General features: G+C 43.7%; 1 protein-coding gene and 1 pseudogene across 1 annotated transcript; both read right to left on the bottom strand.

Moving 5' to 3' along the window:
- Nucleotides 1–9,962: 9,962 nt before the first annotated feature.
- On the bottom strand, nt 9,963–11,852 carry LOC131760333 (TBC1 domain family member 12 pseudogene; annotated as a pseudogene).
- A 17,659-nt stretch (nt 11,853–29,511) lies between these two features.
- Nucleotides 29,512–56,638, bottom strand: CAVIN3 (caveolae associated protein 3). Its single transcript, XM_059069559.2, has 4 exons — nt 56,539–56,638; nt 47,830–47,959; nt 33,440–35,496; nt 29,512–32,881 (listed from the first exon to the last, which is right to left on the bottom strand). Exons 3-4 carry the CDS (start codon nt 33,821–33,823, stop codon nt 32,477–32,479), a joined length of 789 nt encoding a protein of 262 aa, XP_058925542.1. The 5' UTR covers nt 33,824–35,496; nt 47,830–47,959; nt 56,539–56,638; the 3' UTR covers nt 29,512–32,476.
- Between the last annotated feature and the right edge of the window lie 12,685 nt (nt 56,639–69,323).

The following is a 69,323-nucleotide window of genomic DNA, read 5'->3' as shown; positions in this document are numbered from 1 at the left end:
GTGGGAAACACAAGAGAAGAAAAGGACCTACAAAAACAAAGCCATAACAATTAAGAAAATGGTAATAGGAACATATATATCAATAATTACCTTAAACATGAATGGATTAAATGCTCTAACCAAAAGACACAGGCTTGCTGAATGGATACAAAAAGAAGACCCATATATATGCTGTCTACAAGAGACCCACTTCAGACCTAGGGACACATACAGACTGAAAGTGGGGGATGGAAAAAGATATTCCATGCAAATGCAAATCAAAAGAAAGCTGGAGTAGCAATACTCATATCAGATAAAACAGACTTTAAAATAAAGAATGTTACAAGACACAAGGAAAGACACTACATAATGATCAAGGGATCAATCCAAGAAGAAGATATAACAATTATAAATATATATGCACCCAACATAGGAGCACGTCAATACATAAGGCAACCACTAACAGCTGTAAAAGAGGAAATCGACAGTAACAGAATAATAGAGGGGCATTTTTAACACCTCACTTACACCAGCAGACAGATCATCCAGACAGAAAATTAATAAGGAAACACAAGCTTTAAATGACACAATAGACCAGATAGATTTAATTGATATTTATAGGACATTCCATCCAAAAACAGCAGATTACACTTTCTTCTCAAGTGTGCATGGAACATTCTCCAGGATAGATAACATCTTGGGTCACAAATCAAACCTCAGGAAATTTAAGAAAACTGAAATCATATCAAGCATCGTTTCAGACCACAATGCTATGAGATTAGAAATCAATTACAGGGAATTGATAAAGCAGTAAAAACCACAAACACATGGAAGCTCAACAATAACAAAGAGATCACTGAAGAAATCAAAGAGGCAATCAAAAAATACCTAGCGGCAAATTGCAACGAAAACACGACAATCCAAAACCTATGGGATGCAGCAAAAGCAGTTCTGGGGGCTTCCCTGGTGGCGCAGTGGTTGAGAATCCGCCTGCCGATGCAGGGGACACGGGTTCGTGCCCCGGTCCAGGAAGATCCCACATGCTGCGGAGCGGCTAGGCCCATGGACCATGGCCGCTGAGCCTGTGTGTCCGGAGCCTGCGCTCCGCAACGGGAGAGGCCACAGCAGTGAGAGGCCCGCATACCGCAAAAAAAAAAAAAAAAAAAAAGCAGTTCTAAGAGTGAAGTTTATAGCAATACAAGCCTACCTCAAGAAACAAGAAAAATCTCAAATAAACAATCTAACCTTACACCTAAAGGAACTACAGAAAGAAGAAAAAAAAAACCCCAAAGTTAGTAGAAGGAAAGAAATCATAAATATCAGAGCAGAAATAAATAAAATAGGAACAAAGAAAACAATAGCAAAGAAAAATAAAACTAAAAGCTGGTTCTTTCAGAAGATAAACAAAATTGATAAACCTTTAGCCAGACTCATCAAAAAAAAGAGGGAGAGGACTAAAATCAATAAAATTAGAAATGAAAAAGGAGAAGTCACAGCAGACACTGCAGAAATACAAAGCATCCTAAGAGACTACTACAAGCAGCTCTATGGCAATAAAATGGACAACCTGGAAGAAATGGACAATTTCTTAGAAAGGTATAACCTTCCAAGACTGAACCAGTAAGAAATAGAAAATGTGAACAGAGCAACCACAAGCAATGAAATTGAAACTGTGATTAAAAATCTTCCAACAGGGCTTCCCTGGTGGCGCAGTGGTTGAGAGTCCACCTGCTGATGCAGGGGACATGGGTTCGTGCCCCGGTCCGGGAAGATCCCACATGCTGCGGAGCGGCTAGGCCCGTGAGCCATGGCCGCTGAGCCTGTGCATCCAGAGCCTATGCTCTGCAATGGGAGAGGCCACAACAGTGAGAGGCCCGTGTACCGCCAAAAAAAAAAAGAAAAAAAATCTTCCAACAAACAAAAGTCCAGGACCAGATGGCTTCATAGGTGAATTCTATCAAACATTTAGAGAAGAGCTAACACCCATCCTTCTCAAACTCTTCCAAAAAACTGCAGAGGAAAGAACACTCCCAAACTCATTCAATGAGTTTATAAAATAATAAAACAGAAATATAGATCAATGGAACAGGATAGAAAGCCCAGAGATAAACCCAGGCACCTATGGTCAACTAATCTATGACAAAGGAGGCAAGGATATACAATGGAGAAAAGACAGTCTCTTCAGTAAGTGGTGTTGGGAAAACTGGACAGCTACAAGTAAAAGAAGGAAATTAGAACATTTCTTAACACCATACACAAAAATAAACTCAAAATGGATTAGAGACCTAAATGTAAGACCGGACACTATAAAACTCTTAGAGGAAAACACAGGAAGAACACTCTTTGACATAAATCACAGCAAGAAATATTTTGATCCACTTCCTAGAGAAATGGAAATAAAAACAAAAATAAACAAATGGGGCCTAATTAAACTTAAAACCTTTTGCAAAGCAAAGGAAACTACAAACAAGACTAAAAGACAACCCTCAGCATGGGAGAAAATATTTGCAAATGAAGCAACGGACAAAGGATTAATCGCCAAAATATATAAACAACACATACAGCTCAATATTAGAAAAACAAACAACCCAGTCAAAAAATGGGCAGAAGACCTAAATAGACATTTCTCCAAAGAAGACATACAGATGGCCAAGAAGCACTTGAAAAGCTGCTCAACCGCACTAATTATTAGAGAAATGCAAATCAAAACTACAATGAGGTATCTCCTCAGTTGTTGAAATGTCCAGTCCCATGTAATAGTTAAAACTCTGAACTTTTCGTTTAAGGCAAAAAGTTTGTTTACTTCTCCTTTCTCTGCTTCCCTAGCCCAGGCTGATTCAGGCTGGAAGCCTGAAGTGAGGAGAGGGAAGTAGGGGCCCAAGGGGGCAGGGCAGGCATAACTGTCTTCTATGTTTTCCCACTTAATGCTTTGACTCCTCCAAATCCACTCCCTCTAGGGCTTTTGGGTCCAACAAGGGGTGGAGGTAGGAGGAGGCAGGAGTGAGAGGAGGAAAGACCTTACTTTAGAGGAACTGTAACACTTAGTGGTGGTGGTCCAGGATTTTAATGGACTTTCACTATGGACTCCCCTTACGGGGTGCTTTCATGGGGCCCTTGGAAATGGCTCCACTGAAAACACTGGACTACAACACCTCCTGTGCTGGCCACGTGTTCCGCTGGCTCCTGCATTTGATTCCAACCCACTGTTGCCTAGCAGCCGCTAGCAGCAAACCCACTTAGGCGGGGGCTCCTTGGAAACGACCCTTCTCTCCCTTCCCGCATTTGGCCCACAAGAAACATACCGTTCTGTTCTGAGTTTAATGGTTTATGCCTTCCTCCTCATCCTAGTGCCTGACTCCAACCACAGCCATTGGCGTTTAATCCTCTTCGGCATGGGTCAGACACCAGTCGCTTTGGTCCTCTCAGTTCTAAGGGAACTGATCTTTCAAAGTCCCTTCTCACGATATTTGAGATGAGGAGGTGCTCGGCCTCGGGTAACCCGGAAGAGGTAGGAGGGAAAATGCTACAGGGCTTCAGCTGTTTCTTCCAAAGTCTCTTTTCAATTTCTTTGACCTCAAACCTTGAGGGGTTGAGGGGTGGGTGTTCATCTAAGGGTCACAAAACTATCTCCAACTAGCTCCTTCTTTGCCTGTCCTACGAAGGTGGCCTCAAAGCCCACTTTGAAGCAAGGGGACTTGACACCTACTGCTTTTTTCTTTGCTTTGGGGCCTCAGCTGCATCGGAAACAGAGGAGAGCCCATTTTAACATCATGTCCTGCTTTCTAGCTCCATATGCACCTGTGAAGTTTCATTTGGAGCCCTCGGAGAAGGAGGCATCTCTACCTTTTTTTGAGCACTGTTTTAGACGTATGAGTGACAGACTGCCTTCTTTTTTTCCTTTCTGTCCTTATTAACAGTTTATTACAGTATATTTTTGTGTATTTTTTTTCTCTTTTTTTTTTAACCATTTAGAAATGAGATTGGGCAATTCCCGTGACTGAGTCAAAAGGAATTTTTACAGAGAAGTAGGGGAACCCTGCTGTTTTTCTTGTTGAAAGCAGTTTAAGGCAATTGCTTTTAGATTTCTGGATGTTTTCTTTTTACATTGGAAACTGAAGTTAGGGAGGTTTTAAACAAATTAAACAAAAAAAATTTTTTTAACCCTTAGCTTTTCACATCAGGGTTTCAGAACCATGAGAGGAAGGTAGATTTTTTTTTTTTTTCCCACTGTGTGTGTGGCCTGGGTGGTGATAGTATGAGTGCTATGTGGGAGTGTCTGGCCTGATTGGATGAAAGCCTTGAGATGTCTGGGCTTGGGGAAGGGTTGTAAATATAATCCCAGAGCAATAAAGTGGACCCTGGGAGTGACTAGATTACAGGCAGGTCCAGTAGGACCCTATCTTTCTGGCTTTGTAGGGAGTGACATCTGCATGTGAATCTTAATGATAACCTATGTAGGAAAAAAATTGAGCTTCAATAGAACAATGTATTGTCTATGTACACCGTTCCCATTATCTGATTCTGATCTTCTTGGAGCTATATTACTACTCAAGTTGCAGAAAATAGCAATGCAAAACACCTCCCTCACCCCAAACCCCACCCCCCAAAACATTCAGTTTGTGTTCCATTTGCACATGCATTTTAATATTTCTAGTCTGTAAATGTGTCTGTTCTTTGGATTCTCATTAATGAGTTAAATAAAATCTTTTAATACATGTTTATACGTGTATTAGAATCATACTTCTTAAATTTTGAAAATGGCCTTTTAATAGTTTCAGAGGGGGTCTCCCTGGTGGCGCAGTGGTTAAGAATCCACCTGCCAATGCAGGCAGCACAGGTTCGAGCCCTGGTCGGGGACGATCCCACATGCTGTGGAGCAGCTAAGCCTGTTCGCCACAGCTACTGAGCCTGCGCTCTAGAGCCCGCAAGCCACAACTACTGAGCCTGCGTGCCACAACTACTGAAGCCAGCGCACCTAGAGCCCGTGCTCCACAACAAGAGAAGCCACCGCAATGAGAAGCCCTCTCACCGCAACAAAGAGTAGCCCCTGCTGGCAGCAACTAGAGAAAGCCCGGGCAGAGCAATGAAGACCCAAAGCAGCCAAAAATAAATAAATAAATTAGATTATTTTTAAAACACAGTTTTGGAGGTCTGCCACCAAGATGCATTCATCTGATGAGCCAGGTAAACTTCATCACCAGAGATGTGCTTAAGCCCAGGCCCATCTATTCTTGGCTCCCAGAGGTGAATCCAAAGTGACAAGGCATCTTTGCTGTTTTTCTAATTTAATTTTCCTCTCTACTAATTTTTTATTTTTGGTTTTGGTTTTGGTTTTTGATTCATGTATAGCCAATACTGATTAGTGGAAGCAATGACTGAGAATTTTGTTTTATGATCTGACCATTTAGTGATCTCTGTAAATGGACTAATGGATTATAGAGATCTATTCTCTGTTAGGTGAGAGATGATGGAGAATTTGGATTGTTAGTCATTTTTGTTAGTTTGTCAATTTTGAGCCCAAATCAATTGAGTCCTTTGCCTATTGGGAGGGAAAACAACTCTTTCATACCAGGACTGGTGAGATTTGGGGTTTCTGCATTTACTCTTGACCTGTGACTGAAATTTTAGAATCCAAGCTATAAGCCCTTTTTATCTGTCTCTGTATGTCTGTGTGTCTGTAGTTCAGAAAGGCCTTTATCCCTCATTGTGTAAATGTGTAATATTTTCTTACTTCCAGAGGGTTTTAATAAATTTGATTATAAAATCTCATGTTAATTGAGTTCTTTTCTGATTGACTGATAGAGATAAATAAGTGCTTAAATAAAGCAAATATTCCTAAAATTCCCAGAAAGTAATGAAAATGAACTCCTAAATCTTTAAATGTGTTACACTAATAAAATGTTCTTACAGAAACCATTCAATAACATGTTAAAATTCCAGCTTATAAATTTAAGTATATCTTTGGAAGATGAGTAGTTTAGTATTTGGGGTTTAAGAAAAACAGCTATATTTTCTCTAATTTATTAATGTTAAGTGTAATTTCTAACAGTATTCTACTTAATATGTTTTTTCTAAATTTATACAAGTTTATTAAAATAAGTTAACATTATTCATAATGTTAAAGATTATGAAAAATGAAAATTTGTTTTTCACTAATCGAATCATTATTCAGAAAAACTTTTATTTCAACAGTAATTTTGTTTTGCAATATGTCAGCTTGAAGATAATTTTCAAGAGTTTTTGGTAACTTAAAACCTTGGACTGATATTAAAGTTAAGTTAATTAATGGATAATCATTGGATACTAAGATCATTCCTAAGTAAGACAGACTACTGGACATTGATTACTAAGCATAATTTTAAGTTTATATACTTTTGTGTCTTATATGCTATAAGAGACTGTATCTTTGGGTCTGTTAATGAATATGTTCATTTTTGCCACTTTGATAAATTGTACTGTAAGGGATATAAGTGTCTATGGAAAGTTTTGTTATGTGTAGCTATGAACCCTGCTGGTCTGTTAAAAAGCTAAAAAGCTGGTATCTGGGACTTCTCTGGTGGTCCAGTGGTTAAGACTCTGCGTGTCCACTGCAGGGGACACGGGTTCAATCCCTGATCAGGGAACTAAGATCCTACATCCTGCGCTGCCAAAAAATAAAAAGTAAAATGAAAGGCTGGTATATGACATAGTTTCCGCATGAGGCACGGCCAAACTAAAATAAAATAAAACAAGCGGGTATGTGACATAGTTCACAACTATCCACCTCCTCCCTCCCCCACCCTAATTTTCTCTGAAACGGAAGTTACTTTGGTTGAAACTTAGAATTTATGTTGGTAGTTGAGACTGTATTGAGGAGCAACAAAGAAATACAACTGTGTGTGCTCCTGTTTTTCGAGAGAAAAAGAGTAGTTTTGTCCTAAAGCAATGCTTCTCAAGGTTTTGTCTGTATGTTTTGTTTTGTCTCCAAAGCCCCCTTTGCACTCTTCAAACATATTGAGGACCTTAAAGGGAGAAGGGGGCTAGGGATGGTACATATAATTATCAATACAACATATTCGAAACTGAATTGAGGAATGTTTCGCTGTTGTGGTCCCTCCCGCCGCGGAGCACAGGCTCCGGACGCGCAGGCGCAGCGGCCATGGCTCATGGGCCCAGCCGCTCCGTGGCATGTGGGATCTTCCCGGACTGGGGCACGAACCGTGGCCCCTGCATCGGCAGGCGGACTCTCAACCACCGCGCCACCAGGGAAGCCCTATAATTCTTACTTATTGAGTTATTTGAAGATAGCAACAATGACAGCATTGCATATTAATAACATCTTCATGTTATGAAATTCATTCTGACATTGTAGATGCCATGAGATGGGTCCTAAAATGAAGTGTCAGTTTGTTCCAGAATATAAAAGAACATGATGAAGGGGAAAATTTGGAAATAATCTACCATTTTAACTGTTTTTAAGTGTACTTTAGTATGTCTACATTGTTGTGCCACCGTCACCACCATCCATCCCCAGAAATTTTTCAACTTCCCAAACTGAAACTTCGCACCTGTTAAACAATTAACTCCTCATCCTACCCTCCCTCCAACCCCTGGCAACCACCATTCTACTTTCTTTCTGGAAATAAATTTTATTTGCCTTGGTTTATAATACCTGAGTCTGAAAAGCTATGAAATGTGTTAAAATTTCACCAAAGTTTGCTTGATTTTGATGGCCATGTTCCCCTGGTTTACTGCTTTTTGTCTTCACCTCCAATACGGAAAGTTCTTTTTGTGTGTGTACTTTGCCTATATAGCAAAAGATTCTGTGTCTTATAATAGGTTGATTGTATTATGTTCTTGATTATTTTTAAAAAGCAAACAAAGGTTCCCCACTTAGAAAAGAACTAAGATTCTTTACAATCATGTTACATTCTGTACTTATTTTTAGATGTTTTATTGTCACTTTCAAATGACAACATTTGAAAAACAACAACAACTGTTGTTTCTGAGGCACCCATGATCCAATCTTGAGTCCAAATCTCCTGACAACTCTTGATTTTTGCCTCCCTAAACCTATCTTTGAGATTTCCCAGTGGGTCTCTCAAACCCCAAAAGATCTGTTCTTTTACCTTATGAAAGAGGGGTGCTATATCTAAATAATTAGGTTATATTTATGTTGTTATTGATGAGTTTCATGGAAAGATTTGTCAAATCAGAAAAGATGCTTAGCCTTCCCTAGGTTAAATTTGTATAGGTAAAATATTATTGCTGTAACTATTTTAGAACTTGAATGATTCATGGGAAGGCCCTGGAGATTCATCGGTGTTTCTGTTTATCTGTATCCCAATGATGCTTTGCCTGATGTTAGGCAACAACAAAATAGTGTTGTTAGTCATACTTTTAGTTATTATTTAAAACGTTTATTTGGTTGGAATCTTTCTTCTTTAATTTGAATTTCATGTCTCCTAGGCCAGTGGTTTTCATTTGGGGATAAATATCAGACTTATCTGCAGAGTTTTAATTAAAATACAGATGTTTAGGAGCTACTCCAAATCTCATTACTTGATATTCTTGATACATTCTTGGTGTATTTTTAGTGTATTACATATATATATTGACTCAGGAATTTTGCATATCTCAAGAATTTTTCCTCTGTAACAAGTATGTTCATCCATTTTTATAAACCAGATGTAAAATTCAGAATCTTCTTTGAAAATAGCTTTAATCATTATGTGCATAGACATTTTGTCATAGCTTTATGTGTTTATTTATTTATTTGGATTAGCATTGTTTTGCATGACAGAAACAACTAAATTTCCTTGTCAGTTGCTTCATGCTTGTTATGAACTCTCTCTGGTAATTACCATAGTTATTTTAAGTCTCTGGCATCTACAGATAGTTTTTTGTATTTCTTGGAAGCTTCCCTGAAGTTTCTGCAATCAGCTGCAGAGGCCAGATCACATCCTTGACAAAAGATACATGGTCCCCAGAGCCCAAGGAAAAGGACTGTACCAGGTACTTCAAACTACTGACACTTCAATGAATAGATCTTGGGTACAGGCTTCTTATGTCATCACGTAAACAACTTTAAGACCGTACCGAAGGGGAAAAAAAAACAAAAAAGACCGTACTGTTGGGCTGGATCAGGATTTCCAGAACTCTTTTTAGTAAGAAGCAGATGGGTTCATGATGCTGCTACCCAAGATCCAGCAGAACAAGAATTGATTACATAGAGTGGATGAACTAATGAGAGAGGATTGTAGCTACTTGTTTGGAATATTGCTGATATTGTTTTAATGTTCTATTTTCTGGATACATAAGGAAGCCCTTTTTCTTTCTTGTTAACTTATTTATAAGCCATAACAATTTAGTAGATTCTGATTTTGTAAACTGAAATGAAACATCTTTAGATGATGTTTTATTCTCCCTACTTTATTCCCCTTCCAAATTCAGAAATTTTTATTAAATATTCTTACTTTTAAATGGTAACGTAGTTATTTGCATAGGTTCAATGAGAATCTACCCTCCTTTTTACTAAATATAATTGGAAAAATGGTTATGTAACCAAGGCTTTGTCTGGAATGTCATACTTGAAAATGATTCTTATTTAATTGGGTACAACCGTCACTGTCTTTTTTTCCCTAAAACTATTTTTAAATGTTTTTGCATTCAAACATTCACCCCCAGATTATGGAATATGAACTAGCCATTTACACTTTTTCTTTTGTAAAATGGAAATGCTTTTTTAAAATAATATTGTCAATAGGTTGCTCATTTCTGTTACTTTGGGAACAAAATTCAAAATCAGATGTTTTCCACATCTTGATTCTTTTGGATTGCTCCAACTTTCTTCCATGTGATTACATAGGAAACAAAATACTGTTATAAAAAAATTAGTCTGTTTCTATTAGTCTGTTAATTATGAAGATTAGCTGTTCAAAGCAGTACTGTTATTCTTGTCTCCTTCTTGTATCCTTCATTACTGACACAAAGACCTAAGTCCCTTAACTCGTGCTTTTCTGTATCTGAATGGCTGCAACACAGCCGAACAGCTTTTCTGGTGTGAGATCCTCTGCCAATTTATTTAGAAACTGTGCTATGTGAATAAAGTATACCTGAAGGAAAATATCTTCATATAACTGGAGGATTCCAGTCCCAGTTCTAAATAAAAATTCCTCCCCATCTCTGCAAAATACATCCCAGCCTGGACTAGCTGGATCAAGTAGAACAGTGACTTGTGTTGCTATGTGAATATTCAGTCTATCAAGTATATGCTAGTGTGAAAACGTAAGACTACTTGATATGAAGAAAATGTGTAAAGAAACTGCCCTCAGAGAATACTTCAGATGTTCCAAAATATTTCAACATCTTGCTGCAATCCACACAGAAAAAGGCCAACTGGGATGGCTTATTCATGAGATTTCCAAATGCAATGAAGGCAACTGCCTCTTCCAAACTGAGAATGAACAATGCCACAGTGAAAGACATTCCTTGGACATAACCAACATCAGGTCTGTAACATGAATATGCTCCTGAGATACTGTATAAAACATCCTGATATGGACCATCCTTCTGAAAGATGTAGAGAGATGGAACGGCATAGGATATGTACAGCTTACTTCCAGACCAGCATCTGGAGAATCACCATTCTGGACCAGCATTATAGAGAATGATATGTTTAGATAGAAGTTGTTTTACTGAAGCTTTCCCATCATTTCTTTCCTCTGGGGAGGAATACTGCATAAAGTCCAGGAGTGATATTTATTTAGTTCACTTACTACAGCAAGACTCCAAGCTTTATGAACACTAGGGGGCAATCCCTGCACCTCAATTCTCCAACCTTTTTCCTACTATGAATTTCTTCTCAGCTGGGCAATATTTCACTGGTCCAAATTACCATTGCATTTGCAATATTTTCTTCTTAATTTTTTTTTTTTTTTTTTGTGGTACGCGGGCCTCTCACTGTTGTGGCCTCTCCCATTGCGGAGCACAGGTTCCGGATGCGCAGGCTCAGTGGCCATGGCTCACGGGCCCAGCTGCTCTGCGGCATGTGGGACCTTCCCGGACCGGGGCACGAACCCGTGTCCCCTGCATCGGCAGGCGGATTCTCAACCACTGCGCCACCAGGGAAGCCCCTTCTTAATTTTTTTTAATGTACTGCTTTAATTTCTCAATTTTAAGACTCAGCTCAAAGGTCTCGTGTTCTTGTCACTGAGGTTAAAAGCTTCTTCCACAGATTTGGCAGGAAGATTTTCTTGGAATAGGCAAAGATTTCAACAGGAGACACAAAAGCAATCGTCAATCATATGATGGCCCATACTCAGGAATCAGAAAGGTGGTAGAAGGGGACTCAAATTCAAAATTCTTATGTCTTAAAGACTGAAACGGTGATTTATAGGTCCTCCCTGTTCATGCTTTTTTCCTGCTGAATGGTTTTTGGATTTTCTGAAGATTCTCTCTGGGAGGGACTTCATCAAATAATTTCCAACAAGGAACACTGTGGACAACTGATCTGAGCTCCTTTTGTCCTTTTTGGAAAAGGTTTCAGACAACCAGGGGCAGGTAGAGGGGCTCTCTGGAAGAGGAGGGAGAGAATAACACCCTCTGATTCCCAGCTGCTTCAAGTTCATGGTCTTTAGTATCTGCAGCCGCCAGGCAGCTGCTTTGCAGAGGACAGGCTGCCCATACCAGCAGTGACCTCATCACCAGGCCCCTCCAGGTGGACATGACCACAGGAACAAGGGAAGAGGCTCCCTGCCCACCTGGGGAAGCTGTGGCTGGTGCCTGACCAGTCACTTTTAGGGAACTAAGGTTGACTTTATTGAAACAGTGCTGACAAAGCCCTCCTGGTACCTGGCTTACCGGGTCCAGCTGGTAAGGAAGCTCACTTCCATGACCGGCCAGGAGGCTAGAGATGTTTTAAGGACTTTGAGAAGAGAGGAAGTCACCCAAAGCGTATAAGTACCGCAGATGAAATCTGGTGGATCAAGTTTCTTGGGCGTGGCTACCTAGCCTCAGGACAGCAAGTAATAGAGGATTTTAGAAGTCCAACCTGAGAGTCCTTATGGAAACCTCCAGCAGAGTAAACTTAAAGGAGGCCTTTATGGTAAACTAACATTCTTGCTGCACCTATGTAAATAATCAGGCCAAATCTAATGAGGCCACATTCATTTCGTGATCAGGAATCTTTGAGATTCTTTTTGATCAAAAGTAGGGAAACTGTAGAGGAAAATATGTGCTTAAATGGAAAAATAAGTGTTTATTTTAAAGCAAACCTGGGTTGTCTGATTCTGATTCTGTAAACTGTAGATAATTGACAGGAATGCCAAATAATTCTTGTCTATAGACATGCAGACAAATTCTATATGGGGAGAAATAGTCAAAAAACCAATTTTGGCTCTATTTGTACATTCTTTTCCATATTCCTGACCTATAACTGTGTCTGTTATTGATAATATCCTTTGACCTGGTTGTATCACTTCACTTGTTTTCTATGAATGAGTTAAATAAAATCTTCAACTTGTGTTTATTCTTATATCTGTATGAGAGTCATGATTTTACCTGCTTTCGAAAATTATCTTTTTTTTTTTTTTTTTTTTTTTTTTTTTTGCAGTATGCGGGCCTCTCACTGTTGTGGCCTCTCCCGTTGCGGAGCACAGGCTCCGGACGCACAGGCCCAGCGGCCATGGCTCACGGGCTTAGCTGCTCCGCGGCATGTGGGATCTTCCCGGACCAGGGCACGAACCCGTGTCTCCTGCATCGGCAGGCGGATTCTCAACCACTGCGCCACCAGGGAAGCCCTCGAAAATTATCTTTTAATGCCTGCTTGGAACTAAACCACCCTTTAATGGCTGATCACGTGTGCCCTGAGTCTTCGCCTCAGCCCCAGAGGGCCTTAGAGACTTCCAGACAACAGCATCAAAGAAACTTTTGAGGCAGCCCAGTTTGATGACCTTCCAAACAACCTAGCACAGGAACTTCCTAGAAGCTTTATGGTGGCAGCCCTACAGTTTGAGTTGGCCTGAGACTTCTTGGCTGACATTGTCCTGGCTCCTCTTAAAGGCTGTGTACACCCCAGAAGTACACTTCAGGAGAAAAATACACATTTAAAACCCTCATAATCTAACTCTCACAGACAAGAGTGAGATAGTGTTGAAGCACTGCCACATGGGGTTTCATAAGCTTGTTTAAAGCCATGTGAAGCTTCATGCTTGTGTCTAGATGGCAGGTAGACTGGGGGCGGAGGGCTCATATTTTCCTCAAGGAGGACACCACATGCTCAAGCAAGTCATGACCCAGGAGGGCACAGCCTGTGGTAAAATCGGTGTGTGAAGATGCAGGTGATCTGAGCTGCTGCACAGATATCCTTTGCATTCTTCTAGCAAGCGATTATCATGTTATCATCTATGAACTGACCTGGGATGTATTAGCCATCTCTAAAGTTGGATGCACACATCTCAGGAACGGTTACTCAGGACAGCCTTTCTTAATTTTCATGTTTGTGTATGTGTTTAATATATTAGTAGTACATGCATATAATTTGTAAATACACATATATTGAGGTTGCATGTCCAACTTTTGTCTCATAGGATGTGCAATCAAGATTAGAAAATTGGAGCTTCCCTGGTGGCGCAGTGGTTGAGAGTCCGCCTGCCGATGCAGGGGATGCAGGTTCGTGACCCGGTCCGGGAAGATCCCACATGCCGTGGAGCGGCTGGGCCCATGAGCCATGGCCGCTGAGCCTGCGTGTCCGGAGCCTGTGCTCTGCAACGGGAGAGGCCACAACAGTGAGAGGCCCGCGTACCGCAAAAAAAAAAAAAAAAAAAAAAAGATTAGAAAATTGGATATATCATGAAAACATCTTGCTACTGCGTTTCCCAAGTAGACCCACCAAATTGGTATTGGGAAAATTTGACCATTGTGCACATTTATCCCACAATTCATTCAGAAAAAGCATGCCAGCCTTGCTGATTATATTCCTGAGAATTTGTCCTCTGAAATTAAGGACTTTATTTTGCTCGTTTCTCTATTTCTAATACTTAGAAAGGTGATTGGAACATAGTAAATACTCAATATTTGTTTAGTGAATTTTACAGTGGTTTAACTCAATATCCTATGTTTAACAATCATTCCTCCACTATATTGGCTTTCATGGCTTAGAAATTGGAAACCTTATTTTTATAACACGGATGTGGATGAACATATTCACCAAGAGTCATGTGGAAGTTTCCTTAAAATGCCAGACCTCATAAATCTTGTTAGTCCCATACACTTTGACCAGAGCCATATTCAGTTCTACTTAGGGTGACCAACCATCCCAGTTTGCCTGAGACTGAAGGTTTTCTTGGGACAGAAGATTTTTGGTATTAAAACAGGGACAGTACTGAGCAGACCAAGATGAGTTGGTCACCTCAGTTCCACTGGGCACCTGTAAAGAACTGTTCCTTTTTCTCTATGATATTGTAAACAAGCAGTAGCACGTGGACATCAGCTTTCTATGAACCCTAGAAAGCAGGACAAGAGGAGACAGCCCCAGAGTGGGGGTAGACATACCCTTTTCTCAGTCCTGAATAGCATTGCTTAAAATCACCACCACTGCTGATCAATTTTCAGTACCCAGCACAGTAGTGCTGGGTCTTGTTCACAAAAGGATACAGACTTGTGAAGATATGATGGTATTGTACCCTCTCCCCAGACTGTGAAACAAAGTGTAGGTTAGCTGCATATTTATAACCACCCTCCAACATAAGAGCATACCCAAAAAAAGACCCAAAGCTGGAGATGTCCCTTCTTGGTGATTTCTTGTCCTTCTCTTTTGTAACTGGACCACCCAAATGAACCATATACTGGAAACCTGAGGCTGTCCACATGGTGAGATCTGACAAAAGTTCCATTGTGATGGTGCCCAAAGGTGACATTTCATAGGGTTGTGGTCCCTCACAGCCATAGCAGGGTGGGGGAGAACAACCATTGAACACAAAGAGCACCTCAGTTTCTTGATCAGGGTGAAACCATCCCGGAAGTGGTACCTGACAAGACTCTTGCCCCCCAGGAAGACATGGCATGTTAGATAACCCCTCATCTGTGAGCCAAATAGCACAATCTTTGGATGAAAAGGAGCAGCAATGAAGAGGGTGATAGAGACAGCTCTTTTTCTGGTGAGAAGTAAAGTTTATACAGAGCCAAAACTTATGGACATCAGCATAACCACTGAAAGGAGTCGGTGTCTTATTTTATTCTCCTCATCTGCTCGGGGCTGTCTTGTTGAGAGCTGGCCCAGGACTCACATATACTGACTCAGAACCATGTTAAAAACTGTGAGCAGGACCCCACTATTCACCAGAAAGGCCCTGGCTTCTGGCAGCTTCTGGAAAGGTTAAAGAATCCAGAAAGTGGCTGATTAAGGTTTTGTCCTATATGTTCAACAGCTTTCCACCCTAGGTCACATGTTAGCCACCTCTCACCCCCAACCTTGGACAACTGAAGTCCACAGGATGTGTTTGGGTTCATTACCTGACCAGAAGAAAGTTTTATTTATCCTCTGTTCACCTCATTTTTTCTAACAGTCCCTATTAACGTTGACAACACATCTGCCACAAGCTTTGAATTACTCTAACATGTTTGATGTTCTGGGTAAGTTCAGTTGCCATCTCCACCACAGAACGATGATTTGTTTGACCCCTCTCCAAGCTGCCAGAGCTGAATGTAATATCCAGGATACATTTACTTCAGGTTTTATTTAGAATCTCTGGGTACCCCTTTGGCCATTTTCTGGGATGGTAAACAAAAACGAAATCCATGGAAATATTCAGTAGCCCCTATATGATCCACAAGCCTTTTCCAGTGCATATCGCTTTCCAGAAATTTATCTACCCCCAGACATCATTCTTTGGGGTTCCAGTTACCTCTGAGCTTCCCCTAAACATTTCCCTATTTTCCTATTTCAGAAGCCCTCTGAGCTCCCTCTGCTGGGTCCTGGCTGAGCTGGACAACCCAGCACAATGGACAGTGACTTGGCTGCCATGACAGGCTGTACAGGTGGCCTTGGCACAGAAATTATGGTTGTGGGAGGCATAGCTCTCAAGTGGGCTCACAGCTCTGTCTTAAAATCTTCCTTGTTGGGCTTCCCTGGTGCCGCAGTGGTTAAGAATCTGCCTGCCAATGTAAGGGACATGGGTTTGAGCCCTGGTCTGGGAAGATTCCACATGCCACAGAGCAACTAAGCCTGTGTGCCACAACTACTGAGCCTGCGCTCTAGAGCCCACAAGCCACAACAACTGAAGCCCGTGCTCCTAGAGCCCGTGCTCCACAGCAAGAGAAGCCACCACAATGAGAAGCCCGCGCACCGCAACGAAGAGTAGCCCTCGCCCATAGAAACTAGAGAATGCCTGCACACAGCAACGAAGACCCAATGCAGCCTAATAGATAAATTAAATAAATTTATTTTTTTAAAAATCCTCCTTGTTATTTTCAGGCAGACTGCTGACAGGCCTGGTCAGCACCCACTGACTTGAATGCCCTTTTCTACATCATCAAGTCCCATTTTAACTTCCTGCTGTGATGATGACATTTATCTTCACTGGATTCACACAGTATCTCTTTTCTCTTTCTGTGTAATCACACCTAAATCACAATCAGAAAATAATATTTAAAAATAACTGTTAAATGCCTTTGAAAAATGCACACACGTAGACATACACTTGCCCTTTTGTATCTTTTTTTTTTTTAACATCTTTATTGGAGTATAATTGCTTTACAATGGTGTGTTAGTTTCTGCTGTATAACAAAGTGAATCAGCTATACATATACATATATCCCCATATCTCTTCCCTCTTGCATCTCCCTCCCACCCTCCTTATCCCACCCCTCTAAGTGGTCACAAAGCTCCTAGCTGATCTCCCTGTGCGTCAGAAAGAGAAAAACAAATACCGTATGCTAACACATATATATGGAATCTAAAAAAAAAAAAAAAAAGTTCTGAAGAACCTAGGGGCAGGACAGGAATAAAGACGCACTTTTGTATCTTGCCCTAAAAATCACTTCTGGTAAATAATCTTACATAGTTTTGCTTGCTTTTATTTCACTCTGCTGGTGGCACTGGCATTGTCTGATTGTGGTGCCTTTCTGTTGACACATCCAAGAACCCTGTTGCATTACAACAAAGGCACAAATAGGTGTCCTGGTAATGGGTGCTAGTATTTCTGAAAAGAAAAAGAACAAAATTTCCCCCCAAGTCCCTATGAGAATACTTCCGCATACACCTGCATTTTTTTGTTTTTTGTTTTTTTTGTTCTTGGTTTTGTTTTGTTTTGTTTTAATGTAATGTCTTTGGTGAGGCAAAGGGGTTACCCTAAATTAACGTTGCATCTTTTTCCTTCATCGTGTGCCAGGAGAATATTTTTCATCCACTTCTTAATTGTAGATATCCGAGTAAGGAACAGCCTGCGTAAGGTTCACAGCAGGGGTCAATCAACTGTGAGGTTCAGCAACCTCAGCACTATCAACATTTTGGACAAGTTCATTCTTGTTGGGGTCAGCATCACTGAGCTCTACATACTAGATGCCACTCGTGATACTCAAAAATGTCTCTGGGGCTTCCCTGGTGGCGCAGTGGTTGAGAATCCGCCTGCCGAGGCAGGGGTTACGGGTTCGTGCCCTGGTCCGGGAAGATCCCACATGCCGCGGAGCAACTAAGCTCGTGAGCCATGGCCGCTAGGCCTGCGCGTCCGGAGCCTGTGCTCCGCAACGGGAGAGGCCACAGCAGTGAGAGGCCCACATACCGCAAAAAAAAAAAAAAAAATGTCTCTGGACATTGCCAAATGTCCCCTGGGGGCAAAAGTATCTCCAGTTGAGAACCACTGGTGTAGAGAAAAGATTGTGATTGATTAGTTTGGATGGAATGCTTTGTCCTGTCCAGTCAACTGTAACCGGGGGACAGGAATCAGGAAATTAGGACATATCTCTAGCTAAATCTATGTTGCTGCTCCTTTAAGGGGTTCTGGAAAATCCATCCACTAAGAGTCTAACGCATTGCAGAAATTTTCTCTACAGTTTGGCTTCTATAGCTTTGCTCTTTGTTGATGATGTTAAACTGTTTTTTTTTTTTTTCTTTTTTACTTTTGTCTGTTGGTATTGAGATTTCTTGTCTTATTTTGGAAGCATGTCTTCTGTTTTCAGGTGTTTCTGTTAGCCTTACAGTTTTCTGCCATCTTCAAATAAGCCTTAAGTTCATTTTTGTTTAATCTAGATCAGAGCTCCATTTTTTCTATTCAATTCCCTCTTATTAGTATAATCTGAAAACTCCTAGGCAAATGTGTGGGTCTTATTGTGTCTGTCCTTTAGGCAAAAAAGTGGGGGAGGCCATGATCATAACCAAATACCTTATGCTCACTTGCTTATATATCCTAGAAGTCTAGGGCCATATTAGTGGCAAAATAACAAAGACTTAGAGGAGCGACCCTCCCCCTTCACTATCATAACGTTTAGTATATTTAACAGTCTGTCTAGGTAATATATTTGAAAGTCAAAGGACTATGAGTCTGTTTAAAGCATTCTGTTAAGTCCTCCAACCCACTGATCTGGAGAAAAGATCAAGATCCCATCCCTTCCTTTGAGAGATAGGTTGCACTGAGTTATTGGTAGAACAGAAGAGAAATCCTATAACACAGTATCTTCCTTCTGAAACAATAATAGTTGAAAGATCTGCACTTCCAGGAGCATGGTGAGAGCAGTAAGATTCCCTCTTTGGGAAAACTTACCCTGGTTGGAGCAAGGGCAGGGAGGTATAACAGAATATTGGAGCACTGGCAATGGTAAGGTAGAAGAGGGCTTGAGGAGAAGAGATTCCCAGTGACAGAACAAAGAGCTCCCAGGAAACTAAGCAGAGGAAACTGTGTGGCGGTGACAGTATCACAGCACTCACCCCAGAGTTGTGTGCAGTTGAGAACTGGTGTCTCTCAAAATGCAGAAGCTGCATCTCCTCGTGCCTAGTAGAAAACACATCGATCCCCAACAAAGGTGGAGGCACAGTCACCTACCAGCAAACAGGCAGTTATGAAAAGGGGATGATAAACCCCTTCTGTTTTGAACGGACTTGCGTTAATGTATTTCTGTCACTGATTGGTGATATGGGGGGGAAACAGGTTCTCAGGAGGCAGGCTTTACAGTTCAGAGAGGACATATCAGTTCCATTTCTCTTACCTAAAGCATGTTTTTGGAAAGAGCTTCTTGGCACCGGGGTAGGAAGAGAGGGAAGCTAAGTTAATTATATACCAAGGCCGCGAGCATTTTTATGACTTCTAAATAAACATGTAGCATTGTGGAGGACCAAAAGATAAATTCAATATATCCCTGCTCTCAAGGAGCTTACAGTGTAGTGGGGAATGGAACAATTACACAAATAGACTATACCAAATATACAAGAATGCTACCTTGGCTAAGAGGAAGAGGAGGTCACGAGGTTTTGAGAAAATCAAGAATAGTGTTTTAACCAACTGAGTATATCAGGTAGATTGGAATAGGGATATTTCAGAGATTATTTCAGGAGCTCAAATCAGAGGCAATGAGACTCTGAATGAGGATAATAGCAATAAAACAGAAATGAGGGACTAGATTTATGAAATGTTGCATAGCTAGCTTCTTCAAGATTTGTTAACTAATGTACATATGGGAGATGACTGAAAGGGAGGAAACAAAATGTTTGAGCATTAAGAATGGAAATACAGTTCACAGAAGTAAGGGGGGAAAACGAAATGAGGTGCAAGATAGCAAGCTTACTTTCTGAGATGCTGCTTTAAATACAGCATACAAGGGAATTCCCTGGCTGTCCAGTGGTTAGGACTCCAAGCTTCCACTTGCAGAGAGCACAGGTTCGATCCCTGGTTAGGGGAACTAAGATCCCGCAAGCTGCGTGGCACGGCCAAAAAAAAAAAAAAAAAAACAGTGTACAAGAGGTTGGTGATTATGTAGGATGAGGCCATCTTGTCTTATTTTTCTCCAGTGAAGACTCCTGTCTTTTCATTCTGTCTGTTCAGTCATATCCCTGGTTTGTAGACACTGTGCAGCATAAGGTCTTATGCTTTGAAAGCCAGTTCTTAGGATTCATGCCATCACCACCCACCTCCACCATGTCACCTCTTTATTTAGCTTTAGCTCCCTATGAGTAACTCTCGGACACCTGCAGTTTCATTTTCCTCTATGTGCTGACGAGATGCAGATGAGCCTGCCCAGCTGGAATGTAGGAGTACTCCATTATTAAAGCTCTGTCGAGGGAGGAAGGGCTCTGCCTGCAGACACTTGAGCTCCTACCAAAGATTGTCTATCTTTTTTTTTTTTTTCCCCTTTGGCTTCTCAGCACGATCTGAAAGTACCTGATTTGGATGCTGGAAAAATAAATTTACAGATTCAAGACACCATTTCCTATAAATCAGATGAGGTACTCTTACTAAATTGAGTCTCTTCAGCTCTTCTCTGAATTCTCCACATGTCAACATAGAATTGCCTCAATCTTCCTACCTCGACTTTGCACTCATAAACTTCAGTCTCATTTCCGACAGGTTTCATTTACTTGAAACTATATTGTATTGTTGTTTAACATTTTTTTAATTTACTTTTTTCTATTCACAAAAGTAATATGTACTCATTGCAAAAATTACTTGATTTGGAAACTAAGAAAAAAGGTTAAAGAAGAAAATGTGTGACCTGTCCTCTCATCAATGTTAACATTTTAGCCTAGTCTTTTTCCTCTTATGCACATTTTAATTTTAAAACATAGCTGGGATCCTACTGTGTAAATGGTATAGTTTTCTGATATTTTTAACTATTATAGTTTGAGAATTTTCTTATATAATTAAAATTATCTCACTTTTGATAGTTGCATGAAATTTCATAATTGTAGATGTTATATTTTTCTTTGTGTATATCTCCTACATTGATTGCTTAACTCTTTATAACAAAAATTCCCTGGGCTATGTATATATATGCCTATAGTCACAAGAAAAAAAGGAAAGAAAAAAGGTTAAAATTTATACAAAGAAAAAAATTACATAATTCTTAATTCAAGATTTCTGCTTATACTTCTGCTGTGAAACATATATATAGTTTGATTAAGAAATATAAACTTTTATTTTGACAATGATTATGTGAAGTATTTATGTATGTTTAAAGGAAAGAAATAGAGAGCTATTTTACTTATCACTTAAGGGCTTCTAAGTTAGGTAGAGTTTTCCCTTTTTATTAACAAAATTAATACATATTTATAAGTGCAAATAATTGGAGAAATATAGAATATTAAAAATATAAGTGTATCTTTTTCCATCCCACTGCCAAAAAAGTAAATAGTTTTCTATGGCATATATGTTATACACTTCATGTACTTATATCTTTTTAGGGAATTACACAATTCATAGTGTTCTACATTTGCTAAGTTAATATTAATGACACCTTTCCATATATTTACATATTCAATATTTCAGATATTTTTATATTTTTTCTCATTTTATTATATTAAGTAGAACTCCCAGAATAATACTGAATAATAACAATTATAGTGGACTTCTTTGTCTAGACACAAAAAGGGCCCTTTGCATTAGTATGCTCAATATATTATCACATGTTTACTGAGCAGAAAGGAGGATGCTTTGGTAGTGGAGAACAGTTTTTCACTCTTCCACAAATGTATCTCATGCCTGCCACAGTTTTGGGGGGTGGTTTTTTGCGGTACGCGGGCCTCTCACTGTTGTGGCCTCTCCCGTTGCGGAGCACAGGCTCCGGACGCGCAGGCTCAGTGGCCATGGCTCACGGGCCCAGCCGCTCCGCGGCATGTGGGATCTTCCCAGACCGGGGCACGAACCCGTGTCCCCTGAATCGGCAGGCGGACTCTCAACCACTGCTCCACAAGGGAAGCCCCCTGCCACAGTTTTCACCATAGCCTCTGCTGAGTCTATGCCATCATCTAGGTATCAGCAAGTTCTCAGTGCCAAAACCTGTTCTCCCATTTGTGGTGCTGGTGACATGATCTGTTAAGGACTTCCCTAATGGATACCATTTGTGATTTTTTTCCTTTTGCTAATGTTGTCTCTATTCTCTGATCCCTTAGCATATCCCTGAGTACATCAACAACCTGAGATCCACACAATGTTCTGCAAATTTTAAAGGCAAAGTCTATCAAATCAAAGAAATAATAATTCCTACTTTATGGAAAATGTCCCTCCATGTGTCAACTTAAAATAGAGAGGATCTAAAATAATGAAGAATCTTAACTTAGCAAAAGGAAATTGAATAGAAGTCAATAGATGTGAGAGTGGTGGCAGTGGAAACTGGAAACAAACTAAAATATTGAAGTTGTAGGCACTTATACCTGCCCAATTATAAACTGATGCTTTTAGCTTTGAATTATTCTGTTTGAAATGCATATTTTTAATCTTTCTGTCCATGGAGGAAAGAAATGTCTTCCAGGAGTTGGGGGCAGGAAAGGGTATTCTGATCTTGAAATAATGTGACATTTCCAAAGTATGTTTGCTCTAAAAGATGCCTTCTAAACAAATGTTTGAAAACAGGGACTTGCCTGGTGGTCCAGTGGTTAAGACTTCGCCTTCCAATGCAGGGGGTGTGGGTTTGATCTCCCGTCGGGGAGCTAAGATCCCACATGCCTTGCAGCCAAAAAACCAAAACATGAAAAAACAGAAGCAACACTGTAACAAATTAAAGACTTAAAAAAAAAATTTTTTAAGAAACTAGTTGCAGGGCTTCCCTGGTGGCGCAGTGGTTGAGAGTCCGCCTGCCGATGCGGGGGACGCGGGTTCGTGCCCCGGTCCGGGAGGATCCCACGTGCCGCGGAGCGGCTGGGCCCGTGAGCCGTGGCCGCTGAGCCTGCGCGTCCGGAGCCTGTGCCCCGCAACGGGAGAGGCCACGACAGTGAGAGGCCCGCGTACCACAAAAAAAAAAAAAAAGAAACTAGTTGCAAACATGAAATTTCCATTCATAAATGTGAGACACTCCTTTTTGAAACTTATTTCTTGAAGAGTGCATTTTGACCAGAACAAATGTGTGAGTTACATGTGTGAAAAGCTGAGAAATTGTAAATATTATCCGTTCTGGTTAAATGTGTGATTTGCCTGTGAAAACATTTTTTTACTATCAGCTTTGTGTATCCCAAAATGAACTATAATTCTCAAGTATACTGAAGTAATATGGACACCAGTCGAGGAAAGTAAAATGCCATCCTGAGTTAAATCATGTCTAAAGTCGTGACTTTTTTTCAGAATAGTTTTTTCATGAATTTTCTCTTTCAGGGATAAGTATGATCTTGATAAACTGAATCAAGCAATATATCAGGGAGAAAAATAAAGATACTTAAAACAAAATATACCCAAATAATTATCAAGAAGTTTCTCCCACATGGGACTTCCCTGGTGGTCCAGTGGTTAAGACTCCATGCTCCCAGTGAAGGGGGCACAGGTTTGGTCCCTGGTCAGGGAACTAAGATCTCACATGCTTCACAACATGGCCTAAAAAAAGAAAAAGAAATTTCTCCTACATATAAATTCTAGAGGGAGAGACAAGGATGGATGGGGTTTTTTCAGCCAGTCAGAAATTCTACCTAGAAATGATGCTTCAGAATCAGGAAGGAGAGGGAATCTATCACAACTCCTATTTCAGTCAAATTCCTGTATGAGGTTTCTTGAATTAATTTGTACAATTCCAAGTTTGGCAACTTTTATTCTAAATGTTTTGTTTTAAATCCAAAAGTATAGTGGTAAAAGTATATAATGTAATAAAACTGCAAGATGTATTATCTCTCTATTTGGGCATTCCCTTATTTGATGTTGCTAATTAAAATAGAAAAATGTTTATTGGTAAAATAAGTCATTTATGAGCCTTAATTCTTAAAGATGGCCATATGTTTTATCTCTGTCAAAGTTAAGAAAATTATTACAGAAGATGCATTTGGGGGATATGGAAAGGGCATGTTTTAATCCATGCAAAGAGTCAGTTATTTCTTTTTTTTTTTCTTGGCCGCGCCGCGCAGCATGTGGGATCTTAGTTCCCCAACCAGGGATCAAACCTATGTCCCCTGCAGTGGAAGCACTGAGTCTTATCCACTGGACCGCCAGGGAATCCCTAAAGAATCAGTTATTATACTTAAGCTGAAATGACTTAAATTTCTTATGAATAAAGTTTTCTAAATGTTCTCTATTTGCTTTTAAACAAAAAAGCTATAATGTCTGGCTTGATATTTGGAGAACTAAATGTAAATGATAACACGAGATAATAATGGAAATATCTTTTGAGGAGCGATTTTGCAAAGATTAGCTGGGTTTGTAGATATTGTCCTGCACAAACCTGCTCATTTAAGCTTTCAGAAATGTAATTTTATTTCTTTCTCTAATAATTTTAGTATGATTTGATTGTGTTTAATGTTATATTAATTTAGTTCTAACTTGACATTCCTAACTTTTTTGGAAATTTATGAAATATAACATTGAGGTAGAAATATATGTGTATGTTTGTGTATGTATATATATGTATACATATATATAATATATATGTGTGTATATATATATATATACATGTGTGTATGTGTGTGTGTTCATCCATATGTAGATGGATATATATGTGTGTATAGACATCAATAGAGAGTTCTCCAAAGGTCTCCCTAGAAACTGGAATTCAACTAAGGTAAATATTAAAATGTTTTTAAAATGTGTGTGTGTGAAAAAAGTAAGCAGGATCAAGTTATGACTCTAAGGAAAAGTTGTCTATATTTTAATCCCCCCAAATTGTAAAAGCTGGAGCATTTAAGGTAAAACTCCATTAATAAGGGTTTGTCTGTTTTATCTATGAGTTACTATTCTCTGTTAGTTGCATGAGAATGCCATCTGAGGACCTAAATGCTCTGGCTTCATGAACCTTAGTGTTTCCCTGGATGAGGTTATATTTTTCTTTAATTTTCAGAGATATCTGTATTACATTCAGAAGATTGGAACACCCTGTTTGGATCTATACTCTATAAAATCAATTTTAAGTTTTTTAAACCATCATGGGGGAGGGAAAGGGTGCATATTTGTTACATGATGCCCCATATTTGCACTGTGTATTTTTCTCCTCATCTTATCATTTTGGAAAAAATCCTAAAGTAGGAAACAGAAACATAAATGCAAACTCTGTGCATCTTTGATGAAACTAGGAAACATCTGAAAGCCCAAACCACAAATAGGAAGTGCTGCCAATAGCAGTGAGGATCAAAGCAAGGGTGATCACAGCTGCAAACCACAAAGACACACGCACAGAGCTGGCAGAACACGCGGTGAATGGGCACATCCACAAGTGCAGAAGAAACATAATTTAGTTTGTAGCAATGAGAACAGAGTCCATGGGCTGCAGGCCTGAGCTTCCTTGCAATGAGTTTGATGCTTATGCAAGTAGAACTTGCAGAGCCGACCAAGAAATCAAACAGACCACTGCCCTGCAGCAAGTAATTTCAGGGAGCAGAAGGAAAACTGCGTTGTTAATTGCTAAAGAAAAGAGAAAAAGTCACACTGAAAATTCTGTGTCATAAGGAGAATTCCTGCTAGCCTGGATCATTGCCCTGGCTCATTTACCATACAGTGAATCTCCTCCAAATACAGTCCAGAAGAAATCACCTCTTTCAATGATAAGCAAGAGTTTAAAAAATTGTACTGAACTTATGAATGGATAAAGAAGATGTGGCACATATATACAATGGAATATTACTCGGCCATAAAAAGGAACGAAACTGAGTCATTTGTAGAGACATGGATGGACCTAGAGACTGTCATACAGAGTGAAGTCAGAAAGAAAAAAACAAATACCATATATTAACACATATATATGGAATCTAGAAAAATGGTACTGATGAACCTAGTGGCAGGGCAGGAATAGAGATGCAGATGTAGAGAACGGACTTGTGGACACGGGGTGGAAGGGGAGGCCGGGACGAATTAAGAGAGTAGCATTGACAGATATACACTACCATGTGTAAAATAGGTAGCTAGTGGGGAACTGCTGTATAGCACAAGGAGATCGGCTCTGTACCCCTGTGATGGGGAGGGTGGGAGGGAGGGTTAAGAGGGAGTGGATATAGGTATACGTATAGCTGATTCACTTTGCTGTACAGCAGAAACTAACACAACATTGTAAAGCAATTATACTCCAATAAAGATGTTAAAAAAAAAAAATTGAACAGAACTTAAATAAAGTTACCCTAAAACAAGGAGGAAAGAAACTAGAAAATTAAATGGCAGATGGCAAGCTCCTTCCTCCATTAAAAAATTTTTTTCTTCCAGTTTTATTGAGACATAATTAACATATAGCACTGTATACGTTTAACATAATGATTTGACTTGCATACATCATGAGATGATTATCACAATAAGTTTAGTGAACATCCATCATCTCACAGAGATGCAACATTAAAGAAATAGAAAAAAAATATTTTCTCTGTGATGAGACCTCTTAAGATTTACTCTCTTAACAACTTTCATCTATAACATACAGCATTGTCAATTATATTGATCATGTTGTACACTACATTCCTAGTACTTATTTAACTTATAACTGGAAGTTTGTACCTTTTGACCACCTTCATCCAATTCCCATGCCCCCCAACCCCCTGCGTCTGGTAACCACATTTTTAATTACATTTTACAACTGTGTTGTGTAATGAATATATTAACATCATATATTAAAACATTTCTTTTACCTAAAAGTTCTTTTTTTTCCCTTCTGATTTTAAAAAAATTAAAGCATTGTCATGGGCCCAGAAAGGATTGTGGGCCCCAGGCACTGTCTCTACTAAGCCTTAGTCTGCCTGGGAGGATGCAACAGAGCTCCAGCAAAGAACAACGAACAAGGCTCAGCTGTGAGCCAGCTCCTCGAGGGCAGGTTCTTGTTCGTTCTTGTGTCCCTACCACCTCAATGGAATAAATTTGCTTATTCTCCAAATATTCAGTACCTACTGTGTGACAGGTCCTGCACTAAGTGCTGAGGATACAAGGATAAGATGCTGCCCTCGCCCTTCATGTTGGTTTCAGCGCCAATGAGACTGTATCTATTAGGAATCTTTCAGCTGCAGGGGAAAATCAAATACATCAAAAAAACTAAAACTAGCGTTAAACAAAAAGCATATTTATTAGTTCACATAAATGAAAACGTCCATGGTAAACCTGATTTCGGGATTGACTGAATTTAGAGATCAAGCGACCATAACCAAACAACAGTGAAAGTTAAGCTCTCATATGCCTGGCACAATTCTGAGCCTTTTACATGTATCCACCCATTTAACTCACAACAAACCTACAAGGTAGGTAGTATGATTAGCTCCATTTTGCCCAGAAGAAAAGTGCAATGTTCAACCTCTCTCCGGTTCTCTGTTCTGCCTTCCAGACTGTAGGGTTTCTTCTCAAATCCTCCTAGTGGACCCAAATTTATTAGTTATTTATGAGAGAAAAATTCACAAGAATTACTAAGAAAGAATATGCAGGACTTGGTGACTCATTGGATGCAGGGATTTCGGCGAGTGGTGAAATTCAGGTCTTTGATTGTAACACTTTCTAAGGTGATTAACGGAGGAGAATCATGACTTTTGAGAAAAGAGGAGCACAGTTTTAGATGTGTTCAATTTATTGTGTCAATCAGATACTCAGATGACTATTTTTTATTATATATCAGGTCATTCCAAAAAGTCACTTGAGAAACTTACATAATAAGAAATAATACAACAGGATAGAAAAAAAATAAAAGAGGAAATCAGGTTGGAGGGAATGACTCCTCTGTAATTACTGCCACCCTGCTGGATGAAAGGTCCCATTTCTGGGCTCTCATAGGACCTTATATTTCTCTCATTATAGCACCTATTTAAAACTTTATTACAATTTCCAGCTTAACATAAGTTCCAGTTTAATATAAGTTCCATGAGGGCACAGCACTCCTGTCTGTGTAATACACCAACCATCCCCATCACCTAGCACAACAAATATCAAGTGAATGAATGAATACATGAAAAACCTTATTGAATCCTCCTAACAGACCTGAAAAAAAGAATTCCCATTCACCAGCAATAAAGTTCAGCTGTGAAGACGATGTTTTTTCCATGTACTTTGCCACCTCTCTATTTAACACGGATACAAATGAACTAAAACAATTCACCAAAGAAAGGCCAAGATTGGAAGGAACATATCACAAAGAATGACTGAATAAAAGCAGCAATGTTTAGCCTAAGGAAGAGATGGTGGGAGAAATCCTACATAAGTCAGTCCTGTGTGCCCTGCTGGAGCTGGACTCCAAGGACACGCACATCATAAAAGTAAAGGAATTTTGGTGTACAGATGTTGCAGAAGTGAGGCCAACTGCCACATATGGGAAACCATAAAGACATATTGTGATCTTATAAAGTTTCCTATCAGTTAAAGTTGTCCAAAACTAGATTTGCCTAAGAGGCAGTGAGTTCCTTGTCACTGGACTTTTTCAAATATAAGCCAGCTAAAGATAGGCTGTAAAATGGTAAAGGATGTGTTAAGTGTTGGAAATGCAGGTGGATTCAATGGCTTTCTTTTTTTGTTTTTTTTGTTTTGTGGTACGCAGGCCTCTCACTGTTGTGGCCTCTCCCGTTGCGGAGCACAGGCTCCGGACGCGCAGGCTCAGCCGCTCCGCGGCATGTGTGATCTTCCCGGACCGGGGCACGAACCCGTGTCCCCTGCATCGGCTGGCGGATTCTCAACCACTGCGCCACCAGGGAAGCCCCTCAATGGCTTTTTAGTTCTCCTCAATGCTGAAGTTATATGATTCAACTCTCCGTAAAGGGAAGTTGTGGTGCACGGGCTTCTCATTGCAGTGGCTTCTCTTGTTGCAGAGCACAGGCTCTAGGCCCACGGGCTTCAGTAGTTGTGGCATGGGGGCTCAGTAGTTGTGGCTCGTGGGCTCTAGAGCGCAGACTCAGTAGTTGTGATGCATGGGCTTAGTAGTTGTGGCGCACAGGCTTAGTTGCTCCATGGCATGCGGGATCTTCCCAGACCAGGGCTCAAACCCGTGTGCCCTGCATTGGCAGGCAGACTCTTAACCACTGAGCCACCAGGGAAGCCCTATTCTGTTTCTTTACACTTTAAGATCTTAACTCCAGTTTCCATGTAGACTTTCTTGCAGAATGGAAAATGTTCTGACTAGCTAGCTAGATTATTCTAGTTCACTTACCAGTTAGACTTCTCAGGGAAATTAATGAATTCAGCACTCAAGTTAATCAGTGTTTTCTGAATTTGGTTATTGCTGATTAATCCCTTTCAGCCTAATCATGCTGGAACACATACTAAATTTGCATTCCTGATCTTAAAAACTGAGAACGAGTCTCTGAATTTTGGTAATCCACCAATGTGCCTCCCCCCTGGTTAAAGCAGCCACCTAAATGCCACATATGCTGGATGACAAGTTGGATCTCTGTGTCAGTTTCTCCATTCCCTTTATAGTAATAGTAATAATAATGATAGCAGCAACAATAAAGAATGCAATGTCACAAAGAAAACTATTAAAAAATTAAGTCGCTTTTGTTTTAACTTGATTTTTATTATTTGCTGCGGTAGAAGCATCAGGAAGGAATAAAAAGTAACATTCCCCCACCAAAGTTAGCCAAGCCTTTGGATTCCTAGGGCTCAGGGTTCAGGATCTCTGAGCCTTGGTGTACTTCCCAATGAGCTATCAAGCTATTTTATGTGAGAAACGTGCATTTGAGCTCTCAATTTTGTGCGGGGGTTGAAAGGGGGAAATTGGATTTCCAAGGATTTGAAATGGAACAAGGATTTATTCTTCTTTGGGGATAGAGAGCTGAGCCTGTTCAGACCAGCCCCTCAGTGATGGCAAAACCTTGAAATGAGTGGCTGCTGGGAAGCTGAATGGTCTGTGCACTAAGGTTTGGAAGCCTGGAGGAGGAGCCCTGAATTTCTCCAGAGGAAATGGAGCTACTGCAGAGCCACCCTCCATGGGAAGACCTCTGGTTGAGGGCACAGAGCTTGACAGGCCGACCTCTGGGTGGTAGGCTGAGGCACCAACCAGGACACTGGTACCCCAACGGTGGCATCGTGTGGTCATAAGGAGCAAGAGCAGCAGAGATATACAGTCTGAGAGACACTGAGATGGTGTGAACCCCCTGGTATAATTGCACAATCTAAGGAAGTGGAAGAGCCCTAAAGTGACTGGAAACAGACTTCCTACCAATTGTAGCAGGTAGGGGCTTGGGCTCTTCTAATTGAATCCATAGAAATTTATTTAAAACGTCACTGTTGAACTCTGGTCCCACTCTAAGTCTCCAACGTCCTCACTTAAAGCACTCATCCTCCCCAGTAATTATCTGTATCCTTAGTGTTTTCTTTTCTTCAGAGCCCATAACCAGAAGGCCCTTCTAGTTCATACATTTACTTGTTTTTATCTGGCTTATAAGTTTACTTCTTTATTGCCTGTCTTCCCCTTACTAGAATTTAAGTCCACGGAGGCAGGGATCTTGTCATTCTTGTGTGTCACTGTATCCCCAGCTCTTAAAATAGGGCCTGGCAGAATTCAGGAAATATTTGTCAAATGAGTGGACAAACGGATTATATACCTGAAACAAACTATGTTCCACGTACTGTGCTAGGCACTTAACATCACTTAATCCTCGTATCAGCCCAGTAGGGGCTATCACTATCCCTTTGCATAGCTGAGGGAACTAAGAACCCAAATCATTAACCACTTAGCTCTACTGCCCCTCACCATTCCTGTTTCCTATCCCTCTATTTACCTTTTCCAAGAACCTCCCCTCCCTTTCCTCCTTCAGGTTAGGTTGTGTCCCTTTCCCCTTTCCTCTCAAAATAACCTATGTATAACTACCACTGCACTTACATCAGTCATTATATGTTTGTATCTCCCTACACTCTGAGGTCCTTGAGTGTCTCAGAAGGGATTGTCATCGTGGTGTTCACGAGAGCTGCTACAGGGCCTGGAACACAATAGGTACTCAAAGTATTTTTATACAACAGTGACTGAATGAATGGGTAGATGACCACACTGCTATCCCGAGCCAACCCCCTCCCACTTCTCCTTTTTTCTGTGATGCTCGTGAGGGACTGCTGTGCCCCAGGCATAGTATTAGGTATGGGGAATACAGAAATGAATAAAACAGTCTCTATTGCAAAGGAGCCACAGTCTAGTGGAGCTGGGGTGGTGGTGGGAGAGTAATGGCGAACGATCACCATTAGTGCAGTTAGCGCTGAAGCGTGCAAGTGGTGCTTTGGGGGCAAGGAAGAGAAGCATCTGGCCCTGAAACAGGGGTACCTTGCTGACTTTTGTAGGACAGTAGAGATGAGAGTGGGAGTACACGGCTCATCGTGATTCGGTAGTAGAATGAGGGGAAGTGGCAAGAGGTGAGGCTACAAAAATGGGCAGGTACCAGCTCATGGAGGGCCTTGAAGGTAACATTCACGAACTTGGACTTTATTCTGAAGGTGATGGGGAACTATGGAAGGGTCTGGATCAGGAAGGTGATGTGATCAGATTGGCAGTTCAAATAACGGTCAGATGAAAGACGAAGCCTGAAACAGAGCAGCAGCAATGGGTATTAAGAAAAGAGAACAGATCAGAGTTATCAGCAGGATAACTGTTTCCATGTGGTAGGGGAAGGAGAGAGAGGAGGAGCCAGTGAAGACTCCCAGGTTTCTGGATGGATGATGGTGCCATTCACTGGTAAAGAAAACACAGGAGGAGGAGCAGTTTTGAATGATATATAGTAAGTGCTCAATAAATAGCTGTTGAACTGAACTTAATTAAAAGGTAGAAGACACACTGATTCTTTTGGATGCATTTGGAGTTTGGATTCCTTTTCAAATACAGCTCAAGACAGTGGTCTAGGGGGTATGTGGCCCATAGGAGAGCCTCGGCAGTGGGAGTTAATGGAAGAATACCCAGAATGAGAAGAGGGCTAAGAACAGAATGTCGGAAAACCCAACTTTTAAGAGGTGGTAGAGGAAGACGATACTAAGGGGAAAACCACAAGTTGAACATTTATTGAGCACCTACAGCAAGGGACTGTACTAGATGCTGGGAAAAAAAATATAACTGTATGTCCCGAGGAGGAAAGTGCCAAAGGAGCAAGTAGCCAGAAGGATATGTCTATATGCCACTGGGGGAGAGCCCAGGATTCAGTGGAAACTGGAGAAATCACACCATGATCTGTTTGAAATGGAAGCCACACTCCAGGTTCCAACGTCTGTCTTATTCCTTGCCTCGCCTTTCCCCCACCCCTTCACGTGGAGTCCGGATTAGGTGCCATGACTTTTATTGACGGTGCGTGTAAGCAGGTGTGAGTGGCTGCTCTTTTAAAGGACACGGGGTGCTGGGCTTAAGAAGCCAGGAAGGGAGGGCCAGCGCTGGGCTGTGGATGCAGCATTCACTCCTTATTTGGGCGGGAACGCTGCATTCTGAGAGGAAGATTTATTTCGGGGCTAGGCATCGGCGCGGGGGAGGCTGGCAGCACCAGCCATCAGGCCGCACTCTCTACTTGGAGCACAGCCGCTGCTGCTTCGGCAGCCCCAGGTCTCCCGGGATCTTCCTCAGTATCCTGCGGAGGTTCTGGCTCCTGCTTAGACTCCGACTCAGGCTGGGCTTCCGGTTGGCCCTCAGTGCTCCGGCCAGGCCCAAGGCGAGGAGGCTTAACAGGCGTAGGGGTTGGCGCTGCAGGCCCTTTCCGGCCCGAAAAGGCCCTTCGCAAGCTATACACCAACCCGGCGCTCCGCAGCCGCAGCGCCCTGGACTCCACGGGCTCCTCCTCGTCTGAGCTCTCCCCACCTTCACCCTCTGGCTGCTGTGGGCCAGGTTCGGCCTGGTCCGCCGGGCCTAAGGGCTCCGGCGCCTTCTGGAAGGCCTTGGCCGGGATTTCAGCCTCCTCCTGCAAGTGATGGACACAGCACTGGCCCTGGCAGCCCCCTATCCCGCACCAGCCTGAGCCTCCCTCCTCAGTGACACCAGGGGAACCCACCCCACCCTTAGCCTCCGCAGCCCGGATGGGAAAGAAAAGGCAGGCGTGGGAAAGGAGGGTGTGGGTTGGAGGGAGGTGGGGAGAGCTAGGGCAAGGGAACTGCAGAAGTTTGTGGAACCCGGTTAGGGACACGAGACAGGATGCTAGCCGCAGGGGCAAGAACAGGAGGAGGGGGCAAACTGTCTCGGGATGCACTTCCACCACCGTTCTTTTCATCTGGGGATGGGCTGGGACTTGGAGCAACTGCTGTGGACGTGGCCTGGGCGGGCTTTGATTGGCTGGGTTCCAGGGTGTGAGGGAAGGCTGGGGCTCGGTGGTGGGAAGCGCGCGAGGGCCTGGAAGTGGGTTCCACGAGATGGGAGGAGGGTAGGGTCAGGAATGTGGGTGTGGTAGGCGGATGGGAGGGGGAGCCCCCACGTGGTGGCCCGCAGGAAAGGCCCCGATCAGGGGACGCCTGAGGTCACTGACCTTGAAGAGCAGAACGTGGAGCTTCCCGCGAGCCACCAGCAGCCCGTGGTTGGCCTCCAGCCGCTGCACCTGGGCGGCTCGGCGCACGGCGCGCTCCTGGGCGGCATCGGCGTGCGAGCCCACGCGCTCCGCCTTGGCCAGCAGCTGCGCCAGCGCGTTGCTCGTGGTGTCGTGGCTGCGACTCAGCGCGCCCAGCCGGCTCTGGATGCGACGCACGGAGCCCGCCAGGCCGCCCTGCCTCTGAGCCAGGCCCCCTTGCCGCTCGCGCAGCGCCTCCAGCATGGTGGCCAGCTTCTCCAGCAGGGTCACCACCGTGACGGCGTGCACCGGGCCCCCAGCCGGCGCTCCGGGAACAGGCCCCGGCTCCAGCGCGCTCTCCCCCATGTTCCCCGACTGCCCTGCCTGGCTCTCCCTGAAGCCGCCGGCTGCGCTCTGGGCTGGGGCCGCCTTCCCCGGCTCCTCCCCAGCTCCGGCCGTGACTCAGGCAGGCGGAGTTGGCCTTCCCGGGCGGCGGGCGGGGAGGCGGGGGGCGGGATGTTGGTGGTGGGGTCCTTCGGAAGCGCTCCCCCTTTCCGCCGCCCCGCCCCGGAGACCCGCGGGGAAGCAGGTTGGCCCGGGATCCGCCCCACCCCGCCCGGCAAACTCTCTCGCTCTGAGTGAGAGTTCCTTCCCCCACTTCAATTCCCTGGTGTGCCTCTTTCTGGAAAGTACTCTCCCCAGTGCAGAGGGCGAGCCATGGAAAATTTTGCTGTTTGCATCGAGTTGGCAGAGAAAAGCAAAGCAAAGGGGTAACCGAAGGGCCTCCGCAGCCTCCTGCCCCGGCCTCCCACGCTTCAAAGGGTTGCGTTTGTGCCCCACGCCGGGCGCTGTAGACGGGGAGGTTCTTGGATGTTCTGATACCAACCTAAGACTGTTTAAGCCTGAGCCCTCGCTTTGGGACCCAGCAAGCCCCGCAGTGTGGACAGAGGAGGGGCCGAGGGAGTAAAGCGGCATCTTCTGGTATTTTCCTAATAGTCATCACCAGGGTTTGGCCACAGAGGCCTCATTTCCTGCTTCTCTAGTTTCTACTGTTGTGAAGCATTACCCTGTTTTCTTTCTTCTAGTTCTTTCCCTCTCTTTCTTTAAGCCCATCAGAGCTTAGGTCCTGCACCCCAAGCTTGGAGGGCAGGCAGGACACCTCTTCCTGTGAAACCTTTAAAAGTGTTAGATTAGGTTACGGTATGTCTTTGTTTTCCTGGAGGCTAGTTGTGGCTCCCACCTGATGTTTTTTAAATTTTCTTTGGAAATAGGTGAGAATATCTGCTGAGAGTGAAGAAGATTTAAAATTGCTGCCTGGAGGGGGAGAGAGTGAACATAGAGGATCCAGTTCATAATGTGGGTCATGGATTCATTATGTCATCAGTTTGGAAAACCCCACGCCTTGTCTCTTAGCAGTACTTGGTAAACTGATGGTAGGCACGGAAATCCAAGCAATCCATTGATCATGATGATGTCTCTCCTGCTTCTCACCCAATCTCTGAGGGCCACCTGATGACTATGGAAGAAACTGTCATTCAGGGGACAGTTCTGTGGGCCTGAAAAGGCCTGAGGTCCAATTTACACACAAGTACAGCAGAGGATGAGCAGTAATTGCCAGAAATCTGGTGATGCTAAGTTAATGACCAAACTCTACAAATACAGGTTCGTGTAGCCTGACCCCCTCTGCCCCTTGGGAGCCTAATGGGAATCACCATCTCCTCCAGTGGATCTATATTTGCTCAGAGAGACCCATGAGGATGTGCCAGTTAAAATACTTTCAGACTAAGGGAACAGAGAACCCAATTTAAACAGTTCTTAAACACAGGAAATCCAATTCAAACATAATCGAAAAAGACCATGGTAGAGTGATGCTTAAGTGTGGGTCAGTCACAGCTCTCACAACTACGCCCTCTACAGGTGTCAGCTTCATCTCCAGACAGGGAACAGGGTGGTTACAAAGATGGACTCAGCGATGGCCCCCGTGCCTCTGCCTGTATCCGCTCCGGTTACTTTAAGTGAGAGGAAGCTCAAGGAAACCTCTGAAAGAGACAGATCAGGTTACAGTGCCTTAGATGGTATCATTCAGCATCCTTGTTTTCTTTCTTTCCTCAGTGGTCAGGTGCCCCCACTGTATGATTTTGCAGAGATGCCCTGAAACGAAAGTGACAGAGGCACTGCATGCCTCTGAGGGGAAGAGGATGTTCAGTCAGGTCCCGGGACCAGCCATGAGGGATGCAGCAGATGGGGGCCTCCTGGAGTAGTAGTACTTAAGCCCATGACAGGTAGTGAAATGTGTGTGATATCTCCCACTGCAACAAAGAACGTCAACTAATGGGAGTGTTTGGGCTTTAGTGTCCAAATTTGCTTCACCTTGGAATTCTTATACACTCCACATCTTGGGCTATCCAAAAGGCCACATACTTTGAATAGGATTCAGAGGTGCCTCAGTAACTGACCCTGGCCAAGTTACAAGTCAGCTCCTACCCCTTGGGCCCTATAAGAAAGATGAGACTTGAGGTCTGTGTGTAATTTCTGCCTCTCCCACCAAGACGATTTGGAGAGATGGGGAGAGATGACAGGGCCTAAAAGGAAAAATGTAACAAAAACATTTAGGCAACGCTTCTGGCATCTGAGAATTATACTGCTATTTTTTTTTTTTTTTTTTGCGGTACGCGGGCCCCTCACTGTTGTGGCCTCTCCCGCTGTGGAGCACAGGCTCCGGACGCGCAGGCTCAGCGGCCATGGCTCACGGGCCCAGCCGCTCCGCGGCACGTGGGATCCTCCCGGACCGGGGCACAAACCCACGTCGCCTGCATAGGCAGGCGGACTCTCAACCACTGCGCGCCCAGGGAAGCCCCAGTTATACTGCTTTTGAAAGATAATTGCTGGCTTACTAGTAGATGCTAGTGGAGAGATTCACCAGAGGTTGCTGGATTGTTTTGTTCATTGTCTCACATAGCAATGCAGCCTACCAGTCTTTGATTATGCAATGGGAAAACATCTAAAAAAGGATGCGAAATGGCTGTGTGAGTTAATTGTACAAGAAACACCCTTGACCCTGAGGCTCACTTTCAGCTGCCAGACAAACAGGGACATCTTCCAAGGACTTAAGCTTTGAATTAAAAGTACCAGCATGCATAGTAGTTTGTATCTGATAAGCAACAAGTAATCACTGCATAGCACAGGGAATTATACTCAATATCTTTTTTTTTTTTTTTTCAATACACGGGCCTCTCACTGCTGTGGCGTCTCCCGTTGCGGAGCGCAGGTTCCAGACGCGCAGGCTCAGCGGCCATGGCTCACAGGCCCAGCCGCTCCGCGGCATGTGGGATCTTCCCAGATCGGGGCACGAACCCGCGTCCCCTGCATCGGCAGGCGGACTCTCAACCGCTGCGCCACCAGGGAAGCCCTCAATATCTTATAATAACCTATAATGGAAAATAATCTGAAATATATATATATAACTGAATTGCTTTGCTGTGCACCTGAAACTAACACAACGTTGTAAATCAACTCTACTTTAATTTAAAAATAAAGTAACAACGGGCAGCACAAGCAGAACCACCCATTCAACAGGTTACGAGCCTCAGGGGACAGGCACTACCTTCCACCCTCTGTCACAGACATCCTGCCTACGGAAGGGGTAAGGCCACTCCACACAATAAGAGAGCCCTGTGCCTCTGGCAGTGAGAAGACCTATAAGTTTGGAGCAACAGGAAGTGAGAATCGGTTCGAACTCCAGAAATCAAAATAACCAAATGGATGGAAGATCCTGGAATTGTACATTATGGCCAAGAGGTTTGGAGATGGCTTTTATGACAAGAATCAGGCATATTATTCCCTCAAACCACTATTTTTTATATCTCATATTTTAGAAGGTTGAGTAGTGTCCCCAAAAAAGTATGTCCAAGTCCTAACCCCAGTACCTATGAATGTGACCTTATTTAGAAATAGGGTCTTTGCAGATGTAATTAAGGATATTGAAATGAGATCATCCTAGGTTTGGGTGGGCCCTAAATCCAGTGACTAGAGCCCTTATAAGAAGAGGAGAAAACAGAGGCACAGAAAAGAAGGCCATGTGAAGATCGAGACAGAAATTGGAGGGCAACCTCAAACCTAGCAGCCACCAGAAGGTAGGAGAGAGGCATGGAATGGATTCTCCCTCAGAGCCTCCTGAGGGTGCGTGACCCTACCAACACTGATTTTGTACTTTTGCCTTCCAGAACTGTGAGGGAGTATATTTCTGTTGTTTTAAGCCACTAAATTTGTGGTAATTTGTTACAGCAGCCCTAGGAAATTATTACACATACGAACACCCACCAGGAGGATTAGGGATACAAAAAGCAGTTTTAACAACCGAGTAAATCAGTCAATATGCCATGAATGGAATCAGAGCATCGTGCACCTGAGATGAGGCTGAGAAGCCCAGAACTGTGGAATATGTCATTGCTGCTGGAGCCAGTTGTCAGGGTATGGAGTTGAGCTCCTCCTGCAAAAATGTCCTGGGACATTCAAAAGGCAAAAAGCCTGGAAGTGACTGAATAGACTCTATTGAACCTCTTTCTGTAATCTGAGGAATTCAGCAGGCCCTGACGGGGGTGGGGGGGGGGGGAGGGCCGGCGGTGGGGGGAGGCCTGGCCTGGATTTGAGCTTGCATTCCTTGGCAAATCACTCAAAAGCCACCATCAAAGGCCCCGCAGGCCTCTATCTTGAGCTAATACGGCATTCCTCTGACCCTGGAACTTATTTTACCACCCACAGAATAAAGGACAGGGCAGATCATCAGGGTGGTGTGCCCTACCTCTCATAGGCAGGCTCGTGGAGTGAGAGGTAGAATGAGGCATTGAACACGAGTTTGGCCGAGATGCCATAGGCAGCAAATCCGGACTGGTGGTGACTTACAGAAAATTGTATACAGCTGGAGTCCTGCAGCTATTTTCATCTTCGTACAAGCATTCCCCTGTGTCTCTGGGGCTGGGTCCAAGGAAGGAGAAGCCATTAGGAGCCACCCAGTATCTACCACAACTAGGAAATAATTTGACTCATAAAATTTAGCATTGCATTCGTTGAATGGTGTTTACTTATCAGATTTTGTTTGAAGAATAACTATCATTTCTATGGTGTCGAAAGGAGAGATAGTTAGGAATTCCCTGGCAGTCCAGGGGCCTGGGGTTCAATCCCTGGTCGGGGAATTAAGATCCCGCAAACCACAAAAAAACAACAAAAAAAAGAGAGATAGTTGCTAATCAATTCAACTACAGAAGTGGAAGAAGCGAGCCTACCCCGGGCAAAAAATAACATTGGTTCATCCATCTTGCCCCACTTGAAGGCAAATGGCGTGGTTTATGGATATTGCACAACACAAAGTACCCTATTGAATATTTTTTATCTTATTTGGATTCAGTGGATCTTAAAAGCAGAAGAGAAGGCTCTCAGAACCAGACCATATGTATAATAATCCATTCACTAAGCCAGGCTGGAATGACAGTTGAGAGGCTTTGAAAAGGAAAAAAATATATATTTTAATAGGTCTGCAAGCTTACCCATTTAATCCGAGAGGTAGTACGATCCCTGAGACTGGTAGAATGGTCCTTGAGGCTGGTACCCTGGCTTTTTGGTATCAAATCCCATCAAGTTAAGTGTGATGGTATCACGGTAACCCACTGAGTCCTCTGGAGGTAATATACGATGCAAAATCAATCTACTACCAGCTATTCAACTTGCTGGTTTGACAGAGCTGCAGCTTAACCATGACTTCTCCTTCTTGTGGGGAGCTGGATGGAGGAAATGTTAATTCACATAGGCAGAGTATACGGTTTAGATATTTTTTTCTATCACCACGTTGTGTCTAAGCCACACACTGGGCCAGAGAGCAATGAGCAAGGCACTGCTGCCCCATAAAAACGAGAAGGTTGCTTCAGGGCCTGCACCAGGGCAAAGAGACCAGGAAGGAGGAAGAGAAGTTGATCGTGGAATCATGTCCCCTACAAAGTAAGTCGTTTGCTTAGGAAGCTAATGTAGGAGGGAGCCAGAGCCATTCTATTAATGCAGGCCAAAGATTTATGTCAAAAAAAAAAAAAAGAAGAAGAAAGAGAATAAGAAAGAAAGAGAATAAAGGTAGATATTTACATATTTATACTTCCACTGCTGGAAAATGTGTACAAGATATTAAAGAGACCATATCTTACATGGTTCCAAGTAGAATGGGAACATCTGTGAAGACAGAAAATGTAATTTGCAGATGCCTGCTGTACTTATGAAGGTTGTAAAATTACAATGTGAATCCTCAAAGGAAGAATGGAAACTGTTCTTCACACTTAAGTTAGGAAGTGAAGCATCCTCAGGAAATCAGATTAGCACATCACCTGAGAAAGCCTGGTACAAGCAGTGTGACCGAAAACCCGATTTCCTCAATTTGTCTAAGGATGTCTCTAGCCCTGCACTGTACAGCATGATAGCCACTAGCCACATGTGACTGTTTAAATTTTAAGTTTAATTAAATAAAATTAAAAATTCAGCCCTCAGTCACACAACCCACATTTCAAGAGCTTAACGGCCACTATTAGCAAGTGGCTACCACATTGGACTCCATGCCTCTAAGTTAATATTAGCCCATGGAGTGAGTGTGTCACCCCAACTGTTACCAATAACAATCCTACAGGTTTATCTGAGAGATGAGACAAAGAAATCTCCCATTTCACCTGAAAGGCACATCTTGAACAAGAAATTGTCTGTATGAATGAAATTACAGAGCAATTCATGGAGAACTGATTTCTTCCAATAGCACTGGGACCATTAAAATTGGTAGATAAGGATATAGGAGGTAGTTTCTGAAATGGTCCCATGCTTCAGGACCTGGACCAGCACTCTCAAAAATATATACCTTCCAACACGGTTTACCTTGGTTATGGGAATTGTGGTTATTGATTTTATCCTTTGGGGGGAAGTATTGCAACCACTGTGTCTGCCAAAGTAACAAGATTCCCTTCTGTCTGTGTGGAGAAAATGATCGGAATGTTCACTGTAAGCCTGCCTCACCCTGGAAAGAGGATGTATCGGCCGTGAGAAAGATGAGGATGTTTACTTTGTAACATGCAATTTTGAATAAAAAAGTAAACATAACCTTGCACTTACCTTCAACAGATATCTTAGTTCTTAGTTTTAATAACAAGTGTCCCCTACAGAAGAGCCTAGAAACATGAAAGGGCCCAACACAAATTTGTTGATTGAAAAAAAATAAAGTTTACTTTGCTAAGCAAAGTAGAACACCAGTAAGAAGTGGATCACTTTTGCAATGAGAATCTTAGGAGTAAACACGTTAGAAAGAGTTAAGACTCTGCTTCTGAGGTAGCAACCTGAGGAGAGAGAGACCGGTGAGAATCAAGGGCAGGAGTGGGGGAAACAAGATAAGTGTAATGAGCCTGATCACCGGCCAGGGCTACAGTGCTTGGAGTGCTGAACCCTGCTGGGCTTAACTGATTGATGCTCCTTGGCTTTCCGCGAAGCCAGCACAACAGGTCCAACAGAAGTCACCATCACGTTCACTGCCAGACGTACCCACCCTTAAGGAGTCTTCAGACCATGGGGATATCCTGGCAGCAAAGGTTGAGAAATGACGGGAATGAATGCGCAGCTTTGCTTTGTGTCTATTTCATCTTCTGTAGATAACCCAATGTTAAGTTTCCTCACAGGCCTTGATTTGTTTTCTCTGTACAAGTGAGTGAGGGGAGGCAAAAATAAGCTTTTTCTATGGCTGAACTATTTAAGCCTGCCTGTGATCTTAGGCTAGATCTAAGACTTAAGCCTCTGGAAGATGCCCCAAGAGGCTGAAGCCATAGTGTCTCGGTTGAAACTGAAAGCAATTGCTATAGGGAAAGCCTGCAGCGGCTTACCTACAAAGTGCACAAACCTTGCTGGACCTGGATATTGGGGAAGGGACGTGCAGAAAGACCTCTTGACTATCTCACGTGCGCTGTCTCTCAGAAAGTAGCCCCTGCTACCTAGTCCTTGTGTTCTCCAAGTCAGGGACTCCTCCCATCCTTTTTGTCAATCTGGGACCATTAGAATGAGAGGGGAAAATGAACAGAGAAGATTTTAAACAGCAAATATTATGAGAAAGAGGAAAAGGAGAGAGAGAGAGAGAGAGAGAGAGGCAGGGAGGGAGAGAGGGAGAGAGAAGTTAAGTTAAGACTAGAGGTGAAATCGCAGAAAACAGATTACATTAAACATATGCAAAATAAAATAAAATTAAGCTAAATTTAAATTCAAATAAAAATCCGATGCTAAATGGATAAGAAACTGACAGTTGAGTTTAAGAAGTAAAGCTGCTCTTTATTTTTTCTGTCCTCTGTAATGCATGTCATGTTGCCCATGCTTTTAACCAATACCTACCCTGGTCAGGATTTACCCGGTGAGCTGACCCAGACTTTCATACCAGAAGAGTCTGAACCCATGGTGAATTAGCCTAGAATTGTGCCAATGTGTTCATTAACTTTACCACCAGACATGGCAGAGTAAGGAGTCTTGCCAGGGGTTCCTCACATTCTACCCATATTTCTCCAGGCCTCGGTTCTAGTGGATCCTACTCAGGCATCACTTTTTTGCAACAAACGGAAGCCCCCTCAAGATGGCTAGGCCTCACCAAACTGCTTTCCCAGGATGAGAAAATCTTCACCACTCAGCATCATGCAGCAATACTGGAAACAACAACCACATTCATCTAAGGCTCTATTGCTTGCAAACCTACCTGCCAGCATCCATTTCTCTTCTAGAAAAGGACCAGTTGGTTACACGGAACAGAAAGTATCTCGGTTAACTTAAGTGAAGGTGGGTTTGTTGTAAAAGAATTGGCAGCTACCCCAGCCCCCAAAGCAGACTGTTGAAATAATTTATTGTCTGGAGCCCTTCCTGAATTAACAAAAGGGAGGAGCCATTAAAGGATAATATAGCTTATTTATTATTTCAATAGCTTCTCAGCCGAAGCAGGAAAGAAACCAGACCTCTTTTGTGAACAATAACTCTGGGGCCCACTAACTCTGGGAAAAAGGCGAGATGCCCTTCTAATTGAGGAAATATATCCTTTTTCAATATGGGTTTAGATGGTACTCTATAAAAATTAATGTCTGTTCCTGGGAGCAGTGGATGAGCTTGTGTAACAATTCTATTAATAAAATGAACTGATGTGATTCCCACTCACATGTGTAAGAATATTGAAAAGGGAATCTGGCCAGGAAGAGCTAAATCTACAACTAACACAGACCCAGAGGCTCTTCCTCTTCCTCTCCCACCTCCACCGTATACACACAATTCTGCAAGACTTGGGTGACAATAGGCATCATTTTGAACTGGCTAAAGTTCTGGGGACCTGCCTCCAACTGGCATACTCAGATTTGGGACGTTGGGGTAGTATAAGAGTGGTGAATTTGGAGACAGATCCAAGTGAGACAGGCTGGGACCTGGGACCTGGGACCCTTTGCTGCAGTGCTTGCACCTGGACAAACGTCTCCTCCAACAACAAAATACAAAGAATCATAAGGGACTAAAAATAACTGCATGCATGTGCAGTAGGGGCAAATTATGAATAAGGAAATACAAAAAGGCCAAAACCCAAGTGCCACTTCTGAAGACCTGAGAGCAGAAACAGGGCACTGCCCATGACCCCTGCACACAGCACCACCAAGGGTGGGCAGACCGCCTAAGCCAGCCCTGAGGCCCAACCTACCGATCCACGCTACCCTCACCCCATGTAAGGGACCAGCCCCCACTCAGGGAGGGAGCAAGGGCACCTGTTATTTGTTTTCACTCCTTCGTGCTGCAGCATGAGCCCAATAATGCCTTGCTTGTGTTCCCTGTCTGGCCTCTTATCAATTTCTATTGATTAAAGAATCCAAGCACCCGAGTTGGTAACACAAGAAGCAAGATCCCTTCCTGTGATACATGTAGAAATTGGTGGTTTCAAATGGAGAAAATGTTAAAAGGAGGCCCACGGAGAAGGGAATTTTGTGCATCTAAAAGCCAGGGAACAGGACTTCCCTGGCAGTCCAGTGATTAAGATTCCACACTTGCACTGTAGGGGACATGGGTTCAAACCCTGGTTGGGGACCCTGCATGCCATGCGGTGCCACCAAAAAAGTTTAAAAATAAAAACTAAAAGCCAGGGAGTTTGTGAAGGACCTAGATCTGTATGTACCATCCCTCCCTCTGAGAAGTAAATAGAAGGTCTACGTTAGGAGTGTTTTATCCTTCCCTCTTTGACATTGACTCTCCCTTCTGAAATTGCTTCAACTCTTCAGTGAAGAAACCTGCATATACACTTAGGCTGCTGGTAACTTTGGAGAGACTAGAGGGGGAGAACGATCTGTCCAACAATCTTCTCCTTTGATTTATGGGAGGGAGACATCAAATGGGGCATAACGCGGAGCTCCCAACAGCGACAGGCCAAACTGAGAGCAGGGAGCAAATACCCTTGATGACAGGATAGCACTGCAGAGGTGACAAATTCAAGGGGCCATAAGACTGAAGCTTTGGGGTCTTTGTATAGATCAGAGGACGCTGCCTCTAAAAGAGGAAGTGAGGGAGGCTGGGCATTCAAAGTGACCGGATATCATCTAGTTACAATGAGTTCTAAACTCCTGTTTCAAGTCCAAAGTTCTACACACTCTGATAGACTCCTACCACACTCACTCTCCCAGTGTCCCACACTCCCTCTGGCTGGCTCGATTCTTTCACTTGAATCTGGGTGTCAAGCAGAGCCCCTTTATCAGCTTTCACTAAGAAAACTGAAAATTTCTTATTTCAAGAGATAGGAGCTCTGAAGTTTTGGAGGCTCAGTCCTGGGAAGTGTCACATCGGTGTCACAAGACTGTGCCTCCTACACTTTTCCTCTCGTTCTTCCCTCCCTCTCCAGAGTGACCAGGAAAAGCTTTTCCTGTTCCCTGCAGATGTGTTACCCATACTCAGACCCCTTGGTTTCTCAGCTTCTACCTCAAATGAGCCTGATATGAAAGTTCTTCCAAAAAAATTACAGTACTCTCTCTTCAGCAAGCCTGGTGTGTATAATTCCCTCCATCTCATAAACGTAGGATCAAGTGACCATCTCACGGCATCTAAGGACAAGAAAAGCCTGGAGGACTAGAACAAGGGGGTCAGAGGGCCAGGTTTCTCCCTCTGATTCTGAAAGGCCTCTTGATCTCTCAGCTCCACTCCTCTCCACATGCCTCCTCCATGCTGCTTCCCCTGAAGCTCACTCTCTGCCCCTTCTCATCAGCAACGCACAGGGAGAGAAAATAGCCATCTCAACGCAGCTCAAGGGCCTTCTGTCAAATATTAGTCATTGTGTCTTAGTTGAATGTCCTGAGAGATAAAGAGAATGAGCGTCTAACTGGTAGCCTTGGGTCAGATACAATCAGCTGTTGCCCAGCAGTTCGAGAATGAGATGAACATGGTACACAGGGCCAGGTCTTACAGGATCTGTGGGCTAGGCAGCCACAGAGGCTTGTCTAATAAAAGTAGCTAGTCTATGTATCCTTGACGGTTGTTGTAGAGTTTAGGGACACCAACAAATAATACCCCTCCATTCCCTGCCAGACTTCTGAATCAACTGAGAAATAATTCAAAAGAATAAGGCAAATGAGAGATCAAAAGAACAGCAGTGCTACTGATGAAGTTGATATTGGCAAGGGTGGCGGTATCATTTAGTAAACGGGCTTCTTGATCCAGACTCCCAGGATTAGGGAAACTAACCCACCCACTCTGGGCAAGAAAACTATAGCTCTCTCCCTTCCCCACCCCATCCCGCAGCCCATTCAGGGAGGACCCCTTTCAATTTTACTTCATGGAAGAAGAAAGCAGACTGTGTGTATCCTGGGGAACCTGGCTAAAGAGAGTCAGAGTGTTGAGCATGCCCGACTCATTTGTCCCAAATTTACCAGAGAAGTGACCCCTTTGCCCCAGAGGGGTCAAATCAAAAATCAAATCTGAATCTGATCAAGTCTCCAGATATAATTACCAATTCACCAGCAACATGTGAGACAGAGAAACATCTTCAATGATAACATAGCAATTCATGCATACTGTGGGACATTCTACAGGACAAATAACCCACGTTCCTCAACCAATAAGTTTCAAAGAAAAAAAATTGATGGGGCTTCCCTGGTGGCTCAGTGGTTAAGAATCCGCCTGCCAATGCAGGGGACGCGGGTTTGAGCCCTGGTCCAGGAAGATCCCGCATTCCGCGGAGCAGCTAAGCCCGTGAGCCACAACTACTGAGCCTGCGCTCTAGAGCCTGTGCACCACAACCACTAAGCCCGCATGCCACAACTTCTGAAGCCCGTGTGCCTACAGCCCGTGCTCTGCAACAAGAGAAGCCACCGCAATGAGAAGCCTGCACACCGCAACCAGAGAAAGCCCGCGCACAGCCACAAAGAGCCAACGCAGCCAAAAATAAATTAATTAAATAAAATAAATTTTTTAAAAAATGATGGAAGGGAAATATAATAGATTAAAAAACATCTAAGAAACCTATAAACTAATATTAATGATTGGGTCTTATTTGGATTCTGTTTCTAAAAACAAGCTGAAAAACATTATGCAATAACTTGGGAAATTTGAATACTAATTGAATATTAAAAATATTAAGGAAATAAGTTTTGAGTGTCACAATGGTATTATGTAATTGTGTTTTTCCAAGTGTCTTTAATTCTTATACAGTTGAAGGTACTGTAGTCAAAACCTGGTAGAGGTGAATCAGAATGTTCTTGGCTACTGATCTCAGCAGATAAACTGATAAAGCCAAAAAAATATTTCTGGCACACAAAAAAGGTAAATTATAACTTTATCTTTAATTTGCTCATACTATGATTTCTCTTTCTCTCTCGTTTTGAGAAGCTGCCTCTTAACAGTTTCCTAAGTTTAGACTCCTTTAGAAGAAGTCATTCCAGTCAGCTCTGAAATCTAGACTTTTTTACCTTGTTAAATTTATTTAGGATCTAATTACTGTTTCTGAGCTAATAATAACTCAGACATCTCACCATGTCCTGGTACCCTCTTTAAGAACAATTAGCGTGGTCCAGTGGTTAGGGCTCCACGCTTCCACTGCAGGGAGCACGGGTTCGATCCCTGGTTGGGGAAATAAGATCCTGCATGCCCCATGGTGCAGCCAGGAAAGAAAAAAAGAGCAATTAGAGCTAGATGCATCTCCTTTTACCTTTTTTATTAACCCATTTCAATCTTCTCAACATGTGGTAAGAGGAGGTTAGTCCCTCAGTGGCTCCATTTCTTAGATGAAGTCATTTCAAAACAACATATTTTGGATCATATATGGGCAGCCTGTCTGCACTGGTGAATAATACAGCTGATAACTAATTGTTCTGCACCCCCCCACCCATGTCTAAAAGGCTCATATACACAAAGACTCTCTTTTCTCCATAATTAAAGGCTTGCTGCAACTGCTCCTATTTATTAAGTCACCGCAGCCCACCAGCATCACTGTGGACCCCACATGGCCCATGCACATATGTTAAGTCTAATACCTGAGTAGTTCAAGGATGAACTGTAGCACAGTACACCCAAGGCTCCCACTTTTGCTGTGGTTGTGTCTCTTCTGAGAGCAGTGCAAACAGTACGTGCTTGCAAGATCCTGTGTAGCAGGCATATGCTGAAGCCAGTGTCAACTGAGCCACTCCCCCTAACCTCCCAACCCGCCAGAGTCGTGTCTGGCTAAGCCCTGTCCTTGTGGATGTTGAGGTCACCTACATGTCCTTTGACAGAGGCATTTTGGCTGAAGGCAGGAAAGACCCACCCCCTGTACCCCTAAGGCCAATCCACGGTGCTGCCTCTATAAAAACAGATCCTCACCTGTGGATAAAGTCCCGAGAGTTGTGATAAGGATAAGATCCCACATATATGGCACTGAAAACCTGAATTTGCCTGCCCAGTTACAATGGATAAAAACCAACTCCATCCAGGGACTTCCCTGGTGGTCCAGTGGTTAAGAATCCACCTTCCAACGCAGGGCACGTGGGTTCGATCCCTGGTTGGGGAACTAAGATTCCCACATGCCGCAGGGCAACTAAGCCCGCGTGCCATAACTACTGAGCCTGTGCGCCGCAACTAGAGAAAAGCCTGCATGCCGCAACTAGAGAAGCCTGTGCACCGCAATGAAAGACCCCGCATGCCACAGTGAAGATCCCACATGCCGCAACTAAGACCCAACACAGCTAAATAATAAAACTAAAAAAAAAAAAAAAAAAAAAAAAAACTACATCCAAAAAAAAAACCCTCCACATGGCTCAATGTAAGCTTCCACAAACCATTGCAGCCATAAGCACATGCTTACTAAAGTCCAGACATAAAGCTACAGACCCCAGACTCACCAAAAACCTCTTCACATGTTAGTTGGGTCCCCAAATTCTACTCCCTGTTTATTTCTTAAGGCTCCTGGTCCAGTGAATCAGATGTTGACGTTCTGTGGATCCTCAATAAATAGGTTCCTCTTTCCCTCTCCTGAGTTCAAAACCAATTAAAAAGTAGAAGTCAATATATTACTTTTATTACTTTGATAAAGTTAATATTGGAGAAGGTGGCTCGAATCATTGGATAAATGAGCTTTCCAATAGTGAACCCCAGAAATAGAGTCTTACCCGGTCATAGACCATTCTAGAAAACGGAGGTCTCCCTGTTGGGGCAAGTCTGTTTAAAACATCCTACAGTATGCATGCTTCTGTGGTCAGCCTGACTCCCAAAAAGAGAAATGGAGGTGCTGAACTAATATGTTCCGTTTGTTCTTCTCAAATTTGTCACACCACTAAGTTATTGACTCCTCTTCTGGGGAGAGAGGCCAAGAATCTTACTCTGGAAAAGCTCCTGCCATATAAATAAACTGTAGAGAGTGGGGGAAAAGCACTTTTCTTCAATAGCAGTCACGATTAATCACCCTAGATGACACCAGGACACATTTTTGTCTTCTTTCTGCTGTGTGTTATGAGGAATGTGAAATGACCGTTTTCCAATCTAGTGAAAATAGCCTTGACCTGGGTAGTAAAAGAATCTTGGTGTCAGGAAGCCAATATTTGGCGAATGATTATTAAAGTGTCATGATGAGTAATGACATTCCCATCTTCCAGGCAGTGGGGAGGATGGCTTTTCCCTCCTCCTGCCCACTTCCTTCCGCCTGGTGGCTGCATCCTGTGCAGAGCTTTCTGCAAATCAGCCTTGAGTCTTCTCATCCTCTGTCAACAGGTCCTGCGTGGGACTTGAGGGAGGGTGGCATGAATTTTATTCATTTTAATGACTGCATAATATTCCATTATAAGGATTATTCCATCACATTTTCTTGAACCAATCCTCCATTCCTGATATTTTTGTTATTACAAAAAAGCTGTGATGATTATCCTTAGGTAGAGCCCTCCTGTCAAGGAGCTTGTATTCCAGTGGAAGAGACTGATACTAAGTCAGTAATTACGAAAATAATTAATTATAATTGTGATAAATGCTATGAAACAAAAGTACTAGATGCTGTGACAATACATGATATGAAGACCTTAGCTCCTGGGGTTGAGGGTGAGTCACAAAGTGCTGCCCTAAGGAAGTGACATTTGGGCTGAGACTTGAAGGATGAGTAGGAGTTGGTCCGATAGTACATGTGATAGGTGCAGTGCATGTGAAGGTCTCCGGGTGGGGTGTACAGCAGCAGCGCGCAACATATACAAGTGCATACAGGCAAGAAAGGGATGCCCTTAGGGAGCTGCCAGCAGCTGTCTCCCTCATCTTTAGAAAGCGCTGGAGAAAGGCTGAGGGCAGCAGGGACTGGATGGCCGAGAACTTTGGGCACAGCTGTGAAATGCTTGGGCTTTGTTTTATCTTATACATATTAGAGAGCCATTGGAAGGTTTTAAGGAAGGATTTTCTGAAGCTCAATCTGGTGGCCGTGTGGAGGGTGACCTGGGGAGGGATAAGACTGAAGACAGGAAAACCAGGTGGGGAACAGCTGTGTGGCCTTTGGCACATCACATAGCCTCCCTGAGCTCGTTTCTTCAGCTGAAAATGGGAGTAATAATTCCAACCTTATAGAACTCTGTTATGATTAATGAGATACACTACCATAAATGTTAAATTCTTAGTAAATGTCAACATTTATTGTTTCCCTAAATTCTTTATTCTCTTTATCTTTCACATCTACTTTGGCACAAAATCCTATTTACCTTCCCTCCTAAAATACCCCTCAAATCTGTTTTCTTCTCCCTATATCCCTTCTGATTTGGTTGCCAGACTGGGTTCCTGCATACAGTCTGTTCCTCCTCTAATCCACCGCATACCTTGGCTACCAGGGTAATTAAACAGAAACCTGATTATGTCCCCTGCCTACTTGAAAACCCTCCTGATTCTTCATGCATTAAAGGACCATGAACAAATCCCTAAATATGGGTTACAAGGTTCCTAATGATCTTACCCATATGTACCTGTCATTCCTACTCCTCACCGTTAAGCCAGCCCACTCCCAACCCTGTTCTCCATGCCCTAGACGTCTGGGGCTGCACAAAGGTCCCTCAACACCTGGCCTCTTTCACTCACCCCATATCTTTTCTCACACTTTTGTTTCCACCCCAGACACCTTCCCTCATTTGTGCCACACAAACAAAAATCCCAGTCCCTCTTTTGAGACTCTGCTCAATGCCACCTCTTTCTTCCCCAAGTTCTATATTCACTCCTCCCCTGGACTCCCACAGCATTGTCTACATCCCTATGTTACAGTCCTTGTCACATTTAAATTAATTTAATATGTTTATATTAATTTTTCGCCTCCCAGACTGTGGACTTCTCAACAACAGTGACCTTGTTTAATCACCCTTGTACCCTCAGTGCCTAGCACAAATTCTTTATGTATTGGACCTACACTTGCTGAGCAAATGAACATCAAGTCACTCTGCATTTGGAACTAGTTGGTCTGGTGCTAACAGGACTCAGCCTCTAGGTGGCCTGTGTTTAGGGGCTCTCCGTTTTCCATCAAAGCCTAGTTCCTCCCTTCCTCCAGGGAGTCTGGGGGTGGGGTGGCAACTAATTTCTTCCATCTCCCATGTGTCACCTGCTTGCACCTGGACCCCACCTTGGGATTCAAGCCAGCAGCCCCCTCTTCGTGTGAAGCTGCAGTGCCATCTACTGGTGACTGGAAGATCTGCAGGTCATGCTGAAGGAGGAAGGAGAAGGAATTAAAGGCCACTGCGGTTTAATCTGGCTGTGGAATCTCAGCTATTGCACCCCACACTGGGCAGTTTTTCCCACCTACGTGAGACCAGACTTTTTTTTTTTTCATTTTTAAAAATTTTTATTTATTTATCTTTCGTTGCGTTGGGTCTTCGTTGTTGCACACAGGCTTTCTCTAGTTGCTGCGAGCGGGGGCTACTCTTCATTGAGGTGCATGGGCTTCTCATTGCGGTGGCTTCTGTTGTTGCGGAGCATGGGCTCTAGGTGCGCGGGGTCCAGTAGTTGTGGCTCGCAGGCTCACTAGTTGTGGTGCACGGGCTTAGTTGCTCCGCAGCACGTGGGATCTTCCCGGACCAGGGCTCAAACCCGTGTCCCCCTGCATTGGCAGGCGGATTCTTAACCACTGTGCCACCAGGGAAGTCCGTGAGCCCAGACTTGATGGAAGAAGTCTCTTATTTATATTTTCCATTGACCAAAAACCCTCAGGCATGTCTTGGTGGTTAGCCCTTTCTTCAAACCTCAAAGGTGGGAACTCCACACTCAGTGACCCTAACTCTGGAATCCAAACACCCTCCTTGGTCTTCTCAAGGAGTAGAGCTTTTCACTTGGGAACCATTGACCACACTCAAGAATTTGCGACCAGGGCTTCCCTGGTGGCGCAGTGGCTGAGAGTCCACCTGCCAATGCAGGGGACACGGGTTCGTGCCCCGGTCTGGAAGATCCCACATGCTGCAGAGCGGCAAAAATAAATAAATAAATAAATAAATTTACCTTAAAAAAAAAAAAAAGAATTTGCAACCAGAGCCTCTTCTTCAGGCTTTGGTGACCAGGTGCCTCCCCCAAACCCCTCAGTAAACAGGGCCACTGACTCAGATGCTTCAGTGATGGGGACCTTTCCTCGGGTCCTCAGTGACCAGGATTCTCACAGAGATACCTCGGTTAACAGAGATCTTGCCTCCATTCCCTTAGCAGCCAGGGCCCCTCCCTCAGCCCCTCAGTGAGCCAGGGCCCCTCCCTCAGACACATTGTCAGGGACAGGTTCCTCAAGAGGCCGACAAGAAAGACCTTACGGCATTACTAAAGTGGAAACACCAAAACAAAATGGAAAAACAGTTTCTTTTAAAGAATTTAACAATTGCAGAAAAGCATCAATGTGACCTTCGTGAGATAAACCTGAACTGTATTGACCTTCTTTGCACTTATTTTGTGGTTTAGCTGTTTTTACTTTGAATGACATATGGAGACCAACCATAATCTTTAATATGTTTAGACCTTTAACCTTCTGGATCCAGCCCCACTCCCTTGGGGGCCCAGTGCCCACTGCTCATGGCTTCGTGATCAAAGGGCTTTAATTATGGTCTAGTGACATAACAAGAGCTCAGTGGGTCCCTTCAGGTCACCCGTCCCTTCTGCTTCCCTCTGGTCCCCGAAGAAGCTGCCAAAGCCTCTTGCCTCCACGACGTTCGCCTCCTGCCTTGTCCCTGGGCCCCTTGTCCAGACAGGGGCCACAGCTGAGCCCAGATCTCAGGAGGAAATGTGAGCCTGCTGGGCTAATTGGTGCAGTCCCACGGATTGCCCCCCAAAAGGTCATCTCTGGCCACCTCCGCCCCAGCCCACCTGCACTGGGAGTGATTAGCAATAATTCTCTTTGAAATGTTGCTGCCACACACTAACGCACATGAATGGTATAACAGACAAACAAACCAACTTCCACTTTTACCCCAAATCCTCTGAGAACGTGGTTCAGGGTCCAAAGTAAATACAATTATGGGAGAAATTGGTGGGTCGGGTGTAGGAAAGTGTGACCCAAATTCCCACTCCCATTTTCAGCCCTCCCTGAGCCATTTGTTCCCTCTGTTTTGGCCCAAGCTGGGCTACCCTGCACTTAAACAGGTTGCCCATGGGTCACTTTAAGCGTTAAACACTGCTTTTGGCCTCCAATTGCCCCAAGGCCTGTTTTTCCCTTTCACAAATAGAGCCTTCAGCATCTAAGGCTTCCTTCCAGAGAAACAAAACCATCCTCTTTTTATCAAAGTCATAATTGGTCATTCATTCAGTCTACTAATTCCTGTATTCATTCATTCATTCATTCATTCTTATCATTTTTATCTTTATTGAGATGTACTATGTATTGGGTCCTATGCTACATGCTGGGGATTCAGAAGTGAATTAAATAGAGTCCCTGACCTTGTGGAATTTACCTCCAAAAGGGAGATACAGATGTTAGACAAACTACATTGTTACTTATTTAATAAAAATCATAGTACATGTTGCAAAGGAGGTGGGCCTAACATGTACTTAGGCCTGTACTACATGCCTGAACTTCATGTTCTGAATGACATAAAAGTGGATAAGACATAAATATACTGTCAAAGAGTCAAAATCTAGATGAAGAGCCAACTTAGAACTCCTGTTGAGGGGACGAGAAAGATGGAGAAATCCCTCACTCTAAATAAAGCTCTCAAGGGACTTCCCTGGTGGTGCAGTGGTTAAGAATCTGCCTGCCAATGCAGGGGACATGGATTCGAGCCCTGGTCCGGGAAGATCCCACATGCCACGCAGCAACTAAGCCTGTGCACCACAACTACTGAGCCTGCACTCTAGAGCCCGCGAGCCACAACTACTGAGCCCGTGAGCCACAACTACTGAAGCCCGCACGCCTGGAGCCCGTGCTCCGCAACAGGAGAAGCCACCGCAATGAGAAGCCCGCACACAGCAACGAAGAGTAGCCCCCACTTGCCGCAACTAGAGAAAGCCGCGTGCAGCAACGAAGACCCAGCACAGCCAAAAATAAACAAATACATTTATAAAAATAAATAAATAAAGCTCTCAAGGGTATCTCAAAGACTCTTATGACTGGAAAAGGTGAGACTTAGATAAAGGACCGCAGGAGGGACTTTCCTGGTGGTGCAGTGGTTACGAATCCGCCTGCCAATGCAGGGGACACGGGTTCAATTCCTGGTCCGGGAAGATCCCATATGCCGCAGAGCAACTAAGCGCGTGCACCACAGCTACTGAGCCTGTGCTCTAGAGCCCATGAGCCACAACTACTGAAGCCTGCACGCCTAGAGCCCATGCTCCACAACAAGAGAAGCCACCGCAACAAAGGGTAGCCCCCACTTGCCGCAACTAGAGAAACCCTGCAGGCAGAAACAAAGACCCAACACAGCCAAAAAATAAATAAATAAAAATAAATAAATCTATTTTTTTTAAAAAAAGGGGCCAGGAAACAGGGTCAAGATGTCAGGACTGGGAGGCTAAACAAACATAAACAGGCCACCAAGAAAGCAAACAGTTTAGAAAATGTAGCAGCAAAGGGCTGCTGGTGGCACCGACCTGGGAGACAGGACTAGGAGAGTGGGATTTCTCAGAATCAGAGCAAGATGCAGACAGACTGTACAGCAAAATGGGTTCATTCAGTCATTCATTCAATCCTTGTCCACTGGTCAACGTCAGGCACTGTGCTGGGCACTAGGGATACAGCCACTAACACATAAGTTTAGTTGGGAAAATAGACATACAACTAAACGCAATAATTGCTCTAAAAATATATGCGTGGGCTTCCCTGGTGGCGCAGTGGTTGAGAGTCCGCTTGCCGATGCAGGGGATACGGGTTCGTGCCCCGGTCCGGGAGGATCCCACGTGCCGCGGAGCGGCTGGGCCCGTGAGCCATGGCCGCTGAGCCTGCGCGTCCGGAGCCTGTGCTCCGCGACGGGAGAGGCCACAGCAGTGAGAGGCCCGCGTACCACAAAAAAAAAAAATAAAAAAAATTAAAAATAAAAAAATAAAAAAAATAAAAATATATGCGTGAGACTTAGTGGTGACCCACTATTGAGGTTATCCCGATAATAATGTCACCCTCACTAATTTGGGAGAGGAAGAGGTAGCATCACAGCCAGTACCCAGGAATTGCATCTCCAAAGCCTGTGCTACGTGTGCAGCAGACTAGAGTGGGCAGATTGCTCACACACCAAAGGCCGTGCCAATTTCAAATCATCATACTGCATTGAGACATAATGGTTATTTTTACCATTGGCTTTCATTTCCTGCCCAAATCCTTCCTGGGTTTAGATAAAATTGGGTTTAACCTTTGAGAGTATGTCTGAATATGGATGTCATCCATCCCACACGGTGGGGTGGGCGGAGAAACGACTGAGGATGGCTGTTGCTTGCGGCTGAGTGTGAGTCACATTCTTAGACCAGAAAGAGAGCTAAGTGGGAGGCTGAGCGGGAGGGAGCTGCAAGTACGAGTCTGGCTTTTGCAGCCTGGAGGCAACAAGGATGTCAAGACACCTCTCCAATGGGGAAGGAATCAAGGTGCCCAGACCTAGTCAGGTCGGGAACTTGGGGAGGAAGCCAGCCCACGGGCTCAGAAAGTCTAGCAGTAGGGCAGGGTCTCCTTATCGTGGTATCTTCATGCTCTGCTTGGAAATGTGACTGTTGGTGAACTATTTATATTTTTTATTTTTTTCTTCCTCTCAGTTCTTCAGAAAAACTTTCAGAATTGCCAGCTGTATGTGTATTTCCTCCTATTAATATGTATTGCTTGCTTAATTTTTTTATGGAATGTTGCTATTAAAAGTCATAGAAAGAAAAGACTTTAAAGTGAAAATGCCAGTTTGAGCTGTGTTTCAGAGAAATTAATGACAGTTTTGTTCGCATTCCCAAGAGCGTTGTAAAAAAGGAGCAGTTTAACTCAGATTAGGCGTTGGGGGCAAAGGTGGGCTGGCAGCTGGTTTTTAAGTCAGAAAACTCCAAGATTTCTTAGATAGGTGAGAAAGGGAAAGTCAGGGTCTTCAGCCAGCTCCCAAAGCCTACAGCCACAGAATTCTCGCTCCAGAACATCCCTCTGCTAGGCCTGCCTGAGGTTCCGTGGTGGTTTGTTTCCGTGAATAAAGTCTTTCCCTTACTGATGGATAATGGTGGCCAAAGAGACACTAAGGAGAGTGTCCAGCTCTCGGCCTCAAAAGCCCTGCAAAGTCAGAGGGGAGCCAGGAGAGGCTAGTGAGCAGGAAAGGCCACCCAAGTGTGTGACATCTCCTCCTTCCATCTCCATAAAGCGCCTATCTTCACATAAGCTCATACCCACCTCACCTGTGAAATCTCCCTTGACTCTTCAGGCCACAATGGACCTCTTCCTCCTGGAGTTATCTTTCATTATCATGATTAAACACCATTCCACGTCTTTCCTTTTTGGGAAAACATCTGGTCACATACTCTATTTACTCACTGGGGCCTCTGTGTATTCTTTTAAAATCAGTTTCTGAAAGTTCTTGCTGCAGCTGACTGCAAATATTTCCCCCGTTTGTTTGCCTTTTTATTTGGGTTACCTTTCTCTTTTTTAAAACATGCAAAAGTTTAAAATACTTATATAGTCATCAGTTAACCTTTTCCTTTGTGACTGCTTCTGTTGCTTCTAAGATGGAAAATTCCTTCCTTCCAGATATTTGATAAATAGGTTAGTGTTTCCGAGGTTTTTAAATCTCTTTAGCCCATCTGGAAAGTTCTTGGTATACAATGTGAGGAAAAGACAGATTATTTTTCTTTTAGGCTAGCCAGTTTTCCCAGCCCATGTATGGAATAAATTTCTTCCTTTACCAATAAATTTCTGATTTCAACTTTATGGTATATTGAATTCATGTCCATCAGGGCCATCGTTTTTTTCCAGGCAACCTCTTCAGTTCCAAGCAACGATTATTTTGACACTTGACTGTACATTCTGTATTACTCTGTGTTAACTGTACTCAAAATTGTTTAAAGGAAAAAAATCACATATTTTCCTCCCAATAATTCATTCAACAAATATTTATGAAATATCGACTATGGGCCAGGCACTTGCTGGTGTTGGAAATAAGACAGGCTCAGTTCCCACCATTACTTACTTGTGATCAAATAAGCAATGATGATCGAGAATGGAAAGTGTTGAGCAGCAAGCTGTGCATCTTGGAGGTGATGGAGGGAAGGGCCCGGAGGCTTCCTTTTGACACCTGAGGGAGGAGTGCAAAGAGGAGGAGGCTGGAGAATCTGGGATGTGATGGGACATGGGCCAGACAACCCCTACTAGAACCTGGATTCCAGCTTCCTAGAGGAAAAGAAAGAGGTGAAGGTGAAGAAACTGAAGATTCTAGCTGGGCTGTCGTGAGCAGGAAAGGAGAGCTCCTGCTCTGTGCTGGGTGTCATGGTGATACTTCCATATGATTCTTCTTTCATTCTCAGACTCCTCCTTGAGGTTATGAATTATTTACCCCACTGCCTACATGGGAGACTAGGGTCTGGAATGTTGAAGTTACCCACTTGCTGGCGGCTCGGGTCACAACGTGGTCAGGATGAAGGGAGGCCCTGGAGCGCACGTGTCCTTCTCCTGGTCTCCTTTCTCCTTCCCCGGGGGAACTTTGCCATCCCTGAAACTTTGTGCTTCCTGGTGTCCTGTCGTGCAGTCCTAGACCTAAGTCATCCTAAGACTATGCTGACTCAGACTGGCAGGGGCCCAGGTCAGACTTTGGAATCTCCGAGCCCATACACAACATTACCTTTTCAAGTCCTAAGTTCACCACCCAGACACCTGCATAGCTCAGTGAGCTCATAAATACTCATCAGGACCTGAGGGTTGTTGCTGACCTCACAGCGAAGTTCAATACAATGCACACAAATGCAGGATCACAGCCTCGCTGGGTATCTTTTGGGACTTCTTTCCCTAAAGTTTCCCACTCCTATTTGTTCCACACAGGCCATGCCCAAGGCCCACCCATCTGGCTACCATCTTTCCTTCCTCTGTACCCTGTGCCTTAGTTGTTCATGCTGGCCACGTCCACCCTTCTCACGCCCCTGATGTGTCACAATAAATATGGCAACTATTCCTCATTCCAGTGCTACTCGAGGTGTGGCCGACACCCCAGGGCCAAGCCACAGATCGTTACCAGTCCATGAAGAGACAGTTGGGAGATTAAGTGCTTAGAAGCTTTTATATCAATTTGACAGAATAATTATATGTCATTGGAACCTAATAATAAAAAGTGCACTAAATGCAGTGTGGTATCCCAGATTGGATCCTGAAACAGAAAGAGGACATTAGCAGGAAAACTGCTGAACTCCAAAGAGAGGCCATAGTTTAGTTAATGGTACGACGTTAATTTGTTAGTTTTCACAAATATACTTCAGTTTTCTAAGATGTTAGCATTGGGGAAGTTGGGTGAGGACTATACAGCAACTCGCTCTACCCTCTTTGCAACTTTTCTATAAATTTACAATTATTCCAAAATAAAACCTCTATTTTTTAAAATATGGGCTTATACTTTATATGGATTATTTTTTTTCAGCTCTTTTATTCCTTTAACAGATTCCCCAAAGTTTAAAAAAACCTTTGAAAAATATACAGTTTCATATTATTTACATAACGTATGAGTACAGGTTCCAGTATCATACAAACATTGTGATGTTAGAAATACAGTGGGAAGGTATGATGTAACTCACCTTGTATGGCTCTTTTCAATTTCAATTTTCTAGTAATTTAACTGCACTTTACAAAAGTGTCAGTCTGTAGTGGATCCAAAATGGACATTTAAAAAATGAAACTGGTCTTCCACCACAAATAGTTGGCAAAGCACTGCTTTATACACTGTACCCTCCTCAGCACTTGTCACCATGATCATTATAGATGCTAATCATGAATCCTTGTTGTTGATGGCCAGACCCACAAGTACAGGTTTTGAGACCAGTTATTGCACTCTCTGAATAAAGTCACAGCCCAGGCCCCTGTCATCACTCAAATCCAGGCACATTTCAGTGTTTGGTCATGTACTCAATATGTCACAGCTCAGTTGTCACATCACAGATACTGTCACAGCTCAAGGCCAAGCGTGGGCTGTGACAGCACCCTGGGAGGTGCCTGTATATAAAGCATGACAGTTCAGGCCCCGGGTTGTTCTGTGTATGAAAGGTGACAGGGTCCTGCAGGGTGCCTTTATCCATGAGATGACAGAGCACTGCTCTGTAACTGTATCTGGGGTATGACAAGGCCCTGGAATATGACACAGTTCTGGAACATGACCAGGCCCTAGGATGTGTGGTATCAACAAGTTCTGGGCTCTGACAAGTTCTGACCATGACAAGGTACAGACTCTAATTCTGTCTGGGTTTTACAGGACACCAAATGCTCCGGAAAACAACCTTTCTAATGTTCAGGATGGATCTTAGTTTGTCTGGGATTTATGGACAGGGACATCTGAACCAATCCAGAGGGGATAATACATCTGGGTATGTGTGGCCAGATTTGGAGTAGAGTTTATTCTGGGATCTGGAGCTATTGATCAAGCCTGTCCTGGCTCCTGGTGTACAAAACATACTCAGGACTCCTAACCCACAGCACAGAATTCTCTGCTTCCAGGGGATCTACCTTGGGCCATCACCCCAGGGAGTTTGGCCAGAGTTCATCTAACTCCCCTCCTCCCCTCCAACCCGCCCCTGCAGCTCCTGAATCTGGTGGAGGAGGCTGCACCTGAGCCCATCTCAACTGAGCTTCTCCACCCCAAGGACTACCTGCCCGAGGACGGCCCCCCAAGTCTGAGTTCAGGCCATGTGTGAGGCCACAGTGCCATCTGCTGGGTCTCATGGGCCATGCTGGTCAGGCCGGGAACATGCTGAACAGATTGGAGACCCTGGGAAGCCTCCCCCATGCACCTCAGCTCAGGATTAACAGAGTGTCCTCCCACTTAAGCCCCCAGTGGCCAGGGCCCCCCACTCAGACTTCAGTGTTCAGAGGCCCCCCAGCTTAAGCCCTTCAGTGGCCCTGGCCCCCAGGACAGGTCCTCCGGGATCAAGTCCCTCACTCAGCCCCCAATCCCCTCCCCCAGAGACCAGGGCCTCTTTCTCAGGCCCCATAATGACCAGAAACCTTCACTTAAGCTTCAATGGCCAGAATCCCTCACTCAAGCCCCATAGTGACTAGGGCCTCCTTCTCAGGCCACTCGGTGACCAGGACTTGCAGCTCATGAGGCCCAAAGACAAGAGCCCCTCGATCAAGCCTCAGTGACTGGGGCCCCTCAGTGACCTTGAGTCCCCTCATTCAGGACCCTCTGCCTCTCAGTAAGTAAAGACCCTTACTCAGAGCCCAGTGGGCATATAGAGTGGCATTTGGGAGGCTCTTGGCCCCCAAGAGCTGAGCAGGTCTCACCTGGTTTCCCAGCTACCTTCCCCCTTCCCTCCAGTCTCCAGAGAGGCCAAGACAGGGGCCTCTGGTCACCAGGGCTTTCCAACTTGTTTTGCCTTTGCTCCTGGGTCCCTATTTCAGATGTGGCCACAGCTGTGCCCGGGTCTCATGAGGAGAGTGGGCCCTGCTGAGGCAATTGATCGCATCCCAGAAACCCTGGCCTGAGAGGACCAGATTCTGTCCAGAGCAGAGAAGCCCATGTGTCCCGACCTGGGGCTCACATATGCTGGCTCCCAACACCAGGTCACACGTCTGGGTCACCTCACCCCTTCTCCCTCACAAACAGGGCCTCTGTCCCATCACAGTCCTAGAAAGCTGAGAGCTTCTCAGACCCGGCATCCCGCTAGGCCTGACACCCGCCCCAGACCCTAGTGTTGCCGGGGCCCTTCTCAGATTCTTGGACAGCAATACCATAGCAATGAAAATCCCTTCCACAAGACTCTTAGGCAAGCAAAGCTTTTTATTTTAAAGAGATAACTTGTGGGACTTCCCTGGTGGCGCAGTGGTTAAGAATCCGCCTGCCAATGCAAGGGACACGGGTTCGAGCCCTAGTCCAGGAAGATCCCACATGCTGCAGAGCAACTAAGCCCCTGCACCACAACTACTGAGCCCACTTGCCTAGAGCCCGTGCTCCGCAACAAGAAAAGCCCCCGCACCACAACAAAGAGCAGCCCCCGCTCGCCACAACTAATGAAAGCCCATGTGCAGCAACAAAGACCCAACACAGCCAAAAATAAATAATAAATTTTTTAAAAAAAGAATATATACATGACCCTAAATATAAAAAGATGCTCAACTTTTCTCATAAAAATAAAAGGTGCAAATTAAAACAACTCAGAAATATTTTTTGTCCGATCAGATTAGCAAAGATAATGCTTTGTTATGGTGAAATTGTTAAGAGATGGGCACTCCCAAATATTTGTTTTTATATTCAAAGATCATCTCTGGAAAGATGCCAAAGAAATTAGTAATAATGTTTGCCTCTGGGAAGGGGAACAGGGTAGGGGGAAGATTTATTTTTTAAATTCTGTATCCTTCTGTTCCTTTTGAATTTTGAACCATGGGAATGTGTTACCTTTTTAAAAAATTAATAAAATTTTAATTAATAGAAAATATAAATAAATATGGTTGTCTGAGTCCAAATCTATGTTTGCAAATTTGTTTGGAGGATGCCGCTCCTCTTGCTTGGTCTATCCAAATCCTATACATCCCATAGGGCCCAGTTCAGGTACTGCTTTTCCTGAAGCCTTTTTTTTTTGGCCACGCGGCATGTGGGATCTTAGTTCCCCAAGCAGGGATCAAAACCCATGTCCCCTGCACTGGAAGTGCGGAGTCTTAACCACTGGACCGCCAAGGAAGTCCCCCCTGCAAAGCCTTTCTTGATCACTTAGCGCATACTGACCTCTCCCCCCTCTGAACACAGTGACTTTTTTTACAGTCTGGGTCAGGTAAGTACAAGTAGTTAAAGAACACCAAAGTAAAAATAGAAAGCTTGAATTCTTATCTAAGCTCAAGCCCTTAAGTCACGCAAAAATCCAGACCATTCTCTGAGCTTGTGTGGGCCAGACACTGTGCAGGGGGGTGAGTGCAGAGACGGAATATCAAGATAAGTTTAATTAGACCTGGCACTGAAGAGTTCCACATTGTGCTCTCCAAGAGCCCTGTTCTCTCCTTCCTTGGCCCACAGCCAAACTAGATTCCCCAGGTTTCCTTTTCCCACTTCCTGCCAAAGGAATATGGGCAGTAACGGTGGGTACTGATTCCATACTTGGTGCATAAAAACTGCTTCCAAGCCTGTATCCTCTGCATTATCCTCTCCCCCGCCCCCACCTGCCGCCTCCCCCTGCCCCATCTGATGTCTGGATTTCCACATCTACAGGAACTTCAGGAGTCATGAGTTGAATATGATAGAACCTCTATCTACCTGGGTCCTCCTCATTTCTCTTTCACCACAGACCCAGGCTGGACAGTGACAACTTGTATCAGGTTAAGTCACTGATATTTTAGGATGCTTCTTATAGCAGCTAGTGTTACTTATCCTGACTAATATACAAGTATGGAAATAGAGTCATAATAGTCCTATAAAATTGTCCTGCAACATTACTATGCTTCCCGAATCAAATGGCTTCTGAGCTATCCACAGCACTATTTTTAACTTTCCTCAAATCATCAACTTCCCATCCACACTCTCTTCATTTACATCTTCATACTATGGTGATACAAATCTGCCTGTCCAGGGAGAGAGAGCCAAAGCCCCATTCCTAAGCTAAGGAATCGGACCACTTCCTTAGTCGTTTCTTACACTTCCGGCTGTCTTCTTACCCAGGAAAGGAGTAGTGAAAAGACCTTTCAATTATCTGTTGTAAAGTTACTCATTATGTTATTGGTAGGCATTGCAGTGTCACACATGTTTCCCACCTTTGCAATAATGTCCCGTCCCTAAGGCACACTATCTGAGAGGTTTACATGGCACCCTGAAAACTACTGTTTCCTAAACTGGAAGAAATCTGAACATCTCATAGCTTGTGTGACTGGCAAGATTTTCACAATGGAATGCTGACAGAGAGAGGCAGTGCAATGGAATCACTGAGAGCGTGGCCAGGCTCTGAACAACCTGGAAGCAAGCCCCAAGCCTAATTCCACCACTCACTGGCCGCATGACTTTATTCAAGTCATTTAATCTCTCTAAGTCTCAGTTTCCTATGAACTGAGGATAATTATAGTACCTGTCTCAGGGTCATGTGATAATTTGATTACATTTTCTGGTCCTTCCAGGCTTCCTCCCCACACCGCATTCTTAGCTGCTAAGATACTAGAGCCCAGCTCTAGAATCTGATTTTGTAAGCCCCTCCAGACTTTGTAGATTAAATCTCTGACTGCAGCAAATAAAAAATAGAACTCCACCATTTGCATCCAAAGAAACGGTGAGAGGGACAAATTAGGTTTCAACAGAAAGAATACCACAGGCCCGGCAAGTTCTGGAAGGTCACCTGCCGTGTCCACACTGCACAGCTGCCCAGCTCTGGGAAAGCAGCCAGCTCTTCAGTGAGGTGGGGACTACAGGCTTTTGGCCACAGAGACTCCCAATATCTTTGTGTGATTCATGTGTGAAAATGTCTGCTTTAACACAGGAAAGTTAAAGCAGGAAGCCTTCTTTTGGCTGGAGTTCTGCAGTTGGTAAAAAGCAAAAGAAAGTCCATTATTGGCTACTGGTAGCTTCTCAGTGTCAAAAGGAGGAATAGGTAAGAGATTTTTTTTTTTTTTAAGAGAGAAATAAAAAGGCAAAAAACTTGCAGAAAATAATATACTGCCTTCTTGGCTTAGATTCAAGAAAGACAAGAAAGATAAGGGAAATACCAAGAGGTAAAGTTCTGAGCCAGGCAGGCAGAAGACCCTGTTATGGGATGTATCCTTACATTAGACAGTGGACTTTCTTATATTTTTAGGTGATAGAGGCTGAAATTAGCTGCCTTGCTCAAGAGGAAGTGCAAGGCAAAATGCAACTGTGTTGAAGGTTGGTTTTGTCAGAGTTGCACCGTCTAAGGGGAGATAGTGTAAAGCCAGGAAGGTCGTCCTAAAGGAGAACAAGACAGGGGACTGAGTGTCAAATAGGATCTAGAGTTTGGGGCTCTGTTTGAAGCTGGGAACAGAACCATGATTTTGGCTACCGACCCAGGTGACTTTGTACCTTGAAGCCTCCACTGATGCTAGGCTGGGTTAGCAAGTAGCTTGTAAAGCCAAGATCATTTTACCCCTCAGGTAAAATCAGAATACGGGTGAAAAGCACTTGTCACCTTGTGTTTGTAGCACTTCCTGCTCAGCCTGGCTTCCTGTGCAGGAACCGGAAGTCAAAGTCATAAGGGCTCTGGAGAGGAGTGAGAGGAGAAGAAACAGCAAAGGGCTGAGAAGCATCAGACAAGCGGGAAAAAGAGGAGGAAAGTGAAAACTGAGATGACGGAGAAGCTGAGAGAAGATAGTGCTTGAAGACAGAGGAATCAAATGTGTCCAACTCTGGGACTTCCCTGGTGGTCCAGTGGTTAAGACTCTGCACTTCCAGTGCAAGGGGTGCGGGTTCGATCCCTGGCTGGGGAACTAAGATCCCACATGCGGCACAGTGCAGAAAAAAAAAAAAAAAAAAAGTGTCCAATTCTGCTGGCAGATCCAGAAGGCTGAAAAGTGTCTATTAGATCTGTTAATGTAGGGGTCATAGGTGCCTTAGCTTTTTTGGTAGATTGGTGTGGACAAAACAAGACTGGAGTGTTTTGAAGAACAAACAAGTGAGGAAGCAGAGACAACATGTATGGAGAGCTCTCTTGAGATGCTCCCTATTTAAGAGAGAAGAATGAGGATGGTTGGGGATCAGGTTAGGTCCAGAGAGAAGACTGAGTTTGTTTTGTCTTGGTTTGCATCATTTTAATTTTTTTAAAATAAATTTATTTATTTTTGGTTGTGTTGGGTCTTCGTTGCTGCACGCAGGCTTTCTCTAGTTGTGGCGAGCGTGGGCTAATCTTCGTTGTGGTACACGGGCTTCTCATTGTTGTGGAGCATGGGCTCTAGGTGCACGGGCTTCAGTAGTTGAGGCTTGCGGCTCTAGAGCGCAGGCTCAGTAGTTGTGGCACATGGGCTTCGTTGCTCCACGGCATGTGGGATCTTCCTGGACCAGGGCTCGAACCCATGTCCCCTGCATTGGCAGGTGGATTCTTAACCACTGCACCACAAGGGAAGCCCTGCATTATTTTAATTTTTAAAGATGGAGTGTCAATTGGGTTTTGGGGTTGAGTAGAAGAGGTTGACAATGTCAGAGACGGAATGAAACTGAGTCCCTCTAAAACCAAGTTCCTCTGCTCAGTTTTTGGTTAACCTCTCTATCCAAAATATTACTCCCTTTCTTGTCCAACACCTGTTCCCCTCAAGACTGAGGAGAATCAAAGGAAAGGGGTAATTGATACCGAGGTGGACACTTTGGGGACTTCCTGGGCATAAAAGCCTTTCCGTATTCCCCGTTTCTTCTTTGTAGGAAATAGACTTTCAGCCTCCTAGACGTTCCAAAGGACAGATTCAAACAGTTACTAAGTAGGAGAATAAGGGAATGAAGAAAAAAAACAGTAGTGAAATGAGGCCTGGGCCTGGTTCCTCTGCGGGGGAGGTGCAGAGCAATCTGATACGTTTCTCTGAGTTCTTCTACAGGAATTAAGGCCCCCACCCGGGGCCGGTGGGGGGGATGGTATCTTGAGGCTGAGCTCAAACACAAGATCCCAGGCCAGATGGAACCAGAAGGGTGATGACTGAGTTTTCTGGAACACCACCCAGTTAAGTTACCACCAACCAATCAAAGGAGGGTTACACACCCTGCAGCCCTCTCCCCAGATTTGCCTATAAAAACTTCCCTGGAACCCATCAGGGAGTTTGGGCCTTTTGAGCACGAATGTCCCGTTCTCCCTGCATGGCCCTTGCAATGAATCTTTCTCTGCTCCAAACTCCAATGTTTCAGTTCCTTTGGCCTCACTCTTCGTTGGGAACACGAACTTGGGTTCGGCAACAGGAAGAGCGGGAGAGTGTGGCTGAGACTGTTATTGTTCTCCAGTAGCCACTCTCCCATATTCTGTGGTGGTTGAATCTATGAATGGGATGAAACAGAGAACAATAAAAGAAATATTGGCCTTTGGTAGAAAGAGGAGCACTTCCTCTATTCAGAACTGAGCTCTACACCTTGTGTGATCTTAGGCAAGTTCCTTAACCTTTCTGCACCCGAGTTTCGTCATCTGTGAAATAGCATAAGAGTAGATGCACACACAATACAGTGCCTTATAAATGTTTGCTGTGGCTGTTAGGACACAAAAGAAGGGAAAGGGAGAGGATAGCTATAGATGTGAGTAGACTTTTAATTTGTTATAGCAAAAACAAGGATGTTTCTTTGTGGTGCCTCCTAAATTATCTGTGAAATACAAGATAAAATCCTTAAATGCAACTTCATGGTGTGGGAGCAGATGAATCAGAGATACAAAAAGATTTACAAAGTTTACAAACAATAAATGGAGAGGGTGTGGAGAAAAGGGATCCCTCCTACACTGTTCGTGGGAATGTAAGTTGGTGTAGCCACTATGGAAAAAAGTATGGAGGTTCCTTAAAAAACTACAAATAGAGTTACCATATGATCCAGCAATCCCACTCCTGGGCATATATCCAGAGAAAACTCTAATTTGAAAAGATACAGGCACCCCAATGTTCATAGCAGCACTGTTTATGGTAGCCAAGACATGGAAACAACCTAAATGTCCATCAACAGATGAATGGATAAAGAAGATGTGGTACATATATACAATGGAATACTACTCAGCCATAAAAAAGAATGAAATAATACCATTTGCAACAACATGGATGAACCTAGAGATTATCATACTAAGTGAAGTAAGTCAGACATAAAAGGACAAATATCATATGATATCACTTATATGTAGAATCTAAAATATGATTCAAATGGACTTATTTACAAGAAAGAAACAGACTCATAGACATAGAAACCAAACTTATTGTTACCAAAGGGGAAAGGCTGCAGGGGTGGGCAGAAGGGGGGCATGAATTAAGACTTTGGGATTAGCAAACTACTATATATAAACTAGATAAACAATAAGGTCCTACTATATAGCACAGGGAACTATTTAATATCTTGTAATAACCTATAATGAAAAAGAATATATATATATATGTATATATAACTGAATCACTTTGCTGTACACCAGAATCTAACACAACATTATAAATCAACTATACTTCAATGTTTTAAAAAAGATTTACAAAGTTATGGGACAAGCTGTAGAAAAAATTAGGGCAAGCTGACTAGAGAAAAGCAGAAAAACTGCCAGGCAGCACTGATGGGCCATGTGAAGCTGTGGATTATGAATTTATCATCATATCAATCTTCTCCCCTATAGAATTTTCTATAACAATTTCAGCCCCCCAGATGAAAAGGACAGAGGGAAGAGGAGCTAGGGAGTTGCAGGTGTCTGTGGAGAATCATTATAATGTTGGATTATAGAATATGATCTAGAAAGAACATGAAGCCGGGAGGGGTGGATAAAAGAGGGGAAAAAATAACGACAGACTGAAGGTATTGATAAAGTCAGAGAGCTATTGCAGTGGTGGGGAGTGGTGAGCGCAGCTAGGCTCACCACTCAGGTGCACATGTCCGCACAGCTATATATATATTGGTTTTCTAATTAAATTCCTGTTTTCTGGCTGAAAAGTGCCACCATGGCTTAACTTCTATGGATAGTAGAGATGCTAGTAAATGTAAATGATCCATAGGTTGTAGACCGGATTCCACCCCCGTTCAGCCCCACCCCAGTGCAGAATGGTCCCTCTGGCATTTCACTCTACCCATGGTGTCAAAGACCTGATCACCTGCTTCAGTGGAGCTCAAAATATCCTGAGTCACTGAAAGTGGGATGTCCACATGGGGCAGTATGGTTGGGGTGCAGCACTGTCTCAGGACACACACAGGTAACCTTCATCATTAGTAACGTGTACGCATAGTGGATGGGGAACCTCCTCCCAGTGATGACTGGGAGATCATCAGCCAACACTGGTGACATGGGGTGGTCATGTGACTGTTGACAGGAAGTCCACAGGGCATGGCTTCTGCGCAGCTTCCTGATTCTGGATGATGGAGGTGGTACAGGCTCGGGCATCTTGGTACTGACCCTGGAATAAGAGTCACTTCTGGTCCAGACTCCCAGCCTACCTTGTCACTACCATCTCCTTGCTATCAGAAGTCCCCATGATCCTTACCTAGTTTCTCCAGGGCAAGGATGTGGGATTTGAATTACCTGCCTATCCCTGTTCTGTCCCTATCTATTGTAATGGCATAAACTCCATGCCTTGATCCCCTCCCCTCTTTATTCCCCAAAGCTTGTTTGAAAATAAACACTACACCCAGTTATACACACACACACACACACACACACACACACACACACACACACACTACTCTAAACGTTAGCCCTTTGCTTCTATTTGCATTCCTCCTACTAGCATAATCCTAAATTTCCTTGAGGTAATATGTATTTCCCACTGTCTAGATCCCTGAGCAGCAAATATTTCCTGTAAAGGGCCAGATAAGAAACACTTTAGTTTCCAGGGTCATAGAACCTCTGTTGCAACTACTCAGCTCTGCCATACTGGTGTAAAAGCAGCTACAGACAATCATAAACTAGGGAGGGTGTCTGTGTTCCAATAAAACTTTATTTATAGGCATAGAAATTTGAATTTCCTGTAACTTTTATATGTCACAACATATTATTCTTCTTTTGATTTTCTTTAACTTTTTTTTTTTGGTTGCATTGGGTATTCGTTGCTGCACATGGGCTTTCTCTACTGCAGCAAGTGGGAGCTACTCTTCGTTACGGTGCACAGGCTTATTGCAGTGGTTTCTCTTGTTGTGGAGCACGGGCTCCAGGCACATGGGCTTCAGTAGTTGCAGTACGTGGGCTTAGTAGTTGCAGTGTGTGGGCTCAGTAGTTGTGGCTCACAAACTCTAGAGAGCAGGCTCAGTAGTTGCAGCACATGGGCTTAGTTGCTCCACAGCATGAGGGATCTTCCCAGACCAGGGAGCGAACCCATGCCCCCTGCATTGGCAGGCTGATTCTTAACTACTGCACTACCAGGGAAGTCCCCTCTTTAACTATTGAAAAGTGTAAAAACCATTCTTAGCTTATAGACTGTCCCAGAAAAACAACAATGGGCCAGATTTGGTGCATGGACAGTAGTTTGCCCACCCTCTGACTAGAGGAAGAATATGCAGGAAGGAAACACACACACACACACACACACACACACACACACACACACACACATAAAGAAAAATATTCCAAGATATCTCATGATTATTTATAGTGGAATACTAAACTGCTTTTAAATTTTAGAGTAGAAGGTGCTTATTACAGCATTCTTCAAGTTTTCATGGAGGGGAAGTACTTCTGCTACATTTGTGAGCAGATAAGGTAGGGGGTCCCCAGGGAAAGAAAACCAGGAATGGCTTTCTTGACATAAGAGAAGCCATTTTTGACCTAAACCACTTTGTGATCTAAGCGTGGCCACAATGCTAGCCCTTGAACAGGTCTCAGTAATGAATGATCTTAAGGGAACAAAAGAATGCAGAAATAAACTGTTATCAGGCAAGAGAAGTAGCAATAGCAAAGATAACAAATTATCTGTAAAGGCTCCCAGTTCTGTTTCAAAGACTACCTTAAAGCACTGTCTTGAGCTGTTTTGCAGAATTTAAACCTTCCTCAGGTGCTCAACCACGAGACCAACTGGAACCTAAGGGATGAAATGTTGACCTTTTCTGACCCTCATGACTTCTCTCAACTAAAGCTTGGACTCTGCAGTCACCCAAGCCCCTTCATGGGTATGTATGTACCCTTAACTTGAAACTTCCCTGATTTTGTTGTTTGTGGAAACACT

Source organism: Kogia breviceps, chromosome 7 (assembly GCF_026419965.1).
Source record: "Kogia breviceps isolate mKogBre1 chromosome 7, mKogBre1 haplotype 1, whole genome shotgun sequence".
In the NCBI taxonomy this organism is placed as follows: Eukaryota; Metazoa; Chordata; class Mammalia; order Artiodactyla; family Physeteridae; genus Kogia; species Kogia breviceps.
The sequence above is the reverse complement of the archived record's forward strand: the minus strand, read 5'-3'. Positions and strand labels throughout refer to the sequence as shown.

Excerpts from the sequence above, each read along its gene's own strand:
- CAVIN3 (XM_059069559.2), bottom strand. The coding sequence starts at position 33,823 with ATGGGGGAGAGCGCGCTGGAGCCGGGGCCTGTTCCCGGAGCGCCGGCT. Across the intron at positions 32,882-33,439 it reads TCCACGTTCTGCTCTTCAAG|GAGGAGGCTGAAATCCCGGC; the intron begins GTCAGTGACCTC and ends CATCACTTGCAG.